The 72089-nt window shown below is 40.5% G+C and overlaps 1 protein-coding gene across 6 annotated transcripts; it reads left to right on the top strand.

The window, feature by feature from the left end:
• The first annotated feature begins 14777 nt into the window (after positions 1-14777).
• IL20RA (interleukin 20 receptor subunit alpha) lies at positions 14778-47924 on the top strand. Of its 6 annotated transcripts, none has more exons than XM_043457118.1 (8): positions 14855-14991; positions 15786-15883; positions 33084-33219; positions 38358-38539; positions 39882-40057; positions 40625-40769; positions 44608-44747; positions 47035-47924. In XM_043457118.1, exons 2-8 carry the CDS (start codon positions 15805-15807, stop codon positions 47824-47826), a joined length of 1650 nt encoding a protein of 549 aa, XP_043313053.1. In that variant the 5' UTR covers positions 14855-14991; positions 15786-15804; the 3' UTR covers positions 47827-47924. The 6 variants fall into 6 exon arrangements, with proteins under 6 accessions (XP_043313052.1, XP_043313051.1, XP_043313053.1 ...); XM_043457119.1 differs by lacking the exon at positions 15786-15883 and adding an exon at positions 16226-16299 and having other exon boundaries at positions 14942-14991; XM_043457117.1 differs by lacking the exon at positions 15786-15883 and having other exon boundaries at positions 14778-14991; positions 38361-38539.
• Positions 47925-72089: the final 24165 nt, after the last annotated feature.

Raw genomic sequence — 72089 nt, 5'->3', positions numbered from 1 at the left:
GAACCCTCTTACACTGTTGGTGGGAATGCAAACTAGTACAGCCACTATGGAAAACAGTGTGGAGATTTCTTAAAAAACTGGAAATAAAACTGCCATATGACCCAGCAATCCCACTTCTGGGCATACACACTGAGGAAACCAGATCTGAAAGAGACACGTGCACCCCAATGTTCATCGCAGCACTGTTTCATTCTCTTAACGGTGTTTTTTTTTTTATCATAAGTCACAATATCTTTGTGTATGTTGTTCAGTTTTGTTCTTCTTCAAGATTATCTTGACTATTCTAGGCCCTTTTGAAATAAAAACTCTGAAATGACCTCTGTGCTAATCTAGCATTTTCAAGTCTTCAGATTTAAATTCCTTAAATTACCCAGCAGAGGGTACTATACTACAACCAAGAAAAGCCAGCCTAAATCTGGATTTGGAGGAAAGAGGTTTGTTAATGTTGTGCTTTTGTCTTTCCATACCAGAAAAGAAGAATCTTCAGTTTCACTTTGCATGGTCTGGCTAATTAGCATGCCTGGCAGATGCAACTACCAGCTGAATTATTATACCAACAGTTGTTGCATTGAGAACTTTTTTGATGATCATGAATGAAAGGTCATTCAACATTTGCAAGGACTTTCATCTTCTTTATTACCACCATTTTTTATGGTACTGACTGAAGTAACTTCTGTTGCTTTTTGAAAACCTTTCCAGAAGTCATTGTTTCTGTTAAGAGTCTGGTTTCCCTTTTCCAACCTCAAAATAGAAAAGATGACCCCAAAAATATTATAAATCCTTTAGTTAAAAGTTTTCTTTGAGACAAATATCATATGGTATCACATATAGGTAGGTAGAGTCTAAAATATGATACAAATGAACTTATTTACAAAATGAAAACATACTCACAGACATAGAAAACAAATTTGTGATGACGAAAAGAGAAAGAGGATGGGGGAGGGATAAATTAGGAGATTGGGATTAGTAGGTACAAACTATTATATATAAAATAGATAAACAACAAGTTCCTACTGTATATATAGCATATGGAACTATCTTGTAATAAACTATAATGGAAAAAAATACGAAAAAGAATATATATCCCCTTTGTCATTTATCAAATGTCTATAAATGCTGGACTCTATCCCTTGTTTTACTAAGCTTCACTTTATTGTGCTTTGAAAATATTGCATTTTTGCAAATTGAAGGTGTGTGGCAACCTTGCTTTGAGCAAGCCATTTTTTCAACACCATTTGCTCACTTCTTGTCTCTGTGTCAAATTTTGGTAATTCTAGCAACATCAAACTGGTTCATCATTATTATATTTGTAGTGATATTTTATATTATCACTGTAATTGTTTTGGGGAGCCACGAATTGCACCCACATAAAATTTAATCGATAAAGGTATGTATTCTGACTCCTTCACCAACCGTTGTTCTACTGAGGGTAAAACATGACCAAATAACATTGTATGCAACAGAGAAATCATTAGTGAAAGGAAAAGTCAATCAATGCAGCAAACTTTACTGTAGTCTTATTTTAAGAAATTGTCACAGCCACCCCAACCTTCAACAACCACCACCCTGATTAGTCATCAGCCTTCAAGACTGAGAAAAGACCCTCCACCAGCAAAAGGATTATGACTCACTGTAGACTCAGATGATGGTTAGCATTTTTCAGCAACTAAGTATTTTCTTAAAGGTATGTACATAACTTCCCTCATGGCCAGATGGTAAAGAGTTTGCCTGTAACACAGGAGATCCAGGTTCAGTCCCTGGGCTGGGAAGATCCCCTGGAAAAGGGCATGGTTACCTAATCCAGTATTCTTACCTGGAAAATTCCATGGACAAAGGAGCCTGGCGGGCTCGAGAGGGCTCAGGCTTCAGTAGCTTCAGCAACTTGCCAACTTAGTTGCTTCACATCATGTGGGATCTTGCCAGATAAGGGATCAACTTCATATCTTCTACATTAGCAGGCGGATTCTTTACCACTGAGCCACCAGAGAAGCCCCTAAAAAGGTTAATTAGTTTGCTTTTTTAATGTGGTATTGGTGAAAAAATTAACAAATATCAGTGGGAAGAAGAGAGATTCAGAAATAGACCGATACATATATGGTCAATAGATTTTCAGGAAAATGGCTAAAGCAGTTCACTGTGCACCAAAAATCTTTCTAGCAAATCTGTTTTTAGCAAAACAGAACATCTTACGGGGAAAAGAATTAAGCTCTACTTTTTCCTCATATTAAGCACAAAAAAAATAACTTACAATATATTTAATTACAAAATCTTTGTTCAAATACACAAAAATTTCTTAGAACACCAAAACACAATGATAAAGAGAAAAAATATGAAAAACTACACAAACAAATTTGAAACTTTTGCTCTTGCAGACATCATTTTAAAAATTAAAAGGTTTCATGAACTGGAAGAGAATATTTGCAACAAATATGCCTGACAAAGAGCTTATATCCAGAATACAATAAAAACTCCTACAATTCCATAATAAGACATAACCCAAATGTCCATCAACAGGAGGATGGATAAATCAGATGAAGTAGTCATACAATGGAATGTCAGGGAAACAATGCCCCATGAATATTTTCACATCTCTGGACAGTTTGTCTTCAAACGAAATTGGCACACCATAGCACATTTCTTCTTCCCCAGACTCACAGTGCTCCTCACATTACAAGGGTGTTAGACCTGGAGCCATATGTTCCCATTCAAAGGATAATAAAACTTATCTCCCCCAGAGCCTAATGATTGCAGGACGGGGTAGGGACTTTCCCCTTTTCCCTTCCTGAGACAATTTGTTTACTTTCCCAAGTGTTTGTTCACATTGGGAAGATAAGGGTTTTTTTTCCCTTTTTCAGAAAGGTAGGTAGCAGTTAGTGAAAGTGAAGTCACTAAGCCATGTATAATCTATTTGAACTTCCAGACTCATAATCGAGGACTTCCTCTCCTCTTTCTCATGCATAGGATATCTACTTGGCTCTCATCAGACCACCTCAGAAGAGGAAGAAAAGAGCATGGAAAATGGATGCCGTTGTGCTATCTGTGGTGCTTCACTGGCAGCTCAGTGGTAAAGAATCTGCCTTCCAGTGCAGGAGACGTGGGTTTGATCCCTAGGTCGGTAAGATCCCCTGGAGAGGAAATGGCAACCCACTCCAGTATTCTTGCCTGAGAAATCCCATGGACAGAGGAGCCTGGTGGGCTACAGTCCATGGGTCAACAAAGAGCTGGACATGACTTAGCAACTAAATGACAAACAACGATAATAGTAATTCTGATCTCTGCCCTAGAAACCTTTTGCTTTTGGCACAGAAATGAAGGAATGCAGATATTAAAAGCTTGTCATGGAACACTTCCTAGTAATGAAAAAAGGATTAAAATTACTGATACATGTTATAACATGAATGAACCTCAAAGACATTATGTGGAACAAAAGAAGACATGTGCCAAAAAAAAAGTACATACTATCTGGTTCCATTAATAGGAAGGGCAAGAAGAGTAAAACTAATCAAATGTTGGGACTTCCCTGGCAGTCCCATGGTTAAGAATCTGCCTTTCAATGTAGGGGACAAGGGTTCAATCCCTGGTCAGGGAACTAAGATCCCATGTACCTCAGGGCAACTAAGCCTGCTAACCACTGCTCTCCACAGCCTGGACTCCACAATGAAGATCCTGTGTGCCACAACTAAGACCCAATGCATCCAACTAAATAATTTTTTTTAACCTAATAAAATAGTAATGGAAGTCACAATACTGGCTATGTTAGAGGGATGTGAGAGGAGCATGTGGGAATTTTCTTGAGTGCTAGAAATATTCTAACTTGATCTATACTTGGTAACATAGTTGTGTATCCATGAAAAATTTAAGTAAATTTTTTGCACCTTATTTTACATATGTTATGACTTAATAAAAAATGTTTTTTTAAAAAGTCTCCACTGGTTGTTTTGTGGGAATTGGAAAGTAATTCTAAAATTTATTTGGAAATCCAAAGGGAAAAAAAAAATAGCCAGGGTACTTGAATAAGAACAAAGTAGAAGGATTTGCTTTACTAGCAAAAAGATAATTAAAGCAGTGTGGAATTAGCACAGTGATAGACAAACAGACTAACAGAACAAGAGTTTGGTCCATAAACAAACCCATTCACGGATGACAGTTTATGAAGAGTTCCAAGAAAAGGATGATTTTTCAGTAAATAGTGCTGGGTCAGCTGGACTCTTAAACAGTTAAACTGGAATCCTTACTTCACATTATACATAAAAATCAATTCCAGGTGGATCATAATTTGAAATGTGAAAAATTAAACAAAAAAAGACTTCAGGAGATAACTTAGAAGAATACTGTCATGACTTTGGATAACAGTTTTTAAAGAGGACAGAACAAAAACAATAACCATAAAAGAACTAATTGGCAAATTAGATTTGATTACATGTAAGGATTTCTTTTGTTACTCTCAAGAGTGAAAAAAGGCAAGCCACAACAAGAGGGAAAATATTTGCAACATGCTGCTGCTGCCAAGTCGCTTCAGTCACCACCAGGCTCCCCCATCCCTGGGATTCTCCAGGCAAGAACACTGGAGTGGGTTGCCATTTCCTTCTCCGATGCCTGAAAGTGAAAAGTTAAAGTGAAGTCGCTCATATATAACAGCAAAAGGTGTCATATTTAGAAGATGTAACAAATTCCTTCAAAACAATTAAAAACAAAATTAAAAGACACAATTTAACAGAAAAAAGAGTTGAAAAGAACTTAAGCAGATCCATGACACAAGAACTAGTATCTATTATCCAAGTGGCTAATAAACTTGCCAAAAAGTTCTTAACATCATTAATCATCAGAAAAATGGAAATGAAAGCCACTATCACATAACTCTACATATCTTATAAAATGGCAAAAATTATGAACCCTGAAAATATCAAATATTAGAAAGAAGTGAAAAAAGAACTCTCATTATCCTGACGGGGGTGTGAATTGTGTAAATTCTTCAACTACTTCAGAAATCAATTTTGGCAGTAAGTTACTTAAGTTACAGAAGTTGAAATTAGGTCTGTCTTATCCAGCAATTATACTTCTGGGTATGTATTTGGCAGAAATATGTGCACCCAAGCAAGAGACACATACAACAATGTTCAAAACAGTACCATTGCTAATAGTCCTGAACCAGAAACAATCTAAATGCCATCAAAAATAGAGTAAATAAATAAATGATGGCATCGCCATCCAATAAATAACTTCTCGGCAAGACAGCACAGCTATAGGCAGTGACACAGGTAACTCTCATAGCCTAGTGCCGAATGACAGAAGACAGAATACACCCTGTGTGATCTGGGGAAGAAGAGAAAGGGCAGGAGAGGGGTTTCCATCGGGTCAGAACTGTTCCGTTTCCTGAAGTGAGTGATGCTGACCAATGCTTGCACTTTGTAACTCACTGAGCTATAATTTAGCACTGGAAAAGGTCAGTTTTCATTCCAATCCCAAAGAAAGGCAATGCCAAAGAATGTTCAAACTACTGCACAACTGCACCTATCTCACACACTAGAGAAGTAATGCTCAAAATTTTCCAACCAAGGCTTCCACAGTACGTGAACCATAAACTTCCAGATGTTCGAGCTGAATTTAGAAAAGGCAGGGGAATCAGAGATCAGATTACCAACATCTGTTGGATCATAGAAAAAGCAAGAGAGTTCCAGAAAAACATCTACTTCTGCTTTATTGACTATGCCAAGGCCTTTGACTGTGTGGATCACTACAGTTTATAGTGAAAACTGTTAAAAAGGATGGGAATACCAGATCACCTTACCTGCCTCCTGAGAAATCTGTATACAGGTCAAGAAGCAACAATTAGAACCAGACATGGAACAACAGACTTGTTCCAAATTGGGAAAGGGGTACATTGAGGCTGTATATTGTTACCCTGATAATTTAACTTCTATGCAGAGTACATTATGCAAAATGCTGGGCTGGATGAAGCACAAGCTGGAATCAAGATTTCAAAGAGAAATATCCATAACCTCAGATATGCAGATGATACCACCCTTATGGCAGAAAGTGAAGAACTAAAGAGCCTGTTGATGAAGGTGAAAGAGGAGAGTGAAAAGTTGGCTTAAGAAAATAGCAATAGGAACATATATATCAATAACTACTTTAAATGTAAACAGATTAAATGCTTCAACCAAAAGACACCGACTGGCTGAATGGATATAAAAACAAGACCCATATATGTGCTCTCTATGAGAAACCCACTTCAGACTTCAAGACACATGTAGATTGAAAGTGAAAGGATGGAAAAATATATTCCACGCAAATGGGAAGCAAAAGATAGCTGGAGTAGCAATCCTCATATCAGACAAAATAGACCTTAAAATAAAGAAGATTACAAGAGATAAGAAAGAACACTACATAATGATCAAGGGATCAATCCAAGAGGAAGATATAACAATTTTAACTATCTATGCACCCAACATAGGAGCACCTCAATACGTAAGACAAATACTAACAGACAGAAAAGGAGAAATTGACAGTAACACAATAATAGTACAAGACTTCAACACCCCACTCACACCAATGGACAGATCACCAATACAGAAAATTAACAAGAAAACACAAGTCCTACATGATACATTAGATGAGATGGATCTCACTGATATCTTCAGGACATTCCATCTAAATGAAGAAGAATACACCTTCTTCTGACATGCACATGGAGCATTCCCCAGGATAGACCACATCTTGGGTCACAAATCAAGCTTCAGTAAATTTAAGAAAATTGAAATAATATCAAGCATCTTCTCTGACCACAATTCTATGAGACTAAATATCAATTACAAGAAAAAAAAATTGTTAAAAAAAAAAACCCACAAGCACATGGAGATTAAACAATACACTTCTAAATAACCAACAGGTTACTGATGAAATCAAAAGGGAAATAAAAAAATTTCTAGAAATAAATGAGAATGAACACATGACAACTCAAAACCTCTGGGATGCAGCAAAAGCTGTTCTAAGAGGGAAGTTTATAGCAATACAATACTACCTCAAGAAACAAGAAAAATATTGAATAGACAACCTAACTTTACACCTAAAGCAACTGGAAAAAGAAGAAGGAAAACAAATTAGTAGAAGGGAAGAAATCATAAAGATCTGAGCAGGAATAAATGAAAAAGAAATGAAAGAAACAATAGTAAAGATTAATAAAACTAAAAGCTGGTTCTTTGAGAAGATAAATAAAATTGACAAACCTTTAGCCAGATTCATCAAGGAAAAAAAGAGAGTAGAATCAACTTAAAAAAATTAGAAATGAAAAAGAAGAGGTTATGACAGACAATGCAGAAATGCAAAGGATTATAAGAGACTATTATGAACAACTACATGGTAATAAAATAGATAACTTGGAAGAAATGGACAGATTCTTAGAAAAGTTCAATCTTCCAAGACTGAATGAGGAAGAAATAGAAATTATGAATAACCCAATTACAAACACTGAAATTGAAGCTGTGATCAAAAATCTTCCAAAAAAAAAACAAAAGCCCAGGACCAGATGGCTTCACAGGAGAATTCTATCAAAGATTCAGAGAAGAACTAATGCCTATCCTTCTAAAACTCTTTCAAAAAATTGCAGAGGAAAGAATACTTCCAAACTCATTCTATGAGACCACCATCACCCTGATACCAAAACCAGACAAAGACAACACACAAAAAGAAAACTACACGCCAATGTCACTGATGAACATAGACACAAAAACTCTCAACAAAATTTTAGCAAACAGAATTCAGCAACACATCAAAAAGCTCATACACCATGATCAAGTTGGGTTTATTCCAGAGTTGTAAGGATTCTTCAGTATATGCAAATAAATCAGTGTCACACACCATATTAACAAATTGAAAGATAAAAACCAAATGATAATCTCAATAAATATAGAAAAACCCTTTGACAAAATTCAGCAGCCATTTATGATTAAAACTCTTCAACAAATGGGCATAGAAGGAACCTACCTCAACATAGTAAAGGCCATATATGATAAGCCTACAACAAACATTACTCTCAAAGGTGAAAAACTGAAAGCACTCCACCTAAGATCAAGAACAAGACAAGGGTATCCACTTTCACACTATTATTCAACATAGTTCTGGAGGTCCTAGCTACAGCAGTCAGAGAAGAAAAAGTAATAAAAGGAATCCAGATCAGAAAAGAAGACCTAAAGCTCTCACTGCTTGCAGATGGCATGATACTGTACATGGAAAACTCTAAAGATAGTATCAGAAAATTACTAGAGCTAATCAGTGAATTTAGCAAAGTTGCAGGATACAAAATCAACACATAGAAATCACTTGCACATGTATCTACTAACAATGAAAAATTAGAAAGAGAAATTAAGGAATCAACCCCATTCACCACTGCAACAAAAAGAATTAAATATCTAGGAATAAACTTACCTAAGGAGACAAAAGAACTGTAAACCAAAGACTATAAGACACTGATGAAAGAAATCCAAGATGACATAAACAGATGGAGAGATATTCCATGTTCCTGGGTAGGAACAGTCAATATTGTGAAAATGACTATACTGCCATCACAATCTACAGATTCAATGTGATCCCTATCAAATTACCAAGGCATTTTTCACAGAACTGGAACAAAAAATTTCACAATACATATCGAAACACAAAAGACCCCAAATAGCCAAAGTAGTCTTGAGAAAGAAGAATGGAGCTGGAGGAATCAACCTTCCTGACTTCAGACTATACTACAAAGCTACAGTCATCAAGACAGTATGGTGCTGGCACAAAAGCAGAAATATAGACCAATGGAACAAGATAGAAAGCCCAGAAATAAACCCACGCACTTATGGGTACCTTATTTTTGACAAGGGAGGCAAGAATATACAGTGGGGCAAAGACAGTCTCTTCAATAAATGGTGCTGGGAAAACCGGACAGCTACATGTAAAAGAATGAAATTAGAACACTTCCTAACACCATACACAAAGATAAACTCAAAATGGATGAAAGACCTACATGTAAGACCAGAAACTATAAAACTCTTAGAGGAAAACTTAGGCAGAACACTCAATGACTTAAATCAAAGCAAGATCCTCTATGACCCACCTCCTAGAGTAATGGAAATAAAAACAAAAGTAAACAAGTGGGACCTGATTAAACTTAAAAGCTTTTGCACAGCAAGGGAAACTATAAGCAAGGTGAAAAGACAACCCTCAGAATGGGAGAATATAATAGCAAATGAAACAACTGACAAAGGATTCATTTCCAAAATATGCAAGCAGTTCGTATAACTCAAGACCAGAGAAACAAACAACCCAATCAAAAAGTGGGGAAAAGACCTAAACAGACATTTCTCCAAAGAAGACATACAGATGGCTAACAAACACATGAAAAGATGCTCAACATCGCTCATTATTAGAGATGCAAATCAAAGCTACAATGGGATATCACCCCACACTGGTCAGAATGACCATCATCACAAAGTCTACAAACAGTAAATGCTGGAGGGGGTGTGGAGAAAAGGAATGCTCTTACACTGTTGTTGGGAATGTAAACTGATACAGCCACAATGGAAGATGGTATGGAGATTCCTTAAAAACCTAGGAATAAAACCATCATATGAACCAGCAATCCCGCTCCTAGGCATATACCCTGAGGAAATCAAAATTGAAAAAGACACATGTATCCCATTGTTCACTGCAGCACTATTTACAACAGCTAGAACATGGAAGCAACCTAGATGTCCATCGACAGATGAATGGATAAAGAAATTGTGGTACATATACACAATGGAATATTATTCAGCCATAAAAAGGAAGGCATCTGAGTCAGTTCTAATGAGGTGGATGAACTTAGAGCCTAATATACAGAGTGAAGTAAGTCGGAAAGAGAAAGATAAATATTATATTCTTATGCATATATACGGAATCTAGAAAAATGATGCTGAAGAATTTATTTGCAGGACAACAATAGAGAAACACACATGGAGAACAGACTTATGAACATGCAGAGAGAGGAAGACAGGGTAAGATGCATGGAGAGTAACATGGAAACTTACATTACTGTGTGTAAAATAGAAAGCATAAGGGAATTTGCTGTATGTCTCAGGAAACTCAAACAGGGGCTCTGTATCAACCTAGAATGGCGGGATGGGGGAGGGAAATGGCAGGGAGGTTCAAAAATGAGGGGATATATGTATACCTATGGCTGATTCATGTTGGTGTTTGACAGAAAACAACAAAATTCTGTAAAATAATTATCCTTCAATTAAAAAATAAATAAATTCACAATATATATATAAAGGAAAAAAAAGTTGACTTAAAACTCAACATTCAACTAAGATCATGGCATCCAGTCCCATCCCTTCAAAGCAAATAGATGGAGAAACAATGGAAACAGTGACAGGCTTTATTTGGGGGGGCTCCAAAATTACTGCAGATGGTGACTGCAGTCATGAAATGAAAAGACACTTGCTCCTTGGAAGAAAAGTTATGACCAACCTAGACAGCATATTAAAAGGCAGAGACATCACATTATCGACAAAGGTCCATGTGGTCAAAGCTATGGTTTTTCCAGTAGTCATGTATGGATGTGAGAGTTGGAGTATAAAAAAAGCTGAGTGCTGAAGAATTGATGCTTTTGAACTGTGATGTTGAAGACTCTTGAGAGTCCCTTGGACTGCAAGGAGGTCAAACCAGTCAATCCTAAAGAAATCAGTCCTGAATATTCATTGGAAGGACTGATGCTGAAGCTGAAACTCCAATACTTTGGCCATCTGATGCAAAGAACTGACTCCTTGGAAAAGACCCTGATGTTGGGAAAGATTGAAGGCAGGAGGAGAAAGGGACGACAGAGAATAAGATGGTTGGATGACATCACTGACTCAATGGACATTAGTTTGAGTAAACTCTGGGAGTTGGTGATGGACAGGGAAGCCTGGTGTGCTGCAGTCCATGGCGTCGCAAAGAGTCGGATATGACTGAGCAACTGAATTGAACTGAGCTGAGCTGTAACAACTACATTTGCGCATTCTTCTATATGCATATTAGCCTTCGCAATTACAAAACATTTTTAAAAGCATGTACCACTTCTCAAAGGGGCTTCCCCAGTGGCTCAATGGTACAGAACCCGCAAGGAACACAGGAGACACAGGAGACATGGGTTCTATCCCTGGGTCGGGAAGATCCCCTGGAGGTGCAAATGGCAACCCACTCCAGTATTCTTGCCTGGGAAATCCCCTGGACAGAGAGGCCTGGAAGGCTACAGTCTATGGGGTTACAAGAGTCAGACATGACTTAGTGACTGAACACATAGCACACAATACTACTTCCCAAAATAAAAACTGAAGAGTTGGGGGAAGATTTGAGAAGATTCCATAGGATTTGAAATATTAGATGCAATCTGGATTTAAGCAGACAGCATATCAAAAAGTGCTAGTGGCCCCATATAGCCACGGAGTAGTTCATTCAATCAATGAACAGAGCATGGCAGAGTAGCCTAAAAGGACTGCAGAAATCCTCTAAATACTGGATGCTTATTATTTCCCCAGAACTCTCCTTTTCTGCCACCACCCCCAGCTTTTTTCAGAGAACTTTATCTTGCCACCTCTCTTGCTCTGCCTGCCTTCTGTCCCCTAATTTTCATGTGTACTCCTGGAGCAGTAACCTAATTACGTTCTGATCCTGCCCTGTCCATGCCTGGGTGTCCAGGAATGGCATCTCTTCCCACTCACAGAGTAGTTTACGCTAAGGAAATCAAGTCATGCTGCATTCTCATAAATTAATAAGAATACATCTTACTATGTGTGCTATTTCACAGTTCACCCCTCATATGTATGTGATTCATTTTGTTATGTATTAATATAAAAGGCATACAAGGAAGTCATTAAAATACAGACTTTGGAATTGCATTAACCAGGATTCAGATCTTTGTTCTGTCCCTTTAAGTACACCATCTGTACAAGCGTGTTTGCTCCTTTTGTAACTCGGTGTAACATAACTGACTCACAGAATTGTTTTAAGGACTAAAGAAAGTAGCAAATAGAGAAATTTTAGTTGGTACCTGGCTGACAACAGAACACAGTAACTTCAGATGATGATGATGATGATATTATCCCTGGAAACTATTTAGGAGTTAAACTGGAATCGGGAAAATTTATAATATCTGTTTGGGGTATTAATGTCTGGGCTGGGATGGGAAGGATTGGTTTATGACCTTTCTGAACAGAAAGCCCAGACCCTCATACATCAGGTGTCACAGAACCAAGATTCCAGTGTGATAGGTCATGGCAAGAAGAATTGTCATGTCTTTGAGGAGAAGAAAAATGTTGATCTGAATGTGTTGAGTCATTTTAAAAATCTGTGAAAGGATATACTAGGATTTATTTCAACCTGAAAGGTTTAGACTGGGAGGGACTCTGACTGTCTCTTACTGAAGTTCACAATGATGAGAAGATGGTAGAATTTAAAGGTACAAAGGAAACGCCCTAAGGTGAATTCCAGGTCACAGCTAAAAGCAAAAGTCATGTCTGTCCTCTTTAATGCATGGGCAACAACTGAAGGCCTAGCAATTGCTCAGGTCACACTCATCCTGCAAAAGCCACAGGCAACCTGAGGACAGAAATGTGAGTGTGTTCACAGGTATGAGACCATAAAATTCTGACTTCCTGTCTGATCAGTGCACAGGAGAAGCTGAGGAGGAAGGGGGTGGGCAAGGACACACAGAAGATGGTCGCCTCACAAACAAGGGGCGCCCACTCACGAGTGGGAAGGACTACAGGTGTCAGGTACGCTCCCCATTTCTGCTTCCTAGAAGGGGGAACCAATAAACTGTCCTGCTCAAGTTAAGAAGGGTTAGGAGACTATAGATCTCAGGGACCTATACTCAGTATTCTGTGATAAACCAGAATGGGAAAGAATATGAAAAACAATATATATGTATAACTGAATCACTTTGCTGATGGCAGAAATTAACACAACATTGTAAATCAGCTATGCATCAATTTTAAAAAGGGGGCGGTGGTTAGGAGACAGGATGGGAGGGTTATGTATATTTACCTCAGCCCTTTTAGGGCCATGAACAATTCACATTGGAACCAAAACACACACAAGTCTTAAGGTTTAGATACCAAAAATGATCCACTCAAAATACTTTTGTGGCAAATATACATCATGTTTAACCCACCAGAACTGAAATAATAATGATGGTGCTAGACTAATTTTTAATGGAAATATAGTTGATTTACAATATTGTGTTAATTTCAGATAGAGAAAAAAATGACTGTTATATGTACACATATTTTTAGGTTATTTTCCATATAGGTTACTACAAGATATTGAATATACTTCCCTGTGCTCTACAATAAGTCTTTGCTGTTTATCTGTTTTATGTATAGTAGTTTGTATTTGTTAATCTCATTCGCCTCATTTATCCATCCCTCATTCCCTTTCCCCTTTGGTAACCATGTTAGTTTTTATGTCTGTAAGTCTGTTTCTTTTTTGCATATATACTCATTTGTATTTATATTTTAGACTCTACATGTAAGTGATAGCACATATTTGTGTTTGTCTCGCTTACTTAGTATATATTCTCTAGGTTCATTCATATTGTTGCAAATGGCATTATTTCATTCTTTTCTATGGCTGAGTGACACTTTAGAGTGTGTGTGTGTGTGTGTGTGTGTGTGTGTATCTAGTATTTAAAATCCAGAAAGGGACTTAACTGCTTTAGTGAAAGAAATGAAAGTCGTTCATTCGTGTCAGACTCTTTGTGACCCCGTGGACTATATAGAGTCCATGGAATTCTCCAGGCCAGAATACTGGAGTGGGCAGCCTTTCCCTTCTCCAGGGGATCTTCCCAACCCAGGGATCGAACCCAGGTCTCCCTCATTGCAGACAGATTCTTTACCAGCTGAGCCACAAGGGAAGCCCTTTAAAATCCTATGGAATCTTATCTCATCAAGTCTTCCTCCAACTCTTCAGTTTTTGTTTTGAGAAGTGGTATTGCGTGTTACCTGTTTAGTCCCTAAGTCATGTGGGTCTCTTTTGCAACCCCATGAGCTGTAGCCCACCAGACTCCTCTGTTCACCGGGATCTCCAGGCAAGAATACTGGAGTGGGTTGCCATGCCTCCTCCAGGGGATCTTCCGACCCAGGGATCAAACCCTGCGTCTCATGTTTCCTGCATTGGCAGGTGGGTTCTTTTACCACTAGTGCTACCTGGGAAGCTCACTGATAACATAAAGCCCTTTTTAAAATGTTGTCCTTCCTAAACTCTTACCAAATCAATGAGTCCCGTTAGGAAAACAGAAAACACACTATTTACTTTAACAGAAAGAATTTGCTATGAGGAACTGTTTAAACAGTCGGGAGGGAAATTGTCCCTGCAGTAGAGACCTCCTTGGACTTCCCCAGTGGCACAGCGGTAAAGAACCTACCTGCACTTCAAGAGAGGTGGGTTCCACCCCTCGGTGGGGAAGATTCCCTGGAGAAGGAAATAGCAACCCACTCCAGTATTCTTGCCTGGAAAATCCCACGGACAGAGGAGCCTGATGGGCTACAGTCCATGGGGTTGAAAAAGAGAACCACACGACTTAGAGACTAAACAACCATAACAAGTGACCTTGTTGGTTGGGGAGGCGGAAAGTCACGGATTCTCGGAGCTGCGAGCCGGCCGGGCTGGGAGGAGAAGTCGGACACTCCCCTGGCGCTGGCACCCAGCCCCGGGTCGGGCGGGACGCAGGTGGGGCTCCCCGCAGCTCCGCCTCCCCGGGCACCCAGCCGATTGGAGCCCGGGCCCAGGCTGCGGAGCGGAGACGGCGCTCCCAGCGCCCGCGGCCCGAGGGGGCGTCCCACGCTGACGGCTGCCTGCAGAGATGTGACCCAGCCCCGGCGCCCATGTGCGCCCCCGGACCCTCAGCGAGGGTGGCGGCCAGAGGGGCCCCGGCATCCGGCCTCCTGGCCCTGCTGTTCCTGCTGCTGGTGGCCGCGCCGACGGGACGAGCAGGTAGGAGTATCGCGGCCGGGGCCAGCCGACCGCCCAGCTCCGACTGATTTCGTCCAGCCTGCCTCGGATTTTGCTTTCATGCGCGCCGAGCAGGAGGAGCGCAGGTCCGCGCGGGGAGCCCGGGAGCCCGGGGAAGAAACGCCAGTGCCACGCGCCCTAAGAACTTGCTCACACTTGTTGCGGGGGTTGCGGGTGACGGTGGAGGAAGGCTGACGGTAGCCGCCCCGGGTGGTACCCGCAGCTGGTATCTTGCGGTCGGTGACCGTACCCTCGCACATTGCACTTGCCCCCACGTCGCAGGCTGTCGCCACCGCCGCCGGGGCCCCACGGACCAGCTGCCCTTCTACGGGGAGCATTCCAGGAAGGAGACGATGCCTGCGCTTTTAAAAACCAAACTCCGGGAGAATTGGGCTCTCAGGGGACGGGAGCTAGAAAGGGGCAACGTTTCTAAAGTAAGATCCCTTTCCTGGGCACGTCATTTTTTTTTCCTTTGCAGTTTTGACCACGTACATGTAAGCGCCTTTTTGATTTTTCGGAAATAACAAAACTTTGAACTGATCTGTGCTACAGGTTTTTTGGGGTTTATTTTTAAGTTTTGCCAGCTGCAAGCCAGTAAATCAGAATGATTCATTAACTGATTTCTTTTTTCCTTCTGCATTTCTGGTGTACGAGAAAAAGAATGTTTTTAAAGCAAGGTCTCTAGGATCCTCTCTTTTTAAAAAATTTCAAGCAGCAGAGCTTGAAATACTGTGTCTTGTGCAGATTTGATCCAGACCTCTATGTTTTTCACCCAGAACTGAACAATGACTGTGAATGCAGGAAGTTGTCCATGATACTGTGGTGTCCTTAGTAATCAAAGAACAAGTTGCAAAAGTTCAATATAATTACAAAGGTAAGAAAAGTGTGCATATAGATCTTGGAGAGATTTTTGGGCAATAGACATTATGCACAAAAAGTTTCTCTTTCTCTTCTAAATCTTGAAGTTACCAGAAATTGTCATTCTTTTGTCTTGCAAAAAATATTCCTAGGTAAGCTGAATGGGACGAGACTGCTCCTGACTTAGCCAGATACTGAGCTTCAACTAACTGACAGAAATTTGGTTGTTTCTATTTCTAATCAAAGAAATAAAGCTTGCTCCTTAAGTGGATTGGGAGGCTGACATTAGAAGGTAATAATATTCTTGGCTTCGAAGCAAAATTAGGGGAAAAAACAAAGAAACTCTTTCCTAACGCAGGTACTTTCTTGGCTCATCTTAAAACATTCCTGTCCTCTTCTGGGCCTCCAGGCACTCAGCTATTGGAAAACCAGGTGAGAAGGTACACGTGTTTATGTGGATAGAGAGCTATTCCGTCTTGTTGGTTCCACCACCATATCTGTTGAGCCATGTGAACTTCCTAAGAATTATATGACATTGCCACATTCCAGTAGTAAATGCTTTAATATTTCAAAAATTTTGGCACAAAAATTTGAAGTCACACAACTCTGTGATTGGATCGGGCTGTACTACAATACTAAACATCCAAAGAGAAAGGAAAAAAATTTTCAATGTGGCATCAACACTTTAGGAAAGTCCTTGGTATTTCATTTCAGGTAAACTTTTTAAGGGATTCGGAACATCTGTACTACACCCACAAGGAGCGACATAAACTTGACTCTCTCAACTCTGCAGAGACAGAAGTTTCCCTAGGAAGTTCATCACTGTGGTTTGGCAGCCTGGCCCTGTTGGCCTAATCCCACGTCTTATTTGTCACTGCAGATAAAGAACTCTGGTCAGCATAATATTAATGAGCATTTAAAGCCAGTAACAGAGAGTGGGAGGAGATGACTTGCCAAAGTCACGTATCTCCTCTGCTCAAACCCTTCAGAAACTTCCACTGCTGATAGAATCATTCTAAATTCTCCTGTGTGGTCTTATGTGTCCCCTCCTGCCACTCTCTTCAGCCTCACTCACACCACTTAATTCCTACTATTGTGGACTTTTACCAGTTCCCGAGCAAACCAAACTGTTTTGCATCACAGGGACTTCATCCTTGCAATTCCTTGTGCTGGAATGTTCCAGCCCACTCTGTCTCTGGCTAACTCCTGTTCAGACTTCACATCTCACCACCGGTGTGCCTCCCTCAAGAAGAGCTTCCCAAAATCCCCAAAGAGGGAAAAAATAGAGTTTATTGTGTCTATGAACAAAGGAGCCAACTCTAGGTTTGGAGCTTTCGAATATGGTCTAAATATTAAAGTACTCTGCTTGTTAGAACTAATATACTATATTTAACACAGTGAGGGTATTTCTTGAAGTGTTTCTTCTTTGATATAAACACAGCAGTATTTGGTGTTTTGTTTCATGGAGAAGTTATTTTAAGATATTTTTCACACACACAAATGATTCCAGTGAACTAATTAAATTTTTTTCATTACTTTCTTCTTTTTAGCTTTTAATTTTGAACTAATATGAGCCTTACGGAAAAGCTATAGAAATAATAGAGCCCTCATTAACCCCCTCACCCTGTTTCTCTTAATTTGAACATCTTATATAACCATACAGTGTTCAGAACCATGAAATTAGCATTGATGTAACACTGTTCAGGCTTCTGAGGTGGCTCAGTGGTAAAGAATCCGCCTGACAATGCAAGAGACTTGGGTTTGAACCCTTTGTTGGGAAGATCCCCTGGAGAAGAAAATGGCAACCCACTCCAGTATTCTTGTCTGGGAAATCCCCGTGAACAGAGGAGCCTAGTGGGCTACAGGCCAAAGGATCCAGAAAGAGTCAGAAACAATTTAGCAACTAAACAACAACAATGTAATACTATTCACTAAACTGCAGACTTTGTTTCAGCTTCACCCTTATTTCTGACTAATGCTGCTTCTGTGTTCCAGGATCCATCCAGGGTCCCCATTGCCTTTAGTTGCTGTGTCTCCTTCCTCTCCTCCAATCTGTGACAGCTCCTCAGCGTCTTTTTGCTTTCATGTCCTTGACACTTTAGGAGTCCTGGTCACCTTTCCCTCAGACTTGTCCCTCAGTATGGGTTCATTTGTGGTTTCCTCATTAGAGTGAGATTATTCCCTTTGGGCAATAATACCACAGAGATGATGTTATCTTTACTAGCCCATCCTATCAAAGGGCTTATGATATCAATACATCTTCTTCCTGATGATGTTAACCTTGATCATTTGGTTTAGGTGGTATCTATAGGGTTCCTATTTTCACTTTCTGATTAATAAATATCTAGTGGGAAGATCGGAGAAGGCAATAGCACCCCACTCCAGTACTCTTGCCTGGAAAATCCCATGGACGGAGGAGTCTGGTAGGCTGCGGTCCATGGGGTCGCTAAGAGTCAGACACAGTTGAGCGACTTCACTTTCACTTTTCACTTTCATGCATTGGAGAAGGAAATGGCAACCCACTCCAGTGTTCTTGTCTGGAGAATCTCAGGGACGGGGGGGCCTGGTGGGCTGCCGTCTATGGGGTTGCACAGTCGGACACGACTGAAGTGACTTAGCAGCAGCAGCAGCAGCAGTGGGAAGATATTGTGAGATGGAGCAAATATCCTGTTTCTCCTCAAACTTACACCCACTAATTTTAGTATTCATCAGTGGATACTGGATGCAATAACTGTTATGCTTAATGGTGATTTTTTAATTTCACTCTTTCCTTCTCAATTTATTAAATTGGAATTCTAATGCAGGTAAGAGCCTTTGCTTCTCCCTCATTTATTTCTTTATTTAGTTTCTTACATATATGAATATGGACTCATAAATGTTTACTTTATTCTTTGAGTTATAATCCAATACTATTATTATTTAGTATTAATCTTATTGCTCAAAATTTCTGGCTTTCGCCATCAAAAGTTTGGTTCCTGCATGCTTTCAACAGGTCCCATTCTTTCTGAGCATTTCATTACTTTGTAGCATCACAAAATATTTCAAGTTCATCTCATACTTTCCCTGCCCCAGGTCTGAATGGGCTTCCCAGGTGGGGCGAGTGGTAAAGAATCCGCCTGCCGATGCAGGAGACATAAGAGATGCTGGTTGGGTACCTGGGTTGGGAAGATTCCCCTGGAGGAGGGCATAGCGATCCTCTCCAGTCTTCTTGCCTAAAGAATCCCATGGACAGAGAAGCCTGGTGGGCTACCATCCCTAGAGTCACACAGAGTTGGACACAACTGAGGTGACTTAGCATGCAGGCATGGAGAGCCGAATCAGCCACTTCCCCAACGAGCTTTAGCTCCTTCTCCTGGAGAATAAGATCTAGAAACCAAAATCTCACTGCCAGGTGTGCTCACTGCTACTGGAATGTTGTTTCTCAGTTCAGTTCAGTTCAGTTCAGTCACTCAGTCATGTCTTTGCAACCCCATGAACTGCAGCACGCCAGGCCTCCCTGTCCATCACCAACTCCCGGAGTCTACCCAAACTCATGTCCATTGAGTTTGTGATGCCATCCAACCATCTCACCCTCTGTCATCCCCTTCTCCTCCTGCCCTCAATCTTTCCCAGCATCAGGGTCTTTTCCAGTGAGTCAACTCTTCGCATCAGGTGGCCAAAATATTGGAGTTTCAGCTTCAGCATCAGTCCTTCCAATGAACACCCAGGACTGATCTCCTTTAGGATGGACTGGTTGGATCTCCTTGCAGTCCAAAGACTTTCAAGAGTCTTCTCCAATACCACAGTTCAAAAGCATCAATTCTTCAGTGCTCAGCTTTCTTTATAGTCCAACTATCCATACATGACCACTAGAAAAACCATAGCCTTGACCAGACAGACCTTTGTTGGCAAAGTAATGTCTCTGCTTTTTAATATGCTATCTAGGTTGGTCATAATTTTCCTTCCAAGGAGTAAGCATCTTTTAATTTCATGGCTACAATCACCATCTGCAGTGATTTTGGAACCCAGAAAAATTAAGTCAGCCACTGTTTCCCCATCTATTTGCATGAAGTGATGGGACTGGATGCCATGATCTTAGTTTTCTGAATGTTGAGCTTTAAGACAACTTCTTCACTCTCCTCTTTCACTTTCATCAAGAAGCCCTTTAGTTCTTCTTCACTTTCTGCCATAAGGGTGGTGTCATCTGCATATCTCAGGTTATTGATATTTCTCCCGGCAATCTTGATTCCAGCTTGTGCTTCCTCCAGCCCAGCGTTTCTCATGATGTACTCTGCATATAAGTTAAATAAGCAGGGTGACAATATACAGCCTTGATGTACTCCTTTTCCTATTTGCTTCTAGGCTCTTTTTGTTGTTTCTAGGCTCTCTTAAAAAAAAAAAAAAAAAAGCTGACTGGCAATGTTAAAATTAAATACCCTGCTTTATTTTCAGAATTCTTTTTGATACAGAAAACTAGACTTGAAAAGACCTTAAAATCCCATCCAACTGCTTCTCTTGTGAATCTCTTCTGCAGCATAACTTCCAAGTCATTACCTATCTGCTGTTGAAGCACCTCCCATCATAGGAAACTCACTACCTGACACCCAAGTCACGATATCCTGTCGTTGCAGACTTCCAGCTACTGGAATGTTCTTCTGTGTAATGAGCAGAGATCTTGATCTCTTTCATCTTCTCCCATCGTCTCTCTCAGAGTTGGTCCTCACTCTGAGTGGATCAAGTTGTACAGAACAAGCTGCTCAGCTTATTGACTGCAGCCATCACATTCCCTCTGTCTTCTTGCATCTCAGCTAACCACCTCCCCAGTTACCTCATGCCAGGTCCCTCCCTCTCCTGGTCTTTTCTGTAGGTGTGTGTTCTGGATTGTCCATAAGCTCTCAGGTTGACTCACTGTAGATGGTGATGAGATGGCTCATCTGCCACGTTTTAAACACTACCCTTGGCATATTGGTCCTTAAGTGATTTAGCATCAGGTTCTTGGTGAACACAGGTCCCTAATGCCTAAAAGTTACCCTCCCTTTTTATCATCATTGCCTTCTCCTACGAGACACAGACCTTGACCCCTCATTTAAACTGAGAATTTCACACGAATATAATTTCATTCTGTAGAGGCAGTTTTCTTTCTCTTCACTTCTTAGATTAATAGAGAATGAAAGTATGGCATAATGTTTTGGCAAGAGTTGGTGAAATCTGTGATGATGGACTTTAATGCAATTGATGAGACTTTTCTGGAAAGGAAATTTTTATTGATTACAAATATTATCTATTCAAAATCAGTTCTATTTTTCAACTGGGGTGCTCACTGCATTGCACACGGAGATGCCAAAATGACTTCCACTCAACTTTTCCAATCACTTTATGCACGGCTTCATCAAATGCCAGCTCCACCTCCAGGCACAGAGAATGGCATACCTGTCTTCTACAGGTTTGTCAGGAAGTTTTCCTTATACTTCTTGAGTCTGGGCATGTATGCCTTTAATCCAGCCTCCTGAAATTTCCATTTCATACAATTACATTTGTATTGTGGTAGTATGAGATATTTTGGCAAGTGTATCCTCTTAGTTAAAGCGTCTGTTTACATTCCTTCCCCCATTTAGATTTCCTCCTTTTCAATGTTGCAGATTTTTTTTTCTCCTACATCAATCCCTTCCTCTTTACTTTCAGGTAACTTGGCAGCCCTTAAAGCATTCATTGTTCTCATAAATAAACATTATGTTCATTTTTGAGGAAAGATGTGAGCAACAGACACCTACTATATTACTTTTCTAGGGCTGCCATAACAAAGTACCTCAAACTGGGTTGCTTAGATCAATATAAATTTACTATCTCACAGTTCTGGAAGCTAGAACTGAAAACTGTAGGACAGCATCTGTTCCACGCCTCTCTCCTAGCATCCGGTGGTTGCTGGCAATCCTTGGCATTCCTTAGCCTGTTGAGCACCCTTCCAGTCCTCTGCCTTCAGAGTGGTCCTTCTGTCTCTTCACATAATCTTCCCTCTGTTCCTGTCTCTCTTTGTGTCCAAATTTTCCATTTTTATAAGGATACCTTGTTGGATTGAAGCTCACCCTAATGAGGTACTGGAGGTTGGGATTGCAACATATCCTTTCAACATACATTTATAACACCAACCATACCCTCAACAGACTTCCCAGGTGGCTCAGTGGTATAGAATTCGCCTGCAACGCAGAAGACCCAGGTTCAATCTCTGGGCCAGGAAGATCCTCTGGAGGAGGAAATGCCAACCCACTCCAGTATTCATGCCTGGAAAATTCCATGGACAGAGTAGCCTGGCAGGCCACAGTCCATGGGGTTTGCAAAGAGTTGGACATGACTGAGCAACTGAGCAGGCACACACCATACCTTCAAAGACTTGCAGGGTGGTGAGCAGGACCCATGAGCTTGGCTCCTAAAGTGAAGAAAAGCTGCCTTTTTCAATCCCATGTAGTTCTCCTCAACATATTTATTCATCTATGTCCACTGCCAAAGGGAAACTTTTGCAGAGGTCTCACACCTGAAAGCCTCCCTTGAGGATGTAAAGGGCATAGATGAGTCTTCTCTTGTCTTTCTGTAACATGAACATAAGAGAGAGCCACCATTTTGTAATATATGCAAACACGGAATCATTATGTTGTATGCCTGAAACTAATATAATGTTTATGTCAATTCTATCTCAAATTTTTAAAAAAAGAAACATCAGTGGATGTGTATTAAGATGATGGAGTTAAAATTTCTTCAGCAGAAGGGTTCATTCTCTTCCAACCCCTATCTCTTGCCTCCATTTCTCTATGGGGCACTTTCCTGCAAAATCTTGCTCCCACATGGACCATTTTCATGCTTAAGGCTAATAGCTTATATGATTCCAAGTCAGCCTCTCTCCTCCATTTTAGATTAAAATGTATATGTTTAAAAGGTTCTCTAAATTATCTACTAAATGCTTTATGTTGTTATTTTTTAAGTTGGCTAATGGTTTAGTGCAAAATAGAACAGCATATGTACCTTAGGAGTAAATAACTTAGGGTAATGAGGTATTTGAGCTGATCAGATGTAATGAGAAAGAATCAGCTTCATACCCCCACACATTCATTTTGAGTTTTCATAAGTTAAAATATAACTTGATGCAGTGTGATTTTTAAATAACCTTCTTTTGAGTACTTTTCATTTATTTATTCACTTACTCAGAGTCATTCATTCATACATTTCAGGAACTGTTCTAAGTATTGAATTGAACAAGAAAGCAAGGACTCTTTCTTTGCAGAGCTTTTAATCTCAGCTGATTACAGTATAAATGCCAGAACTGAAGAAACCAAGCTTCTTTAGAAGCACAGACCAAGGCAACTGCTCTAATTTAGGAGTCAAGTGGGGCTTACTATGAAAAGGGAAACTGAAACTTATGAGAACTGCCAACACACTCGTTGTATTTTTCATTTAAAATACTAGCAAGAAAATAAAGTTAAATCCTGCTCTAAGCATATTCTATCTGTAAATGACCAGGTAGTTAATATTCCTTTTCCACACTTAGATTTTTTTTTCTTATAAAGCTACTAATCAACAAACAAAACCCAACAACAAATAGCAAAATCCTACTAAAAGGAGGGATTTTTTTTTTTGAGGGTGGTTTTGCCAAATGGATAGGAGTGAGGAGCTTTGCAGCTTATGAACAGCCTGGCCTCAAGGTCACTGACAGCCTCACCAGGTCACTGTGGACTGTGGCTCTACTCAATGCTGAGTCCAACCGCAACCAGTTATCAAAAGGCACCCATGTTACAGCTGCAGTTTTCTAAGAAGGCGGGTATCCTAGGTGCTGTTTCCTACTTCCTGAATCAACAGAGTCCTTAGAAGGCTCTGTTAGCTTTAATAGCAAGAGCACGGGAATGTCTGCATTGATCCATTCTCTGCATTGATCCTGGAGAAGTTCCAGTGCTGCCGGTACCTTATCCTGACCCATGTTTTTTTAACGTCTTTGTGGCAGGATAACTACCCCTAAAATCTGATCTTCAGAGGGACCTGTGTTGCACATGGATCCCCTGTCCATTGTGTTACATTTAGTTACACAACTTCATCAAGGCATAATCCAACCTGAAGAGGTCTAGATCGCGTCCAGGTCACTGTCAAAAACATCAAAGCATTGGCTTGTCACTACAGAGGAGAGTTAGCCCCCTGAAAAAGAATGCATCTTTCTGACTGTGTTTTTAATGGCTGCTATACACTTCTGTCTTCATCTTATTTGATTAGGCAGCTTGAGATCACACTCTCAACCTCATTTGCCTCAAAATCCCAATCAACAATGAGCAGAAGTAAATACTATTAATTACTTCCAAGTCTCCATTAAATGATTACTTCCAAATCTCCACTAAGTAATTATTTTTAAGGCTTATTCTTTTTTTGTTTGTTTCTCTTTTTTCTATTTTTCTCTGTCTTCTCACATTTTTATCTTGTTCATTTTCTCTCTGAATATGTGAAGTGATACAGATATCAGTGGAAAAACTGTATTACATATGTGAGGATAAAAAGAAGTACTGGATTTGAAAATGATGTGAAAGATAAAGTGGATGATATATGTTGATATTTAATAAATATCTGTTGATTGAACTTGGAGCTCCCAATAGTTGTCCTTTCTATACCTTAGTGGCTCCAAGTGGTTTCTCTCTGTTCTTTCTTTTCATTTATTTATTTTCAGTTTTCTGCTTGCGCTGGGTCTCTGCTGCTTCACATGGGCTTTCTCTAATTGCAAAGAGCGGGGACCACTCTTTAGTTGCGGTGTGTAGGCCTCTCACTGTGGCTTTTCTTATCGTGGAGTGGAGGCTCTAGGCACCCAGGCTTCAGTAGTTGCAGCACTCGGGCTCAGTAGTTATGTTGGGCAGCTTAGTTGCTCCGCAGCATGTGGGATCTTCCTGGACCAGGGATTGAACCCATGTCCTGTGCATTGGCTAGTGGATTCTTATCCACTGTTCCACTAAGGAAGTCTGTGTCTGCTCTTTCTTCTGTCTTTTCCTTTCTGAAGCAAGTTATTGAGTTGTAAAGACTGCAACGCACCTTTGAATCTTCTTTTCCACAGTTATTGTGATAGTCACTTTGGATAGACACTTTGGCAATCACAAAATGTGGAGAAGATCAAACTCGTGCCCTCAAAAAGCCAATTTCTGAAAGGGAAGGGAAGGCATTCACACAAGAAATGATATAAGGCAGTGGGACTGATTCTCTAACAATGGGACCAACATATACAAATTGATAATGACATCTTCAAAATAGGCATTTTACGAAGCTATGCACAAAAATCTGACAGTGTTTTTCCTAAACTCCTTTTTTTCAGAGTTATGGATAGAACCTGCACATGTTGGTCAGAATAACCCATTAAATGGCAAACCTCATCTTGGAAGTGTGGTTTAATTTTCAAAAGCTTCCAGAGCCACTTCCAAGCAACTTGTATAACCAAACTAAGAAATGGTATGTTGGGCAAGAACAAGGTGTGCCTATTTTTTAAAAATGAGATGGAATTTTTGCATATTTATAAGCTACCTCGGAAGACAGTTGTAGCTAAAAGGATATGTGTCCCAAATGCCAGAACTGAGCAATGCCAGGAATAATTATAAACTGCCCCAAGGAAACTGCTTGGAAGATGTGCACTCTTTTTTGATGGGTAAACACCAACATATTTATTTTAAGAAGTAATCTCAATCTTAAAGTCCTATTTACTCTCGTGCACCAACAGCAATATTCCAGAACATGTTTAAGCACATAGATTTACTGATTGAGGTGTGGCTATAAAGAAATAACATGCTTTTCATGTATGACTTATGTATCACTCATCCATATAAACATTCACATACTTGGCAGGGAAAGCGTGTATTGATGGATTATGTCCAGCTTCAGAAAATACCTGCTCTGTAAGAGCAGGTTTCTGTCTTCCAGTATACCTTAGTAACTAGCAGTTTCTATTTTTAGTAGGTGCCTGGTAATGAGGTTGAACGAATGATATGACTAAGTATACTTCCACCAGAAAAAGATTCAGTGAAGGAGAAATACTCAGGTTTTCCTCATTGAATTTCTTATATATCTCCTTAGAAGCAATTATCAGTAACATGCAAACTTTATAATGATTGTGCAATCTCTTCTTCCTGCAACACTGTTCTTTGGAGCATTCCCTAAAGGCAGTAAGTGAGTATCCTAGCAGAGAGATCTCTGTTGTCCTAAGAACACTTGGACTCAAGCACCCTCCGAATGGTTGAATAACCGCAGGCAAGTTGGTCAGCCTCTCTGGGCCTTTATTCAGCTGTGAAAGGAGAATAGTAACCATGGAGGACAACGTGGTTATTGTTTAGTCGCTAAGTCATGTCCAGCTCTTTGCGATCCCTTGGACTGTAGCCCACCAGGCTGCTCTGTCCATGGAATTCTCCAGGCAGGAATACTGGAGTGGGTTGCCATTTCCTCCTTAGTGGATCTTCCTGACTCAGGGATAGAGCCTGTGTCTCCCGCATTAGCAGTCAGGTTCTTAACCATGGAGCTACCAGGGAAGCCCCTGAAGGACAAGGCTGAGCTAATAATAACTGAGTTCTTTCTTTGTATCAGGCACTATTTTAGGAACCATATTTAATCATCCCAACAAACCTGTGAGGCAGATGATAATATTGTTTCATTTTACAAATGAGGAAATTGAGTGCAGAGGCTAAATAACTTACTTCAGGGCACACAGCTTAGGTAAGCGGAGAGCAGGGAGCAGGTGTTAGTGTAGCTCTAGAGCTCTTGTTGTTATGACTTCTCTCTGACTTACTCACATAAACAATTATTAGAAGTCAATGAGATAGAGCAGGTGGCCATGCCCCATATAACAATGAGCAGTCCTATTATAGACAAGGCCATACTCAAGTGCAACAGCAAATGGGCTAAGCAGTAATAGAGAAATAGTAGCAGAATTGGTAGAGAAAGATAATCGAGCTCAGAGGAACTAATGTTAACTCCAAACCATACTCTCTCCTTCATAGAAGACAGTTAAGTATAGTTTCTCAGGTAAATAGTTCCTGCATCACACTTTAAGTGTTGGTTAGATGATTCACTTTTTAAGAGCACTTGAAATATAATTGCAGTGGCTGAGGAAGGAGGAAAGAAGAGTTAATATTTTTCAGGAGAAATATTTAAAACTTAAGACCAAAGAAAATGTGCCTTTCCTCTTAGCATGATCAAGTTAGAACAATACTTCATCTGCTGGAAGGCAGAGACACTGTTTAGCTCTCCTTTGGTGGAGGTTGGGATGAGATATTTACAACTTTGCTTCCTGAAATTGATTAATCACCCTCTGGTGCCATTTTGTACATCAACTCTTCTTGAGCCCATTTCCCACAACAGAAAACTCAGGTGATTTTTTTCTCTTCTTTTGGTCTTACAAGGTAGTAAAGTATTTTCCTATTTTGAAAGACGTTTACAATATGTGGCAACCACTTTCCATGAGCTGCTCTTCCTTCATTAAAAATATGTTGAGTATCCCCTGTGTACAATGCAAGGGTTATTTCAAGCTACCAAGGTTTGATAGTTCAGACTGTATCACCCTCATTCAGATGCTCATGTGAACCTGGGTCCTGCTCTATCTTCATGACATATGTGAGCCAAGCAGTCACTGGTTCGTTTAGTTAAAAAGCATTTGCCAGGCACTGGGGATACAAAAGCTCTGGTAAGACATGGTGCCCTGCGTCAAACAGCTCAGAGCCTGGTGATTGCTTCACTGCTTCAGCTGAAGAAAGACGGATGGGGCTGGAGACTTTCTCAGGGCAGAGCTGGGCAGGGCTTCCTCAATGCTGAGGTTCCCAAGTTAATAAGCCTGCAAAACTTGAATGGTCCCAAGGGGAAGTCCCCAGAAGTGGCCACATTTGACTGTTCAGCCTCTTACAGTCTGGTGGTTTTCCTCAGGAGTGCATGAACATATTGTCCATAAAGGGTAAGTCAGAAAGTCTCAGCCCCAGAAGAGAGAAATTTGGGTAATCATGAGACCAGTTACCCTCCATGAGTTCACGCTGAAAACCTCGCCATTTTTTACTGGTGTTCATCCAGTACTAATTTATGCATTGATTTTTCCCATAGGGTAATGAAATAGAAATACCTTTTACTGTCAGGCATATGATTAAAACTGCAACATATTTAGACAGTGACCTTTGTATTATGTTTGTGGCCATTAGGGAAATGTCATGCTATTTCATTACACTTACAAAAAGGTAACTATAAGATAACTCTTGGAACTAATGCAGGAGCCACACTTTGTAAAACTCCACTAATGAACTTGTCAAAGACTTACCCATTTCAAATGCTATTTATCTATTCTCCTTCTACTAAAGGACCCAAGAGGAGACAAAGGACTTTTTCTTTATGGTGCTATAACAATAGATGAAGCTGGGCTAGAAGGCTTTCCCAAAGGCCAAGATATAATGAGGGGAAAATAAACACAGAGGGAACACAAGTCTTAATGACATGACTTACAAGCTAGAGCTAACTCATCATTACTTGGGAGTTCATTAAGTGGGTCCTCCTTGCTGACCTCTACAGCTTCGTTAGGGTAGAAGCCGTCTTTTCTGTTGTTGTTGTTCATTGGTCCACCACACTCCACTTATGGACTGTATTCCCTGTGTTGTACAATATATCTTTATAGCTTATCTTATACGTAATAGTTTGTGCTTCTTAATTCTCTTCCCCTGTATTGCCCTTCCTCCCTCCCCACTGATAACCACTAGTTTCCAGAAGCCATCTTGATTACCCATAATCCAAGGGGACCCCGCCTCAAGTCTCCCTCCCATTGCCCAACATTCACACCCCCATCGGGGAAGCTCAAAGGGAGCCCAAAATTCTGGTCCCTTTCTGAGGTCTTCTGAATTTCACTTTCTCTTGAAAGAAATGCCTCCTACCCAGTGACTGTCATCAGAAATGCCCACTCCCTTTTAGGGTATACCACGCATATACTCTCCACAACATCACAACACAATCATGTCATTAAAATAGCACAGGCCAATATTCATTGAATGGAGGCCCACAAGGGAAAATAAGGCATCTTCTAGTTCCAAAAGATATTTAGGGAGAGAGTACCAAAATTATAAAGGGTATAAAACAGCTAAGCAAGTTAGGGGGTTGCAGGTAATTTGGTGTGACTAGTGAACATAGTGCATTTGGCTGAATAACCTAAGGAGAGGCCAGACCAGACTGTGGACACCCTTGTACCAAACCAAAGGTGTAGTGGTACAGCACGCCCAGAAATAAAATTATGTGTACCAATCCAAAAACTTTGTGATTTGGGATATTAAATAGAAGCACTCTCAGATCAGATCTGTATTCACAGGCCATAAATCTATGTGAACAGAAGTGCTTTTGTTACTCACAGATCAGCACTTGACTCCTGATATCAATGTGGGTATGACATATTTTCACTAGGATGTTGATTAAATTATCTTATCAGTATGGGCAGGTTAAGAAAATGACTTATCTCAGTTGGAACATTTGCTCAGGAGTGTTTTCTTTACGTTTTTCCAAACTGGAAACAAACAGTACCTATGACTTTGTAAAGATGAAAACGCCACAAGGAAATACTAGTTGATTGTGCTTTTTTTTTTAAAATGTGCTATTTCTCCCCCTCAGAAACAAGTACTAATTCTATTTTTTAATCATTCTTTTGCATCGTCAAAAGGGCAAATATTCCTTAATAAATCCTCATCTGTTGATGTAGCTTTCACAACAGGCAACTCTCGTACCAGATGAGACTCATAACTCTGCTTCATCATGGATGCCTGTTGTTTCTGCATTGAAAATAGAGCTCCCAGCTGTTGCCACCCCACTTTCCATATCCACAGCCAGCACCTTGGTGCCAGCTCAGCCATCCTCACTGGGGTTGCTGCAGCTGTGGTCTTACCTGTCTCTCCAGGTCTATTCTTGCCCTCATTCAATCTTTTCTCCTCTCAGTAGTGAAGTAATCCATTTGAGATACAAATAGGCTCTTGACTTGCACTGCCTAAAAGGCATCAGTTCTTTTCTGCTGTATTTCCATTATATCCCAACTTCCTTTCCAGGGTTTACAAAGACAGGGGTGGTGGGAGGGGATCTAGCCCCTTTGAACTTCTTCAATCACAACGTGGCCAGTAGCCTTGTCTTTTTCCAGCCACACTGACCTTTTGACTATTCCAAGGGCATGGTCCTTTTGGATTGGCATTTCCCCACCTCTGGAGTCTGCCTGGAACACTGCCCTCCCACCTCACAGCTGACTCTTAAGCCCCTATCTAAGTAGGTTCTGTGACCCACTACTCCAACCTTATTCTCTTCCATAGCTGGGCCACCACGTGCTTGTTTGATTCTTGACTTGTCAATGCTGTCTCTCTTTCCACTAGTCTGGAATCTCCACAAGGGCAGGAACATACCTGTTTATTCATCATCATGTATCCACATGGCGGCAGCTGTATTCATTTCCTGGAGCTGCCATAACAAAGTACCATAAACTGGGTGGCTTAAAACAACAGAAATGTATTCTCTCACAGTTCTGAAAGCTGGAAGAATGAAACCAAGGGGCTGGCAGTGCCATGCCCCCTCTAAAGCTTCTGACAGAAGCTCCTTCTTCACTTTGCCTAGCTTCTGGTAGTAGCCAGCCTTCTTGACCTACAGATATATCACTCCAATCTTCCATCTTCAAGTGGTGTATCCCATGTCTTCAGATTTTTCTTGTTGTTGTTATTTTAGGGCTGTCCCTGGGATAATGCTTTGATTTATTGACTAGAAGATATCCAAAATTGATATCTTTTCTGCCTAGGAAATCTGAAAGATGATGTCAATCCAAATGAATCTTAAGGACTAAAAGCTAGGATATTCTTCCCCTAGAAATAGTGTACCAAACAGCAACATCCATTTTAAAATGCATTTCTATTAAAGGTGTTTACTACTCTGAATCTTTATCAGTGTATTTATTGGATTGGCTAAAAAGTTCATGATAAGATGTTGTGGAAGACACCAGATGAACTTTTTGGCCAACCCAATAAAATATGTTTAACAGAACATTTATCTTTTTTAAAAAATTCAAAAAATTGTTGCTGTAACCCTCACTTGTAATTAAAAGTCTAAGAAGTTTTCATTTTTCTCATTGACTTTTTTAAATTTTTTCATAAAGATGAAATGAAACTACTAAATAGAACATTTTTCAAGATTGTGAAAGCAATAGTCCTTTATAACCTCATTGGAAATGAAGGGAACCATTTTTTTCCTCCCTCTGTTTAACTTGTTTTTTTTAAGTGATTAATTTCTCTTAGTTTCTCTAGGTTTTAGACTGTTGTATTAGATATCTAGTGTTGTGTAACAAGCTACCTCAAAACTTAGCAGCTTAAAGCAACATATTATCTCTCAGTTTCTGCGGGTCAGGAGTCCAGTAATGGCTTATCTGGTGGATCTGGCTCAGGGTCTTTCACGAGAGTATAGTCAAGAGTATATAGGAGAGTATAGATGACTGAGGCTGCAGCCATCTGAAAGTTTGACTGGGACTGGAGGATCCACTTCTAAGCTCGCTAATGTGCCTTTTGGCAAGAAACTTCATTCAATTCTTCAACATATCTTGGAGGCCTGTTACTTGCCACATGATCCTCTGTGGAGAACTGTTCACAAAAAGACAACTGACCTTTCCTAGAGTAAATAATCCAAAAGAGAGAAAGCAAGATGGCAGCCACAGTATCTTTTATAACCTAATATTGGAAATGATGTACCCTCACTTCTGTCATACTCTATTGGTCACATAGACCAACCCGGCTACAGTGTGAGAGACGAATATGCAGGCTGTGAATGCCAGGAGGAGGGGATTACTGAAGGTCATCTTGGAGACTGGCCACCAAAACTGTGGTAACACATATGATGTATCCATAATGTAAACTTGCAAAGAGGTTCACAACATTTATAATGAAATGTGTTTTATTTTTAAAAAATAGAATGGTATGATGAGAAAATTGTTTAATGTTTTGATATTGTTGTCACATTATTAATCTCTTTATTTAACCTATTATTCCTTTTGTTTAAACTATTAAAATGTTTATTTTTTTATCATTTCTCTACAGAGGATTTCTAGAAATTAATCCCTTAGGATACAGAGTTTCTAACATTTTGATAATTGATATAGCATTTTAAGCTTCCCTAGTGGCTCAGTCAGTAAAGAATCTACCTGCTATGCAGGAGACCTGGGTTTGATCCCTGGTTCAGGAAGTTCCCCTGGAAAAGGAAATGGCAACACACTCCAGTACTGTTGCCTGCAAAATCCCTTGGACAGAGGAGCCTGGCAGGCTACAGTCCATGAGGTCACAAAGAGTCATACACAACTGAGCAGCTAAACCAACACATAGCATTTTTAGAGGATCACTTGCTACTGCTACTGCTAAGTCACTTCAGTCGTGTCCGACTCTGTGTGACCCCATCCCTGGGATTCTCCAGGCAAGAACACTGGAGTGGGTTGCCATTTCCTTCTCCAATGCATAAAAGTGGAAAGTGAAAGTGAGGTCACTCAGCCATGTCTGACTCTTTGCGACCCCATGGACTGTAGCCTACCAGGCTCCTCCATCCATGGGATTTTCCAGGCAAGAGTACTGGAGTGGGGTGCCATTGCCTTCTCCGAGAGGATCACTTGAACAGTTACAAAACACTAATCAAAATTTCTGTTGAATCATTGAACATTAATGATTGACAACGCATTTCAGGGGGTAATTTATTTCAGAAAAGCAAGGTGGTTTAAAACAATCATTTTATTATTTCTCACAGTTCTGACGATTAACTAGGGCTCAGCTGGATGGTTCTTCTGCGGGCCTCTCTCAAAGCCCCTCATGCAGCCTTAGTCTGAGGCAAGTGGGGCTACAGTGTCCACAGTGGCTTCATTCTGGTCCCTTGGCTGGAAAGCTGGGCTCAGCTGGGACACTAGGGCAGCTGGACATCTCCCTTGTCATATGGCCTCCTGACATGGTTTGTCCAGCAGAGTAGCCCGCTTTTCATATTGCAGTTCAGGACTTTCAAACGAGCAAAAGTGAAAGCTCCCAGGCCTTTTGAAGGCTCAGTCCCAGAATCAATTCTATTGGTTAAAGAGGGTCATGAAGTCAGGTGGGGCTGAAAGGAAATTCATAGAGTGTGAGTACTGGAAGGTACTGCTTCTTGGGGGCTGTATCTAGAGACCAGCCACCACAGGTTAGGTCTTCCTTTCTCTCCATTTAACCCTCAATTCCTCTCTACTCCTTTTTCAGTTCCCTGTGTCTCTGGTGATCTGCCTAAACCTACAAATGTCACCTTCATATCCATAAACATGAAGAATATCCTACAGTGGAACCCCCCAGAGGGCTTACAAGGTGTGGAAGTTAGTTATACTGTGCAGTATTTCATGTAAGTTGGTTCTTTTCCTTTGGTTTATTTATAGAAGCAAGACTTAGACTCCTATGCAAAGATTAGGAAACCATCTATTATATTAAATAAGTATTGGAAGAAAAAGAGAGACTTTAGCTATTTCCTGTTAAATTATCTTGTTATGTTTTGTTAGATTAAATTAGACAATAATTTCTTCATGTAAACAGAGTGTTGAGTGCTTAGGCAAGAGGAAATATTTAAATGGAGAAAAGAAGATGATCAAAATGTTATTCTGTGGCTGAGCAAACAAGGAGATCCATCACCTCTGAAACATGTAAACTTATTAGAATTACAGGGTATTTTAAAGTGAAACTGAGTACAGAATTCTGTACAACTCATGGTTTTTATTAAAGATAGTAATGAACAGACATTTTCGCTTTTCACCTCTCCCTCAAAACTCATGACAAGCAAGAAAGAATGCAAAATGATGAGCGAGTATGGGGTTAGATTGTCACTCCCATACCCATTCACCTAATATTTAATAAAGAACTGCTCCCTTCCAAGAGTAATTGCCCCAGAGAGTCCAGCAACCTATCCCTGATTACTGAAAGGGAGAAAGAAAAAAAAAATGAACATAAGTTAAAGGTTTTTGAAAGCTTTCTTGTGGAAATAGAAAAAAAATCCAGACAAGTAATTGTCTGTAGTTTGAGTCCATAAACAACATGGTCTCTAATGGTAAGTGTCAAAGAAGAGATAAACAATCAAAGAGAAGATTCTAAGACTCCAAGAAGAAGAACTTTTTTTAAAACCAAGATGGCAGAACTTAGGAAGAAGATAAAAAATAAAAATGTTTTATGGAGATGAAAAATCTGTTATAGCTGATAGCAATAATTGAACAGGTAATAATGACTGTCTAGAACTGCATATTGTAAATGCATGCTCTGCCTAGGAAAATTTAATAAAAATAATAGGAAGACATCCTGGTGAAGTTATTGAACTTTGAAAAAATGACATGATTTACAACCATCATAGTAAAAGCAATGATTTCTATCTGCAACACTCAGCTGATGACCGTGATACATCTTCTGAGGGAAACATAGGTGTGACCTAAGACTCCCACCACGTTCAACAAATGTGTTTTCAAGCAGGTGGAACTTGGGATATCACTCCACTGAGACTTTCTTGCAGAGGGTTGGGAGGGGAAACACTAACTAAAAGGATCTCCAACTGAAAGAGAGATAAAAATGAACATAAATGACCTTAATGATGACAAGATTATGGCAAAAAAGTTGAGTAGGATGCATTGAAACCATCTAAATGTAGAACTAAGCTAAATAGTAATGAGAAATGTGGTTACAGAACTTTCTTTAAATGTTTGAACTTAATAATATAGCAAATCATAAGGTGGGGAAAGACTGTATGTGTACGGACTTTTATAGCACCCAGCTATTATCAGTTCAATTCAGTTCAGTTCAGTTGCTCAGTCATGTCCGACTCTTTGCGACCCCATGAACCGCAGTGCACCAGGACTCCCTATCCATCACCAACTCCCGGCGTTCACCCAAACCCATGTCCATGGAGTCAGGGATGCCAAGTTATTATAAGTGATCCAAAATGAAAATGTTATCATTTGAATAACTAAACTCTCAATATCTTTCACATATGATTTTCTTAAACTATCTTATTAAAAGATATTAAGAACTAATATCTTGTGGTGATGAAACATTTGAACTGCAGTGATTCATTTCAGTTTAATTTCTTTCTCATTAAAGGTCAAATCAAATTAAATTTACTATTTTTATTAAAATCATAAGTATGGCATAATTGAGTTTTTATCTATGTATTCAACTATTGAATCATTCTTCTGGGTACATATAAGCACAGTGAGATGTACAGAATCACATGTACCAAATGTTTCAGGATAATGGGCTTCAGAGTAATTTATTTATCTCTCCATTATACTTTTCTGATCATGTAAGTTTAAAAAATGTACCATATTTACCAAAAAAAAAGGAATAATGTCATTTTTGTCTTTGAAAAAAAATATTCTGACCATTAAAGGCAGTGGAAGACTTTGGCTGCTATTCACAATGACCTCATTTATCTAGAACCTCATGCTCATTGCTAGTGAGTTTCTCAGGAACCATTTTAGGGAAGAGGCATCACTCTGTCAAGAGAAATGGCTCATGAGTGTGCCCTTGCCTCCTTTTCCAATAGGTGGAGCAAGGAGCTTGCTCTGTTCTGCATGTGTTTGTGTGATTCAGAAAAGGATTTTAAAAAAAGAGAGTCATCACTACTCTGAGAGAGCAGATCATTTAGATTATATGCATTTCGACAAAGAATATTTGAAAGTAAACTTTCCATTTTGGAGTTCTTACGCCCCCTGTGCATGTGGATGGTGGGCAGGAATACAGGGCAGACTCCACCCTCGGTTCCGAAGGCAAACAGTCCTGGGCTCACAGCCAGGCTGTGGACCTGGCTGGTTATAGATTATACATTTTTACTTTTGAGTGAAGGTTGTTTCCAAGTAAAAAATGAAATTTTAGCAAAAGTTTAAATTATATCTACGAGAGGAATTTAACGCAGAAAATATAGTGTGGCATTAAAAGCACGAGTTTTAGCATCAGAGAAAGTGGTTCAAATCCCAGCTATGCCTGTTCCTAGTCAGACTAACTTGAGCAGCTCCATTAACATCACTGAGCCTCGATTTCCTCATCTGTAAAATGGGATGAATATAATGGTACCTACCTCCAAGGGTTATTATGACAATTAAATGAGATAAAGCTTTCAAATCCTAAGCACGCGTCCATGCTTAACAGGCACTTGATAAATGTTTCCTGCTGTTACCAGAAAGCAGTCGGAGACCACCTAGAACCCACATGACTTTTGGGCATGGATAAACATCATTGCTGTGGCATTTATTGTGGGATTCACGTCTATCAGCTTGTCAAACTTACAAAGCATTTTATCCAGAACTTGGTCAAGAGTATTTCTCCATCAACATCTGTCATGGGATGCTGCCCCGGCCTTGGCAGAGTCAGGAAGTTTGAGGAGAAAGGGTCAAATAGGCAATGGCAGTATTTTTCTAGCCACTAGTCAAGACCTGTTGGTGAGCCATGAAATCAATTTTGAGGGCCATAACCAGCATGGCAAGGTTTAGGATGGTGTGGAGGGGATTCGAGTAATAAAATAACTGAGTGCCTGGCATGTAGTGAAGTTGTATGATCTTACAAAACCTTTGTTTTAGTATGTGAGTTATATGTGTGATCTGGGTCATAGTGTGAGATGTATTTCTTTCTGTGGCTCACCATCACAGAAAGTGACAAAAGTGTGAAAGCCCCTTGGCGTGGTGATTGCTGGAATTGTAGAAATTGATCAACAAACTCTAGCTCTATTTCCTTTTATCTTTTTTTAAGATTTTTGTTTATGTGAACTGTTTTTGAAGTCTTTATTGAATTTTTTACAATATTGCTTCTGTTTTATGTTTTGGCTTTTTGGCCAAAGCATGTGGGATCTTAGTTCCCCAACCAGGGATCAAACCCACACCCCTTGCATTGGAAGGTGAAGTCTTAACTACTGGACCACCAGGGATGTCCCCAGATCTAACTACATTTTTAATGTTTTCTAGTAACTATGGTACTTAGGAAACAGGAGATGTTTACTTTCAGGATTCTATTGCCATATTCTGAAAAGGGAAGATACCCTTAAGCTTTGGCAACACTTGATAAAGTTGGTGATTCCTCCTCCTCAACACACAGTCTTCCCTTGACTTTTGTGATGTCTGTTTTTCTTTTTCCTTCTCCCTCTTTAGCTGCTATTTCTGAGGGTACTTTGTATCTCACCTTTAAATGTTGATGCTCCTGAAATATTATCCTAGGCTTTGCTTTGTCTCCATGGATAATTTCATTCATGCCTGTGGCTTCAATGAGCAGTTTTATGTCACTGATTTCAAAATCCCTACCTCCCACGCACAGCTTTCTGCTGAGCTCCAGTTCCTTCTGGGCACCTGCATTTGGATACCTTTTACACATATCTTAAGCTCAACATGTCAAACACTGAACTCATCTTTCCTTCCTCCCCATCCCCCACTCTCTATTTCTCAAACCCACTCTTCCTCCACATTCCTATCTGGATAAATGTTACCACCGTTCTACCCATCTATCTTGGACAGAAAGAGATGTAACGTCTAACACCTTCTTTTCCATCATCTCTTACGTGCACTTAATCACCAAGTCTTGTCTCCTAATATTTCTTACTTTTGTCCTGTCATTCATTCCATGTCACCATACTTGTGCAATCCACCTACATCTTCCACCTGGCCCACTGCAGCATTCTCTTCAACTGTTCCCCAGTCTGACACTCATGACCCATTACGTTCTCTCCACTACCACCAGAGTTAATAGCCCAACACACCTAATAGACCGACATGCCTGCTTTCATCCTTTCAGTAGCCTCTCATCCAACCCTGTCTCTTACACTTGGCTCATCCCGTGTCACTTAAATTCTCAATACCTCAGTCTCTCCCACCTGAAAAATGCTAAAAATATCCCCCCTCCCAATTTGCTGTGAGTGTTATGTTTTTAATAAAGGAGAGGAAAAATCTATATGAACAACCTAGTCTGTATCATCATTATCACTATGATCATCGAAAATGCAGATTTTGAAATGAACTCCAACCTAGTGAATTTTCCCTAGAACCCTTGAGGGCAAGTGTATTTTTAAATTTTATGAGAATATCAAGAAGAATTTCTAAGAAGAAAAATTAGTAGTTTTTCTTAAAACACCCCATCCAAAACAAACAAACAAAAACTATCCATCAAACTGACCTTGGTATACATGTGGGCTGTAAACTTACATAGCAAAATTGATCTCACAATCTGTAAAATTTATACTGTAGCCCAAGAATAATAATAAAATACATGCTTTCAAATGTACTATCCACATTATAATTCACAGAAAAGAAAGATGATTACAGAAACTCTGACTCATGCTCCTGACAGCTAATGAAAAAAATTGCTAGCAGCGAAAGTAGATTCTTTTTTATCTCAATGACAGGCACTTTTGTTGTTTTGAAGAGAAGGTCTTAAGTTCCATTCAATTTTATATAATGACTGTTTTTGTTTCCTATTGTAAAACATGGAGAGCACCTCATTGTTGATTCACAGTTTTCTTCTTAGCAGATATGGGCAGAAGAAATGGCTGAATAAATCTGAATGCAGAAATATCAGTAGGACCTACTGTGACCTCTCTGCTGAAACTTCTGACTATGAACATCAATATTATGCTAAAGTTAAGGCCATGTGGGGAACAAATTGCTCCAGATGGGCAGAAACTGGACGATTCTATCCTTTCTTAGAAAGTAAGTAGCTCAGTTGTGTATTAAATAAGTATCAAGTTCACCTGACCTAATGTAACAATCTCTGCCTCATAGATAGCCTTGTCCAAATCCCAGCGCTCTGCTTGGCTCTCTTCTGCACTTTGTCCATTAGGTGGAGTGACCAGCCCAGTACTGGGTATTTCACCTTACTGTATCTCAGAGCCTCATCTTTAGAAAAAAAGGTTTGACCAAGTGTCTCTCAGATTGCTCCCCGATCCAGAATTGGCTCTAGAGGCCAAACTGTCAAATTTTGATTTTGTTTTATTGCTCAATTGAGACTGTATAATTTCAGGAACAACTGACAGGATTATCTTGATGTTGTGGTTTTCTAAACTATTTGGCATACGCCCACAAGTTGACTAAAGATTGTTTTCAGGAGGAGGTTCAAGAGGGAGGGATATATGTGTCCCTATGGCTGATTCACACTGTTGTCCAGCAGAAACTACACAATATTGTAAAGCAGTTATCCTCCAATTAAAAATAAGTTTAAAAAAAAGACTGTTCTGATCACCAAACTGTCTCTGCTTGTTATAAACTCGATAGTGTGATGACATAATTTCTAGGTATAACTCGGAACAAGGGCAACATCTTCCTGGTATTTGCTTTTTAAATTTTTCCGTCCCCAATCTAAGACTGATTCAGCCAGAGAGGACCACTCAGAGCTGCCAGGATGACATTTACAAGTGCTCCCTGAGTTCTGGAGCTGGCAGCTTCCCCTTGCTGCCCTTCTAGATCAGAAGTCAGCAAACCAGAGCCTCAGACTAAATACAGCACCCCACTCCTTTCTATTTTTCTACAGGACAAGAATGGTTTTTACGTTTATATAAATAATAGTTGCAACAGAGATCACATGGCCTGCAAAGCCTAAAATACGGCCTGTACCTTTGTGATAAAAGTTTGCTAATCTCTGTTCTCGATCATTCTCCCAACGTTACATCCCCAAAGGTCTTTAGCAGTGCTTCATTTCTCCACTGCTGATCTTTACAAACACATCAAATCTGATTAATGTTATTTATCATCAACTTGTCAGGTCATAGTAGTGTTGCAAACACTTTTAATCGTATTTACTATTCTCTGGTACTGTTTATCCAAGTAACTAGGAACTACATGTGACTAAGTAAATCAGCTGTTTTAACATTGTATCAGAGTCTGTGACTTGATTATTTCAAAATTTGGTATAACTTGGGTCTAGGTGAGCATTCTGAGGCACTTCAAATAAGAGAATGGGGTTTAGAGCTTTGATCCCAGTAGAATTATACTGTAGCTTCATCCAAGGTGTTTTCTACATCTGAAAATGATAGTTCCCTCTTGCCTCCCCTTTAAGCACAAATTGGCCCACCAGAGGTTGCTTTGACTACTGATGAGAAATCCATTTCTATTGTTCTGACGGCTCCAAAGAAGTGGAAGAAAAATCCAGAAGAAAGCTCTATTTCCATGCAACAGATATACTCTAATCTGAAGTATAATGTGTCCATATATAATACTAAATCCAATAGAACGGTAAGCCTGAAATGGAATGGGGACCTATACTTATAATCTGTGTCACTTTCTGAAGCTAATGCTGGAACATGCAGCCCTGATTCTAAAATTCCTGGCATGTGAATCTGGGAAGGTGTGATACTCAAAAAAGTGATGCCTTGCAGGATACAGTTGAAGGTGATGCATAGAAATTTAAAGAGCTACCTTCAGATTTTCTTTACAGAGTCTCTGCTATGATGTTGTTGCTAACATGCAGGGCAATTGTCCACCTGATGGAGAGTTTCTGCTTGCTTAACATCTGCCAGTCACTCTTCGAGAAAGAAAAAATTATTAGCAAGAACACAGGATAAAGTTGAATAAGAAATCCCTCCTATGTCATTATTTAGAATTGTTCCCACAATTTGTTTAGTTCCTGACCACGCCCTGCCAAGCTGAAGGAAAAAGTTATTTTAAAGCTGTTGAGAAAAAGAAAACGCATAGTGATAGCCAAGGACTTAATGGTACCTCCATCTTTTATCTCTGTCGTTGTTTGTCTGGGGGTTGCTGGAAATGTTTGGCTCTGACTGTGTTTGCAATTCCCGATCCTAGTGGTCCCAGTGTGTGACAAACGACACTCTGGTCTTCGGCTGGCTGGAGCCGGCCACTCTGTACTGCGTGCTCGTGGAGTCCTTCGTCCCAGGCCCGCCTCGCCTCACTCAGCCCTCTGAGAGGCAGTGCGTCAGTACTCTCGAAGGTAAGCTTTGAAAATCTCAGCTGATCTGCGGAAGCAAATCTGGTAAAACTAGAAGGAAGTATGGCGGTGCAGACAAGGTTTTGACAAATCCATGTCTACCCGAAACAGGCTGGAGCGAAGGCAGAAACAACCATCCCCAGACAGCCTGGAACTCTGCCTCTGAACTGGACTCACAGTGTTTTCACGTCCTGGGGAATTCTCAGTACAGGTCCTGGCATCCACTGCCAACATCACTCTGCCTTGCAGAATTAGAATTATAGGAATTTTTACACACATGGTCTTTCGTCTTTAAATCTATAATCACTCTGATCAGTAGAAGTCCTGTGGGTCTTAAAGAACATCAGATGATTTTATTCCTAGAAACAGACAGTACCCTAAAAACACTTTAAGATAGTGTTTGGCTTCTCCTCCAGAATACAAATTAGAGACTGTGCAGGTTGTGTTCAAATATCACTCACTGGCTGTGGGAAGGCCTGGGGTCAGCAAATCAGTTACTGCTCTCTCCGTCTTAGGGTTGCTTCTCTCTCTCCATTTATTTGTCTCCTCATGTTTTCTGAACTTGGCTGACAAGGAAGTATGATTGAAGATTCTTGTTCCTGTTAGGAGACTAGAGTTAGGAGCTTGGCATTTGTTTAATTGTTCTTTCCTGTGGGAGGGTCCTCCTGATGGCTTAGACAGTAAAGAATCTGCCTGCAATGCAAAAGACCTGGGTTTGATCCCTGAAGTCGGGAAGATCCCCTGGAGAAGGGAATGGCCACCCACTCCAGTACTCTTGCCTGGAGAATCCCATGGATGGAGGAGCCTGGTTGGCTACAATCCATGGAATTGCAAAAGAGTCCAACATGACAGAGTGACTGACACTTTCCCTGAGAATGGTAAGACCTTGAAGTCAAAACATAAAAGTTGAAAATAAATCCTAAAGTTTACCTTCATGGAACAGCTCTTCATCCATTCTTGTCTCTCTTTCAAATGTGCTGGCTTTCCTCATGAAACAACCGTTTTCTCCCAAGCCTTTTTTCGTCACAGCTAAGAGACAAGAATGGTGACAGAATCCCTGTTTTCCTCTCTCCTCATGCCTTCCACATTTTGAGATGAAACTGTCCCAGGGATTAAAAAGGGAATTTTGTGACTACGTATCAAAAGTGAAAAGCCTTATGTTTGAATCTCCATCCTTATCATACCTTCCCCTTTTAAACAAAGGATTCTCTACCATATGTCCAATAAAATTAAAATGCAAAACAAGCAAAAGGCAAAGCAAAGCAGATTGAGGAAATCATTTTTGTATTTGGAAGAGTGTTCTGTTTACTAACAGCTTGATCAGTGGCCAAATGGTAGGAATGAATTCCCAGTGGAAATTATTCAAGCCATTGGCAAAGCTAAAGCAACTAAAATACAGATTAAATTAAATACTTCCCAGTAAACGGATGGATCTGCCTTTCTCACTAGTCCTGGAAAAGTAGCAAAACAACGAGGTTCCATTTCAGATTCTGACCTTTTCTGTGATCTCCTAGCTGTTGATTAATCCACGTACCTTTCTCAGACACCACTATAAGGGTCTACTTTTTTCAAAAACTTGTTATTACCTCTTTGGGGACTATTCTTGGAAATATTTCTGGTCTCCAGAATCCCCCAGTTCCTAAAATACAGACACAGCTTATTAGCTGATTGTTGCAAACTTGTGCTTGCTGCCGTCAGTCATTGTTGTCGCAGCCCTGTTTAAGCAGGGCGGGTTTGGTCCAGAGACCAGAGATTGAATTAAGAGGACTGGACTGACTGGGATTGACGTATACACACTGGAATAAACAGATAACTAAGAAGGACCTACTATATAGCATAGGGAACTCTACTCAATACTCTGTAATTGCATGTATGGGAAAAGAATCTAAAAGAGTGGATATATGTTTACATGTAACTGATTCACTTTGCTGTATCCCTGAAACTAACACAACATTGTAAATCAGCTAAGCTCCAGTACAAAAAAATTTTTTTTAGAGAGGACTGGGCTGAGTTGTAGCCTGAAGTAGGAGCAGGTGATACTCAGTCACCTGCCACATCTGCATTATTGGCGTCTTTCTATGTGGAACTTGTAGACAGATGCGTCCTTCGGGATGGACGGACCTGCAGTTAGACCCATGTACCTGGACCTTTCCTACTGGTACTTGTTGACCAGAAGTCCATGATGCTTCTCTTTCCATTTTTTTAACTGGACAGTTAACTGGACAGTGACTTGGCAGCTTTCTCCCAGGACTAGGCATCCAGAGCATCCAGTGTCTGTGTGGATTAGAATGCTCTCAGGACACTCCTGCTGACTGTATCAGTATGTAAGGAATGGCCTTCCTGGTGGCTCAGTGGTAAAGAATCCACCTGCCCGTGCAGGAGGCCAGTGCAGAAGATGGTGGCTTTGATCCCTGGATCAGGAATGTCCCCTGGAGGAGGAAATGGCCACCCACTGCAGTGTTCATGCCGAGATAATCCCCTGGACAGAGGAGCCCGGTGGGCTCCTGGGGTCCCTGGGGTTACAAAGAGTCAATAGGGGTCACAAAGACACAACTAAGCGGCCGAGCATGCATGCACAATGCCCTAGAACTTTGGTCACTTATGCTAGCTAAAGCGGCACCTTTTTCTACAGCTGTATTGGTCACAATTCTCTGGAGAACACAATATACATAATCTTTATATGTATATACGCAAAGAGGGAGAGAATAAGATTTATTTTAAGGAGTTGACTCACATGATTTTGAAGGCACAGGGTAAATTTAAAATCCACAGGGCAGGCCAGCAGGCTGGAGAACCAAAGAAGAGTTGATGCTACAGTTCTTGTCTGAAAGTGATCAGGTAATAGAATTCTCTCCTCCAGAGGAGTGGGGAGTAATCAAGTCTTTTTTCTATCAAAGCCTTCAACTGATTGGATGGGGCTTACCCACATTATAGAGGGTAATCTGCTTTACTCAAGTCTACTCATATAAAAGCTAATCTCATCTAAGAAAAGTTTTCACAGAAGCATCTGAAATAATGTTGGACCAAATAACTGGGTACCTTGGCCTACATAGATTGACATGTAAAATTAACCCTTTCAATTTTCAAGTACCCCATAGCTTAGCAAATATAAATTAGTCACAATGAGTCCTGTCCATCAACCATACAGTCTGATCCGTGGTGATCCAGGACTACATTTATTAAAACTACTCAGCAGATCTTTTCATTCCTCTATGGACTTTTAAATTCACTATGCATCTACAGGAGAGCAGGACCTGGAAGGGAGTTACTGCCATCCTCAGCATATACCCCCGCAGCCACCTCCCACACACATCCCCAAGCTCCAGACCTGCCAGAAGGCCTGGCCAACTGTGTAGGGTGGTTCTATGTGTTACACAGAAGATGACACCATATGTTCTTCTCCTCTCCTCAATATGTGGAAAAGATTGAGTTGAATGAGTGACATGAAAATGTGGAGCAGCTTAATAGGATCATCACAAGAGGGTTTTGTTTGGTTTGCAGTGCTCTGAGTTGCCTTAATACACACTTAACTTCAAATATAAGGACCAGTATGAGTCTCACAGCCAAATATAAACTGTTGGAATATCTGCTGACTTGGGTTGTTAAGGCATCTTTGCCATAAAGGTTTGAGGCAAGTCCAGATGATTCCTTAAGGCCATCTATTGTCAGACAGAGTAAGAATTCTGAGATCCCTTATAACATTTCGCTCAAGCTTCTCAGTTTATAAATGATAAAGCTTAATTTTTAAACTGATCTCTGCAAAGTCACTTGACGTTAGCAATGTTTTCCCACCCCACCAAATCACAACTATCTATCCCACCTCGCTTTTCTGTTTTTACAGATCAGACAACAGCATTGGAGGTTAAAATCATCCTCTGGTATGTTTTGCCCATATCTGTTACCGTGTTTATCTTCTCTGTGATGGGCTACTCCATGTACAGATATATCCATGTCGGCAAAGAGAAACACCCAGCAAATCTGGTGAGTGCTTTACTGTGGTGAGAGGCACGATAACACACCTCCAAGAAGATAGAAAAGGACGTTCTAGAACAGATACCATTCCTTTTATGGACAGAGTGAGTTTCAAGTTAAAGAGTTGATGAGTTAAAAACACTTTCTGTACTAGGTTAGCTCATTAACGAAACTCAAGAGAAAGATTCCTTTACATTGACAAAGACTTTGTATTTACTGAACAGATTAGACTAGGTCTTGAGGTACACAGATAAATTGTTATGATCCATGCCCCTCCAGAGGCTTAAGTCTAGTTTGGAACTAGAATTTTTAAGTGATATGTGAAGACTAAGATGAAAGTGGGTTCTCGGAACTCTTGAGGGTACAGGAAGGACAGTGGCACCCTACCTGGAAGATCAGAAGGAATTTCATGCCGGGGCTTGGTCATGAATGTTGAGAGAGAGTTGGGGCACCTACCACAGGCAGAAAAAAATAGCAGAGTCAAAGGTGGGTTTGGGAAACCACATAATAATGCTCCTGAAATAAGTTTCCTGAAAAGGAGCTATGAAAGAAGAGACTGAGGGAGTAAGGCCAAGTAATGGGGGGAAAATGCTATTCTAAGGACCTTGGGCCTCGTGGTGTTTGCAAAACTCTGTAGGATTTTGGGTTGGGATCATCAGAGTCAATATTGAGTTTTAGACACAACTGGATAGTGTTAAAGACAACTTCAAGGGGAGGAAGCCTAGAAATGAAAAAAAGCAGCTAGGAGGCTGTGAGAGTTGTCCAGGAGAGAGAGGATGAGAGTCTGAAAGAGGAGAGTGGGAGATAGGGCTGGAGATAGACACGGATTGGAGACACGTTTAGGGGGAAAGGGGCCAGGACTTCATCACTCACAGCAAGGAGAAGCAAGAAGGTAGAAGAAGGAACAAACCTTATGCTTCTAGACCATGTACTGGAGGGTTCCCAAGGGCTGAGCATATTTTAACAAGCAAAAATTATTTCTTTGGGAATTATCAAAATACATCTTCATATGTACATGATACATACATGCATTTCTGTTCTGTTTTAAAACATTTCTATTAAATGGAAAAAAACAAAGACTATAAAATATATCATTAATAATTTTATATTAATTATATGTTGGAAAGACAATAATAGACTAAATAAATGAGTTGAGCTACATAAAAAAAAATCATTTCTATTGTTCTGCCTTCATTTAGGTTTCAGAGTTAGCTTTTTAATGAGATAGGGAGAGCTTTCCTAGGAGGAAAAGGCACAGGAGAACTGACCAGGTGTGGCTTTTTGAAACCAAAGCTTTCATGAAAGAATGATGTTGGAGTTCCTGTTTTCTAGTTAAATGAAATCACATCATAGGGTGGACAATGAGAACTGGAATGTAATTCATGGTCAACAGTCTAAATTGGCACCATCCACGTATGCCCAGCAAAATATTAATCTTAAACAAGTTTCCTCCCATGATCTAGAGTTTCTCTATCTGCTCTGAACTGGCAGGTGAATCTCTGATTTTGGCCCTATTATAGCATAGTGTAGGGGGGCAGTTAGTTAAACCATCTCTAGCCATGTGCTTACTTCCCTTTTTACACCTAGTTTTCATACCCTTCCACATCTCCTGTCCAGAGTATATGCAGAAAAGAGCTGGTGGCCCAGAGGACAATTTATTGATAAATACATTTAAACTGTAATTAGGGCTTCCCTGGTGGTTCAGGTGGTAAAGAACCTGCCTGCAATGCAGGAGACCTGGGTTTGATCTCTGGGTCAGGAAGATCCCCTGGAGAAGGGAATGGCTACCCACTCCAATATTCTTGCCTGGAGAATCCCAAAGGAACCTGGCAGGCTACAGTCCATAAGGTCTCGAAGAGTTGGACACAACTGAGTGACTTTCACTTTCAAACTGTGATTAACAAAAGAATTTCAAAACCTCTATTTGTTTTCACCCCTCCTGACACAGCAGGAATTCTGAGTTTACAGAATTTAAAAATGAGGCTCCAGAATTTAAACAACCCCCTGAATGCCCCAAGCCAAATAGAGGAAGGAGCAATCACACCCTGACCCTTGGATTAGATCGGGACCACCCAGGGAACCACTTTTCACTGCCATATGCATCTCGTGCATCTTGTGGCCCTTGCGTCCAGGTGAGGGAGGATTTCTGTGTACTCCAAGCATAACTTTCACTTCCATGAGTTGGTAGGTATAGGCCTTTAAAACTATGTGGGGACAGTACAAATTCTAACTAACAGCTGCTTTTAATGTCTCTCTAAAGTGAAAAGGTGAAAACTGTTCTCTTTTCTCTTTTTAGGTTTTGATTTATGGAAATGAATTTGACAAAAGATTTTTTGTACCTACTGAAAAAATTGTGATTAACTTCATCACCCTCAATATTTTGGAGGATTCTAAAACTTCTCCCAAGGATATAAGTGTAATGGAGAAAAGCAGTGATGCATCAGACCTGAATGAGCCCATCGAGGACCAGGAACACCATTGGGAGGATGTGGAGGTGGAACACCTTGGCTACGTATCACATGTGATGGACATTGTGTATGACCTTGAGAAAAGCTCCAGAGGGGCTTCCTTAACCCAGCAAGAGCCACCCAGCAGATCAATGCCCATGGGTAAAGCAGTCATTGAATATGAATATGATGTAAGAAGTAGTGACACTTCTGTGGGGCCTAGAGGACAGGAGTTCAATTTGCAGGAGGAGGTGTCCCTACAAGGAAAGATATTTGAGCAACAGGCAACTTTAGCAGACTTGGGTCCACAGACACTGCTGTATTCATATACCCCTCAGCTCAGAGACTTGGACCATCTGCAGCAGGGGCATGCGGACACAGAGGAGGGGCCAGAGGAAGAGCCATCCACCACGCTGGTTGATTGGGACCCTCAGACTGGCAAGCTGTGTATGCCTTCATTACCCAGCTTTCAACATGACCCAGAGGGATGTGGGCATCCTGAATCTGAGGGGGTCGGGGAGGAGGGCCTCTTATCTAGACTCTACCAGGATCGGGCTCCAGACAAGGCACCCGAAGAAAATGAAGCCTATCTCATGCAATTTATGGAAGAATGGGGATTATATGTACAAATGGAAGACTAACCCTCAAACGTCCCTTTGCCAGACCTCTACTGTTAACAAAACGTCAGTCCAGAGAAGTGACCCAACAATAAAGTACCTGAGATAGAAGTTTACTCAGATTTCTGTGTCAGTGCGAATCACTTATTGCTTTTATTTTCATAGCACTTGTTTAGTTCTGCCTCATATGGGATTCCGTCATGCATGGGGGGTCTCCCGCACTAGTGGTGGGCACCCAGAGAGCAGGGGCTGACCCTCTTTGTACCCAGTAAATATTCAAAAATGTTGACCAAACTGGATGCAGAATTTATTTAGGTGGGTATACGGTAGTCTTCTTATGTATGGTTTTCTAACACTTGTGCGGTTTTTCCTGGGCCTTTACCAACTGTGAAAGTGTTAGTCACTCAGTCGTGTCCAGTTCTTTGCAGCCCCATGGACTGTAGCCCACCAGGCTCCTCTGTCCATGGAATTCTCCAGGCAAAATGTTGGAGAGGGTAGCCATTCTCTTCTTCAGGGGGTCTTCCTGACCCAGGGGTCGAACCCAGGTCTCCTGCATTGCAGGCAGATTCTTTATCATCTGAACCATCAGGGAAGCCCTTACCAAGTGTATAGCACTGTAAAAAAACATTCCATGAAGATCATTCATTGTACAAGTGCTACTTTTTTAGAATTTGGTTTGTTGCCCAAATGATGACATACTTAAAACTTGCAAATACCTCTAAGTGAGTGGGAAGTGGTCACATTTAAAGACCCAAATCCACTCTTTAGTCATAATAATACACATTCAGAGTGAAGGAATCAGGCAGAGATCTTGATGTCACATGATTTGGACTACATTAAGTGGATATATTAGTACTTAAGGAGAAGTTCTGGAGTGTAAACATAAATTGTTGTTATTATTTTATACTCAGAAAATATTCTCTCAATAATTTAGTGGGGGCTTTTTAGTAGGGAATTAACCTAAAAGAAAATGTCACATTTTATAATAGAGTCTTACCTTTATTTCTGGAAATGTGTTTTTCCAAATATATTTAGGTAGTCTATAAACCAAAACATATTTAGTAGCTGAGTCAGTTACCGTTCAGTTCAGTTCAGTCGCTCAGTGGTGTCCAACTCTTAATGACTCCATGGACTGCAGCATGCTAAGCTTCCCTATCCCTCACCAACTCCCGGGGCATGTTCTAATTCATGTCCATCAAGTTGGTGATGCCATCCAACCATCTCATTCTCTGTCATCCTCTTCTCCTCCTCCTTCAATCTTTCCCATCATCAGGGTCTTTTCCAAATGAGTCAGTTCTTTGCAGCAGGTGGTCAAAATATTGGAGTTTCAGCTTCTGCATCAGTTCTTCTAGTCACCATTATAATATTAAATATTCTGTTTGAATGGACAGTGCCTTAGAGGCTTCTTGGAATTTATGTGAATGAATATCCCATAACTACGTAATCTTAAAATCAGTAAATAAAGACATACAAAAGAAATGTTGAGTTTATATGTAAGGGGGAGTGTATTAAAATTTTGACATAGTTTACTGTGGGAATGAAACTGTATCATAAAACAATACCAACCTTGTTAGATTCCAGTAACCATTCCCACCTCCTTCACTATTTGCCTAGAAAATAAAATTCAGTAGTAACACTGTGTTAAAATATGACAAATACGTGTAAATCTATGGCTGATTCATATCAATGTATGACAAAAAAAATAAATAAATAAATAAATAAAAAATAAATAAAATAAAATAAAATATGACAGAATCTGTTAAGTTGAACCATATGAAATTATCCATATTTGACCTGCAGAGACAACAATTTCCTATAATTTACCTTACTGTATGTTTGTTTTAATCATGAACTCATGATCCACTGATGCTCTTTCAGGAAAACAGATACTATCCATGTTTTCTTATTTATGTTCTTGGCACAGACAACCTTGGACTCTGAAGTCATGGTCTTTTGAGATTGTCCACAAATCCAAACAGCTACTGATCTAGCGATTTAATTTAGAGCATAATTCTATTAACCAGAGCGTCCTGTTTTTCTCAATCTTTGTAAAAATGATGCTGCTAGTTTTGAAGAACAAATGCATTATTAAGTAAATATGTGAGAGAGAGTGTATGAAAGGTTTGACATAATATTCTGTGGGAACGAATGTATATCATAAAACAATACTATCCTAGTTAAATTCCACTAGCTATTCCCTTCTCCTTCACCATTTGCTTCAAAACAGACGGCCAGTTTTGAAGAACAAATTTATTATTATTATAGAGGAAGTGCAAGAGTGGGAAAGAATGAGTTGTCATTAAGAGCAAAAAGAAAATAATGTGATTGATGGTTGTTTGCTTTATTAATTTCATTCACAAAATACTTATTGAGCATCTACTGTGTCCTACAACGTGCTCATTGTAGGGAGGACAACAACAACCTTAGGGTTATTTTAAGGATGAAAAAGCCTTAGGACATTTAAAGCACTTAGGACAGTGCCCAGCACACAGTGAGTGCGATGTGTTTGTTACCATCAGTCAAAGTGTTAGTCGCTCAGTCGTGTCTGACTCTTTGTAACCCCCTGGGCTGGGGCCCACCAGGCTCCTCTGTCCATGGAATTACCCAGACAAGAATACTAGAGTGGGTTGCCATTTCTTTCTCCTGTTATCATTAGTTATTTCCAAAACATGTGCTTAGCATCAAGAAGACAAGCCATTTAGACATATGACTACTTTGATTCAAAGGCAGAGCTTGCCTCACTGTTTCTCTTACCTAAAAGTACAATAGTAATTTGCTTCCTACATTGTGCCTTCAGATTGAAATCCATCTGTGGTTTTGTAAAAGGGAATCTAATTCTGAGTTACTTTTGCAGCTCTTGTCATTCTAAGCATATCAGAAGTATTGTGCCTTTGTAAAATTTTGTTTCTTCAGCACTTTGCAATACACACACACACACACACACACGTATACTCAAATGTGAGCATACGGTCGGCATGTCTTGTGGGGAAAGGCGGCACGTTCTCTGATGCACTGCACCTGTGTGGTGGCAGCCATCATGCCTCCTGTTGCCTCTGTGACCACAGCCTCAGCAACTCGGAGAAGCCATCCTCTGGAGCCTCAGCAGATTCCATCCCTAGGACTGAGGTCCCAAGGGAGCTGGGAAGTTGAGGTTTCAGAATCTTGGACCAGCACTTTCGTCCTTTCACCAGCTGTTCATCAGCTTTAGGATTTCACATAACCTCTTCTACATCAGATGCTCTTTCCTCATGAAAACACCTGCTGATGGCCCTATGTCCACACCCCCTAAATTCTAAACAACTGGGTGAATAAAAACACCCTCACTACAAAGTGAGTGAGACCGAGGGCCAACACTGCACATGGGAAGGAAGTAGGTGAAGAGGGGCCTTTCCCCCTCAGCTTACAATGTGGACAAGATCAGGTGCCCCCAGGCTGAACTCATCTTAGGGGGAAGTCGGTGCAGGGTAAAATTGCTAGTACAGCTCAGAGCACAAGTCTGCGCAGCATGGTAAATCTAATGAGAACATCAAATAGAGGGCTCCATCAGTGTGGATCGGTGCGCCTGGCTCATAAATCAAATTCTCTCTGGCCCACACATTACCGCCCCCATGTCTTGAGATGAATTTTTGCTAAATTATCTTGAGAAGAACTTTTTTCTATTTCCTTTGTGATTCCCCACATTGTATCTTCCATAAATCTTCTATCTATGGTTTCTTTTTCAAAGACTTTGCTCAAAAACTTAGGCCTATAATTTTTAAATAAATAATACAATAAATTAGGAGTTTCAGATTAACATATACACACTACTATATATAAAATAGACAACCAACAAGGACTCTGTAGCACAGGGAACTCTACTCAATATTCTGCATGGGAAAGGCATTCTGTATTCTACATGGGAAAGGCATCTGAAAAAGAATGGATATATGTGTATGTATAATTGAATCACTTTGCTAAACACCATGTTGTAAATCAACTATACCCCAATATAAAATAAAAGTTAAATTAAAAATAAATACATTAAAATTTTTAATTAAAAAAGAAGAGGTTGACTACACACAAATGACCAGCAAGGTACATTACTATTTAGTTTCAAGCATCCTATTAGCTAATTGCAGTTTTTCTCCCAAAAAAGAATCCTACTAAACTCTCTCATAACTTATTTTCACTCACTCAAAAATATGTATCTGTCTTAACTATACTTAGATTAATGTTATGAAGCACCAATCTTATTCAAACTAGAACTATTGAAACGACAGATGATGGGTTATTTTTTCTGAACTTAATGCTTTAAATTTTTTTTAGTCAAATAGCAACCAAAAGTTGGCGTTATTAAGAGCAACATGATGTGAATCCTTTAGAGATAACTGAACCTCTCCAAATGTTTTTCCTGGAAATCACTCCCTCTGCAAAGTGGCTGGATGACTATTAGATGGTCGCTTACCTTTCTTTTGAGATGTTGGACTCTGTTGTGCTTAATTTTGACCACTTTTCCTCTTAAAGTCTTTAAAATCTTCAGTGACAGGTCCTAGAAGCCCATCTTGGCTTTTTTGGGTTTCTTTCATGTTTATCACTGATTTTCCTCCAGATTTGTTTGTCTGTAGCAGCAGCAAGATTTCTTTTCTACTTTACTAGTTTTAGACTTAAACAAATCTTCCAATTGGTTTTCATTTCTGAAAGCCAGTAAAGATGTAGGGTTAAGATTCTGAGGACATTGCTTCATCCAAAGCTCCCTTCCTGGAGGGGTGAGGGCTGCGGGGTTGCACTGTGTTTATGCCGGTTGAAGGAGGCTTCCTCTGTCCTCAGGCAAGGCTGCCTCTCATGTGTTCTCCTCCAACTCTGTCTCTGGCACTTTGCTAAATTTGGAAGCAGATGAGGTATCTTCTCCTACTTCTCAACAGATTTCTTTTGGTATCTCAATCTGTCACTCTCTGGATTAAGTGGTGTTTGGAGGCTTCCCACCAATTCAGACGATGGACATATGGCTCGTGTTTGTGTTTTCACACCCAGTCCACTGAGACGATGAACATTGCTGGGGATAAATACCATCTGCCGTTCGCCTGTCCCTGAGACTGACTTCTGCACGACGTATGATTTAGACACTGCTCTGAGAGGTCTCACAGAGTTAAGATAGTTAAGACAGTTTATTCTTCCTTCTCATGAAGTGCATTCTTCCCCAATCTGAAACTGATTTGAAATGCGACCCTTCAGAACATTTGATGTGAGAGTGGAAAATTTTAATCCTAAACACCCCCCCCCACCCCGCCCACCAAAGGAGGCATGGATATTGGATCTTCATTCAATTTGTCAAATTTGTGCTTCTAAAAGAATCTGGCAGCATTTGAGAAACAAAGCGATATAGGGATTGTCAACTAAAAAAAATTAGAGAACCTAGAGGTTAACATTTATATTTTATTTGACAGACCTTCTGAGGACTTAAGCCTGGGAGGCAGTCTCTCGGGTAACTCTGAGGGGCTGCTCTGAAGAGATAAGGAAGGAGCCAGGATAGGTAGAGTTTTTGCACCAAAAATATTGGTCACAGAATACTGAGCTGTGTTCTCTGTGCTATACAGTAGATCCTTGTTGGTTCTCTATTTTAAACGAAACAGTGTGTACATATCAACCTCAAACTCCCAATCTATCCCAGTCTATTGAACACTGCTCAGTATTCTGTAATAATCTAAATGAGTAAAGTATTTGAAAAAAATGATACATGTATAGGTATAACCAAATCACTTTTCTGCACACCTGAAACTAACACAACATTGTTATTAACTCTGCTTCACTATAAAATAAAAACTTAAAAACAGAACATCAAAAGACTACTGATAATTAAAGAAAACCAGATATCTCAAGTTAATGAATTTAGGAATTTTCCATGTCTGGGAAGATGCAAGAGGCTGGGCTCCCTGAAATCACTCCTTTGATATGCACCTTAACTATCTAGGGCCAGTGTCCTGCTTTTCTCCATCCTGAAACCCCTCTTCGTGCACCATCAGGAGATGGCAGGCAGTGTTTTAATCCACATGGTGTGTATGCACATGTACTAAATAGCTTCAGTTCAGTTCAGTTTAGTTGCTCAGTCGTGTCCGGCTCTTTGTGACCCCATGGACTGCAGCATGCCAGGCCTCCCTGTCCATCACCAACTCCCGAATTCTAACAAAACTCATGTCCATTGAGTTGGTGATGCCATCCAACAATCTCATGTTCTGCCATCCCCTTCTCTGCCTGCCCTCAATCTTTCCCAGCATTAGGGTCTTTTCCAATGAGTCAGCTCTTGGCATCAGGTGGCCAAAGTAGTGGAGTTTCAGCTTCAGCATCAGTCCTTCCAATAAATATTCAGGACTGATTTCCTTTAGGATGGACTGGATGGATCTCCTTGCAGTCCAAGGGACTCTCAAGAGTCTTCTCCAACACCACAGTTCAAAAGCATCAATTCTTCAGCACTCACCTTTCTTTATAGTCCAACTCTCACATCCATACATGACTACTGGAAAAACCATAGCCTTGACTAGACAGAACTTTGTTGACAAAGTAATGTCCCTGCTTTTTAATATACTGTCTAGGTTGGTCATAACTTTCCTTCCAAGGAGTAAGCTTCTTTTAATTTCATGGCTGGAGTCACCACCTGCAGTGATTTTGGAGCCCCCAAAAATAAAGTCAGCCACTGTTTCCACTGTTTCCCCATCTATTTGCCATGAAGTGATGGGACCAGATGCCATGATCTTAGCTTTCTGAATGTTGAGCCTTAAGCCAACTTTTTCACTCTCCTCTTTCACCTTCATCAAGAGGCTCTTTAGTTCTTTGCTTTCTGCCATAAGGGTGGTATCATCTGCATATCTGAGGTTATTGATACTTCTCCTGGCAATCTTGATTCCAGCTTGTGCTTCATTCAGCCCAGCATTTCGCATGATGTACTCTGCATATAAGTTAAATAAGCAGGGTGACAACATACAGCCTTGACATACTCCTTTTCCTGTTTAGAACCAGTCTGTTGGTCCATGTCCAGTTCTAACTCTTGCTTCCTGACATGCATACAGACAAGAGGCAAGTCAGGTGGTCTGGTATTCCCATCTCTTTCAGAATTTTCCACAGCTTCAATCATGTCCAACTCATTGAAGACAGACTATAGCCCTCCAGGCTCCTCTGTCCATGGAATTTTCCAGGCAAGAATACTGGAGTGGGTTGCTATGCCCTCCTCCAGGGGACTTTCCTGACCCAGGAATCAAATTTGTGTCTCTTACATCTTTTGCAGTGACAGGGAGGTTCTTACCACTAGCACCACCTGGGAAGCCACGTTACATTTGGCAAATTATTTAACTTCTTGGGACCAAGTTCCCTCATCTGTGGAGTGGGCATAATAACTGTCCATACCTCCTAGAGTTGTGGGAGGTTTAAGGAATCAATACATTGACAGTTTTTAGAAGAGTGCCTGACACAGAGTGTGTTTATCTATAAGCAGGAGAAAGATGTGGAAATCAAGGAACCATGCATCTACATGGCAACCTGAGTGAAATTCACAAGCATGTGGCACAAAAAGAATGATTTCTAGAAGAATATACAGAGCATAAATCCATTTACATAATACCTCAAAACACACAGAATTAAACACTAGTCATATATACACAGTAAAACTATAAAGAAAGCCAAATAAATTATTAATATGAAGCGAAGTTTAGAATCATGGATACCCTCAGGGACTGAAAATCCAGGGAGCCCATGGAGCTCATGGGGCTTCAACAGAATTATTAGCAGACTCCTTAAACATGGTAGAGACAGGGTATTCTTCTTTAAACTGTGCATGCATTTTATATATGCCCTAATATGTATATATTTAATAAAGAAAAATAGTGGAACTCCAAAGCCCCTGTAGTCATGTATGGATGTGAGAGTTGGACTACAAAGAAAGCTGAGCACTGAAGAATTGATGCTTTTGAACTGTGGTGTTGGAGAAGACTCTTGAGAGTCCCTTGGACTGCAAGGAGATCAGACCAGTCAATCCTAAAGAAATCAGTCCTGAATATTCATTGAAAGGACTGATGCTGAAGCTGAAGCTCCAATACTTTGGCCACCTGATGCAAAGAACTGACTCATTGGAAAAGACCCGGATGCTGGGAAAGGTTGAAGGTAGGAGGAGAAGGGGACAGCAGAGGATAAGATGGTTGGAGGTCATCACCGACTTGATGGACATGAGTTTGAGCAAGCTCCAGGAGTTGATGATGGACAGGGAAGCCTGGTGTGCTGCAGTCCATGGGGTTGCAGAGTAGGACACGACTGAGCGACTGACCTGAAAGCCCCTGAATTTTGTTTCATTCTCATAGGTTCCATAATTTGCGTCAGCCTTGTACCATTGGTAAAGCCATTTGGAATGATGCCAGCTGTCAGACATTTTCCCTTGCAAGTCAGAAACAAGTATTTTATGGCCATATTCTGTTTACAAAGTTTCTTGGTTTCCCAAGATTTGACTCTGTCTTAAAATTCTGAACAGAAAACAACTGTTGACAGATTGGTTCATTGGATTTCTGTGCCCAGTGAAGGACGTGCCCTGAAAACCTTGGCTTGACTGAGAACTGCCATTATTCACAGAGAGAACACCAAAGCCCTGACAGGAAGTGAGGAAGACATGCGGTTCACACGAACTTCTGATATGCAAGCACTTCTCTGATTCACAGGTGACAAAGAGTTAATGTCTCAGACAGGCCGGCAGTCCCACTGACAAAAATTACATAGTGTAAACGCATCCCTTCCTTACGAAGCAGCTAGTAGTTGATCTCTGCTGATGTTAGTATGCAGGGAGGAAGGATTAGGACTTTCAAAGGCTCTGCCTTTATACTCCAGCTCACTGCTCCTTTCTATAATAAGCTTGCCTTGGTTACACATGCTTAGTGACCATTGGCAAATAAAATGTGTTTGCTTTTCCTAAGTCCCCATTTTTCCTGCCAGCCTGTTACTAGCAGCTTCCAGAATGAACGATTTACAAAATTACAGGTTTAAACCACACTTTCAAGTGGAAACACCTTTCATCCAGGCATAATGATGAACTTTAAACATTTGACTTTCCCCCAAATAAGGTATAAACAGAAGAATAATTAAGACATGTGCTAATATTTCTTTCTTAGCAACCCACATCATCTAAACCTCAGTCTCAAAAATCTAGAGCACATGCTCCTCTGCTGTTGTTGTTCAGTTGCTAAGACTCTTTGCGACCCCATGGACTGCAGCATGCCAGGCTTCCCTGTCCCTCACCATCTCCTGGAGTTTGCCCAAGTTCATGTCCATTGAATCGGTGATGCCATCCCACCATCTCATCCTCTGTTGCCCTCTTCTCCTTCTGCCTGAGCATCACGTTTTATTCTAACAAAGCCTTGAATAACCAGAAAGCATCTCAGAGTGGGTCCAATAGCCAAGATATAAGGGGAAATGTGGATGGAATCCAGGATTTAGTAAAGTCCTAACAGCTGCCACATGCAAAGTACTTTCCTATGAATGAAGACATTAGCCATGTGTTTCTTGCTTCAAAGAATGCAATTAGGATACGTATTTTGGAGTTGCTAGAAGGCAGAGTTCAGTTCCAAGGAAGGAAGTGCTTTCTGTAATTAAGTGGCAATTCTTAATTCATGGCCATATGAGGTACTGAGATCTCTGTCATGGTTTACATTTTGAAAACACTGCTTATATTACCCTTCACCTGAATAAATCTTACCTGTTTTCATTTCAATTATCCAGAAAACTGTGGCAGTTAGCACTGGAGTAGAGGTTTTTTGCTGGAAGCATCAGAGTAGGCTGGTAAATACAACTTAACCAGTGTCTTACTGCACTCAAAGTCTCAGGTATGCCTAGATCTAAAAATTGTATTATTGTGATTTTCCAACAACTAGAGAAAGTGAAAATGGAATGAATGGAGGTGGGAAGGAAGCAGGTACCTTCACAGTGCAGCAAATACTTGGGCATTGAAAGACACACTATATTTAGTTGGCGAAATAATATAAATAACTCCAAAATTATTCTCACAGGTTATTACTTAACCTCTAGAGTGTAAACTCCGTGAAGGCATGGGTTTTGATCTTTTTTTACTCTATGTTCCCAGCACCTAAAACAGTGTCTATGATATATTAGTTGCTCAATAAATATTTGCTAATGGAAAATATGAATGAATGGCTTCTAAAATTTGTGTAAATTAGTGCCCAGAAATTGACCCACACAAATATAGTTTACTGATATTTGACCAAGATATAAAGGCAGTCTTGAAGAAAGGACAATATATTCAACAAATAGTGTTGAACAACTAGACATCCACATGTTAAAAAAAAAGATTCTAGACAAAAATTTGCACCTTTTGCAAAAAATTAACTCAAAATAGAGCACAGACCTAAATGTAAAATGCAAAACCATAAAACTTCTAGAAGAAAACATAGTAGAATAGGTGGCTTTAGGCTTAGTCATAAGCTTTTAATTACAACAGCAAAAGCACAATCCAGGAAGGGGTTCTTGGCTGAGAGAAGGGCAAGTACTATGTCTCTGAGATGTACAAGCACTTGCACTTTGAAGGGAAGGTTAGAAAGAAGGCAGGTGAACCAGGAGGAGCCTGGGACAAGAGGAGGGCAGGGGGCAGCTAATGACCAGGAGCCTTTTTTTTTAAATCTAGTTGATCAATAGAGTTGCATTAATTTCTGCTATATGGCAAAGTGATAAGGTTATCAGTTCAGTTCAGTCATTCAGTCGTGTCCGACTCTTTGTGACCCATGGACTGCAGCATGCCAGGCTTCCCTGTCCAACATCAACTCCCGGAGCTCGCTCAAACTCATGTCCATCGAGTCAGTGATGCCATCCAACCATCTCATCCTCTGTTCTCCCCTTCTCCTCCTGCCCTCAATCTTTCCCAGCATCAGGGTTTTTTCAAATGAGTCAGTTCTTCGCATCAGGTGGCCAAAGTATTGAGTTTCAGCTTCAGCATCAATGAATATTCAGGACTGATTTCCTTTAGTTTAGACTGATTGGATCTCCTTGCAGTCCAAGAGACTCTCAAGAGTCTTCTCCAACACCACTGTTCAAAAGCACCAATTCTTCAGTGCTCAGCTTTTTTACGGTCCAACTCTTACATCTGTACATGACTACTGGAAAAACCATAGCTTTGACTAGATGGACGTTTGTTGGTAAAGTAATGCCTCTGTGTTTTTGTTTTTTTGTTTTTAATATGCTGTCTAGGTTGATCATAGCTTTTCTTCCAAGGAGAAAGCGTCTTTTAATTTCGTGGCTACAGTCACCATTTGCAGCAATTTTGGAGCCCAGGCAAATAAAGTCTCTTACTGTTTCGATTGTTTCCCCATCTATTTGCCATGAAGGGATGGGACCAGATGCCATGATCTTAGTTTTCTGAATGTTGAGTTTTAAGCCAACTTTTTCACTCTCCTCTTCCACTTTTATGAAGAAGCTCTTCAGTTCTTCGTTTTCTGCCATAAGGGTGGTGTCATCTGCATATCCAAGGTTATTGATATTTCTCCCAGCAATTTTGATTCCAGCTTGTGTTTCATCCAGCCTGGCATTTCGCATGATGTACTCTGCATATAAGTTAAATAAGCAGGGTGACAATATACAGCCTTGACGTACTTCTTTTCCTATTTGGAACCAGTCTGTTGTTCCATATCCAGTTCTAACTGTTGCTTCCTGACCTGCATACAGATTTCTCAAGAGGCAGGTCAGGTGATCTGGTATTCCAATCTCTTTAAGAATTTTCCACTGTTTGTTGTGATCCACACAGTCAAAGGCTTTGGTGTAGTCAACAAAGCAGAAGTAGATGTTTTTCTGGAACTCTCTTGCTTTTTCAATGATCCAACAGATGTTGGCAATTTAATCTCTGGTTCCTCTGCCTTTTCTAAATTCTGCTTGAATACCTGGAAGTTCATGATTCACATACTGTTGAAGCCTGGCTTGGAGAATTTTAAGCATTACTTTGCTAGCGTGTGTGATGAGTGTAATTGTGCGATAGTTTGAACATTTTTTGGTATTGCCTTTCTTTGGAATTGGAATGAAAACTGACCTTTTCCAGTCCTGTGGCCGCTGCTGAGTTTTCCAAATTTGCTGGCATATTGAGTTCAGTACTTTCATGTATGGATGTGAGAATTGGACCATAAAGAAAGCTGAGTGCTGAAGAACTGATGCTTTTGAACTGTGGTATTGGAAAAGACTCTTGAGAGCCCTTTAGACTGCAAGGAGATCAAACCAGTCAATCCTTAAGGAAATCAGTCCTGAATATTCATTGGAAGGACTGATGCTGAAGCTGAAGCTCCAATATTTGGCCACCTGATGTGAAGAACTGACACATTGGAAAAGACCCTGATGCTGGGAAAGATTGAAGGCAGGAGGAGACGGGGAAGACTGAGAATGAGATGGTTGGATGGCATCACCAACTCGATGAACATGAGTTTGAGCAGGCTCCAGGGGTTGGTGATAGACAGGGAATCCTGGCATGCTGCAATCCATGGAGTCTCCAAGAATCGGATACGACTGAGCAACTGAACTTAACTGAACTGATGGGACTGGATGCCATGATCTTGGTTATTTGAATGTTGAGCTTTAAGCCAGTTTTTTCACTCTCCTCTTTCACTTTCATCAGGAGGCTCTTTAGTTCCTCTTGGCTTTCTGCCATAAGGGTTGTGTCATCTGCATATCTGAGGTTATTGATATTTCTCCCAGCAATCTTGATTCCAGCTTGTGGTTCATCCAGCCCAGCGTTTCACGCTGATGTACTCTGCATATAAGTTAAACAATCAGGGTGATAATACACAGCCTTGACATACTCCTTTCCCAATTTGGAACCAGAGGTCATGAGCAGAGACATGATCAAAGAGAAATTACATTCAGAATATTCACTTTACAAAAATACTTCAGCACAGGCACAAGCCTATAATTACATTCATCACTGCATTGACCATAAAAAGGATTTTTAAATAATTTGAATTTTCATTAATAAAAGGTTAATTTTATTACAACCATACTAGGCAAAATTAGGCAACCATTAGAATAAAGGAACATGTTCATATTATATTAAACAAGAAAATATTAAAAAGTGATGAAATGTATCACATTTTTACAAATATACATATATATTAAATATATATTTATAAATATGCACATATAAAGGCATTGGTTTTTTCCTGCTCACATATTTTCTCATCTTCATTATGGTCATGTGTCAATTGTGACATTTTAACAAGTGTGGAAATTCTATTATGAGCACACTGACTCTCTCTGTTACCAGACCACTCTCAGGAAGATGGAGACAGCTAGCTATTGCATTTTTAAAGACCAAAGAGTCACAGAAAAAGTCATTATGGTGAGAATTAAATGACTTGTATTGTTCCAATCATGTTATAAGGACAGGCACAGGGTATAAACTCAGACAGGAACATTAAAAAATGTAATTTAAATTAGGGAGTAAAACCAGATGGACACAACAGAAGGTGAATAGTCCCATGTGACTGACATCTATTAGATTCGAAATTAGGAAACAACGGAGTTCTACCACCCCAGGAATTTTGATAGCTCTTCAACTCAGTCACAGATAAAGGAGTTCATACAAACTTGTGAACCTTTAACCTTAACTGTTTAAAAGAACCAAAGTAAAGTTTGTATTTGTCAGTGGGATGTTAGCTGAATATTTCAATACTGCTGGGTACCATGCTCACTTAGGAAGTCATATTTGACTTGTGTAGAATCTAAAATGCAAATATATTGGAACAGCAAGTACCCTAACCCTCAATAAGTCTGACTTTTAAACAGAATTCTAGGCTTGGTGGTAGGTATGATAGAAAGGAATTATGAATTTCAACGTTCACAAGAATCTAGCAAAGACCCTACATATCTGATAAGGTCAATGGCAAACAGAAATATCTCTGAGTCATATCTGTGTTTCCAGGGAAAGTATAGAAATCAGTGGTCTCCAAAGCAAAAGTTTAGACAGGCCCAGAATTTATCTCAGAATGTGTAAACTCTGGCATGTCTTTGACAGAGAAGGCTCCCGCCTTTGGGTCATGGTGGGGCTTCCCTGGTGGCTCAGAAGGTCAAGAATCCGCCTGCAATGCTGGAGACCCGGGTTCAATCCCTGGATTGGGAAGATCCCCTGGAGAAGGGAAATGGCAACCCACTCCAGTACTCTTGCCTGGAGAATATCATGGACAGAGGAGCCTGGCAGGCCACAGTCCATGGGCTCACTAAGAGTCAGAGGCGACTGAGCGACTCACACTTTGGGTCATACATGCGCCCTCAACTGCGGAACAGCCCAAGCCGTCTTCACATCCCTGGCGGATGCTCTGGCCTCTGCCCGCTTGAATTCCTCAAGGCTGTCAGGGTCCGAATGGCTGTCAGGGTCAAATTCTGAGAAAGCCGGAGTGGGATGCAACGGCGAGCAGGTGCAGCCTCTGAGCCTTTCCCTCCGCGGGAGTCTGCCGCTCAGCTTCCAGGGAGGTGGGTGGTTCCGTGCGGGGAGTTAGCACACAGCAATTACGTCTTCCTTGAACTGCAGCAGGCAAAGCCACTGACATGTATATCCAAAAATGGCTCGTTCGGAGCCCACAGCCTTCCCAGAGGAGAATCTGTCGTGTCTTCATCACCCTCCACGAAGGGCAAGGAGCCGCTGTTAACAGGAGATCCCATTCTCAGCGCGCCACCCCCCACCCCAAGACGCGCACACACTGGCGTTCAGAAACCAGCAGGGTCTGGTCACTGTGACCAGTGCTGCAGCCCCCAGATCCCCGCTTTGCCTGTCTGTCTTAGGCCCCACCAGCTCTCGGGGTCAGCTCTGAGTTGACCAAGCCCTCCCGCTGACAGCTGACCTCTGCTTGAGGAGAGCAAAGCCAGGGAGAAGTCAGGAGTGCCCCCTTCCCTCCTCATCCACACTCTGTCCCCAGGAGCTAGGTTCTGCACCCTTTCCTTGGTGGCCTGCATTCCAGCTAAATGCTTCCAGAATGATTTCTCCGCAGAGAGGTAGCTGAAGTGGGAAGGCTCACCTCTAGCTGGCAACTAGCCAGCAACACATACAGAACATCTTTAAGGTCTACAGAAAATCCCAGTTGCTCTGGGGGTTTAAGCATGACTCCTCCAAAGAAGAGACATAAAAAATAAGACATAAAGACCAAGCATGCCTACAGCCCTCTCTCATTTTAGTTCATACACCCATATCCTTGCAGTGGGATGTTTATCCAATCAGAGATTTTGTAGTGACAAAATCTGTTATTCAATCTCACAATTTGGCAATCTGATGGAATAAGCTATGCTTCATTCTTAAGGATGAGCATTCTTGAGAGTGTTTTTGGAAGTCAGTTTTCCTTGTGCGATGTGATTGTTGTTTTATCTTGTTTTTGTTTCTGCTTCAAAGCCAACCCAGATCTTATAACTGATTTCTTCAGACATATCCACCATGACTCATAGCTATTTGATAAAGGATAAAATGCTTCTATTTCTCAGGCTTAACTTTCAAAATTAAACATTCAAATGAAAAAATAGCATTGCTCCAGTAGATGTCAGTGATTAAACTCACAAAAACAGTTCTTTTCAGAGAAGTTCCATAATGTATCTAGACTGTTTCTTCCTTTCATCCAACCCTGACCTAATTCTGAGCTTTTTTTTCATGCATCTTGACTTAATTAATTGTTTACAAGTTGCTGCTCAGAGAGGAGTTTATTTTCTGAATAGATACCCATGAGGAACCTTCTAGGTGTCAGGAAGGCTGAATGAGGTCCCCTTGCATTCATGGAATGACAGCCTCCTACTGCACACCCATCCCTGGACCAGTGAGAATGCAGAGTGCCTGTGTGGCAACCCACTCCAGTATTCTTGCCTGGAGAACTTCATGGACAGAGACTATAGTCCATGGGGTCGCAAAGAGTTGGACACGACTGAGCGATTAATACTGTGAGTACACAGGGCCACTCCCACTGCCCGAGGGGGCACTGCCCGCTCCCTCCAGACCCTGCAGTATCAGGGAGAGAATTGGTATCTGCTGATTGCAGCCATGAAATTAAAAGATGCTTACTCCTTGAAAGGAAAGTTATGACCAAACTAGACAGCATATTAAAAAGCAGAGACATTACTTTTTCAACAAAGGTCCGTCTAGTCAAGGCTATGGTTTTTCCAGTAGTCATGTATGGATGTGAGAGTTGGACTACAAAGAAAGCTGAGCCCTGAAGAATTGATGCTTTTGAACTGTGTGTTGGAGAAGACTCTTGAGAGTCCCCTTGGACTGCAAGGAGATCAAACCAGTCAATCCTAAAGAAATCAGTCCTGAATATTCATTGGAAGGACTGATGCTAAAGCTGAAACCAACACTTTGGCCATCTGGTGCAAAGAACTGACTCCTTGGAAAAGACCCTGATGCTGGTAAAGATTGAGGGCAGGAGGAGAACGGGATGAAAGAGGATAAGATGGTTGGATGGCATCACCAACTCAATGAATATGGGTTTGGGTGGACTCCGGGAGTTGGTGATGGACAGGGAGGCCTGGTGTGCTGCAGTTCATGGGGTCACAAAGAGTTGGACGTGACTGAGCGACTGAACTGAACTGAACTGACTTTCATAAAAGCCACTGGTAACCTCAGGAGATGGAAAGGCTACTTGCCAGCATCTTCAGAAGATCTGATGCAACATGGCAAGACAGACTTTTCAGTTCCCTTAAGAAAAATCCTGTTTGAAAGAAGAATATGTCTGGAGCCAACAGCTATCTGCTCAAGCAAAAAAGACATCTATTAATACAAATTTCCTCTGTTTAGTCTTATTCCCTAAAGGGAGATGACTAGAAAAGGTCAAAGTGATTCTGTTTCCTGTGATTCACATAAATAAATTATTATTAAGAATCCACCATCTTGGGGCATGGGGGACACCAGGATAAATGATGTATGTCCTACCCTCAAGGAACTTACAAGGACTTCTCTGTGTACCATCCACTTCCAATGAGGTGTTTTATTCCCCAACACAGAAAATCACTACTAAATGGATTTCACACTTCCCTGACCTTTTGTCATGACTCCCAAGTCTTCATTTAAATTGTCAACTGTAATAAGGTGATGCCCTTATTGGGGCGATTGGAGCCTCTCCCTGTATCTTCACACCAGCCAGGAATCTGAGAGCCATCCTTGACTTTTCCTTCTTCCTCACCTCTCCCATCCAATCAGTCATCCTAAACTGGAAATTCTACCTCCATGACATTTCATGTCTCACGCATTTCTTCATTTCCACTGCCTTATAACTGGGGCTTCTTCATATCTCACCTGAAACCACTTAAATGCATTCTGGCTCATAGCTCTGGATTCATTCTTCTCCAGCACTTAATCATTCACCATACTATATCATAACATGGAGAAGGAAGTGGCAACCCACTCCAGTATTCTTGCCTGGAGAATCCCAGGGACAGAGGAGCCTGGTGGGCTGCCGTCTTTGGGGTTACACAGAGTTGGACGTGACTGAAGCGACTTAGCAGCAGCATATCATAACAGCATTTTTATCTGTCAGTCTTTATGCTGGATTATAAGCCCTTGAGGGCAGGCATTAGCTTTCAATCTCTGTGTCCTGGACACTGAATACAGTGCTAGGCTAATAGGAGGCACTCAGCTTATGCTTATTAAATGCATGGGAGATGCTAAATGGATGCATGGGTGTATTAAACGTCTCCACACTACTGTGATTTTACTGTTTCTCCTCTTCAGTTTCCTCTCTGTTGTTAATAACCACTTTATAAATTTTAGCAGTATTTCTGCTTTTTATTCACTTATTTCCACTACCCTAATTAATCTTTGGTTTCAATCTGCTGTGGGCTAGCAAACCAGAAAATCAAAGGTATTTAGAGAGTATATAAAGTAAGGGGGAACCAGCCCTGACCAGGTCCCTCTTCTACAATTAAAGCAAATGAGCTTCAGTGCACTGATTCTGTGAGAGCTGTCTCAGCACCTCAGGGAACTTTGTCCCACTGCTGTGTTCCAGACAGAAGGAGTTGTCAATAAGTCTGAAAGTTACCTAGAGGTAACTAAGATGTGACTGTATTAAACTTTTTGAAAATTGGTGATCTTTTAATTGATATAGAGTTGATTTACAATGTTGTCCTAGTTTTGGGTGTACAGCAAAGTGATTCAGTTATATTTATATACTTATAATTCTTTTATAAATCTATATTCTTTGTATATTCTTTTTATATAAAAAGAATATTTCTATTCTTTTCAATTCTGGTCTATTACAGGACGTTGAATATAGTTTCCCATGCTATACAGTAAGAGCTTGTTGCTTATCTATTTTATATATAGTAGTTTGTATCTACTAATCCCGAACTCCTAATCTACACCTCCCCCACCTTCTTTCCCCTTTGGTAACTATAAGTTTATTTTCTGTGTTTGTGAATTTGTTCCTGTTTTGCAAATAAGTTCGTTTATGCTGTATTTTAGATTCCACATATAAATGACATCATATGGTAACTGTCAGTAATCAATCATTTTAATTTGTACTTTTATTTCAATAGTACTCTTTCAAATTTGCTTCTGAACATGTATAGCAAAATTTCTGATTTTACTATACTTTTTAAATGATATATATGAATTTTACCAAAGTGTGTTATTAAAACTTATCTCACTGGAAAATATTTATGTTGCTGCTTATCTATATCTTTGTTGTTTTTAATTTTTTCAAATACAGTTTAATGTTAAATGAGGAAGGGTGTCAAAAATCCCTGTAGAAATGCATTGAGAACCCTCAACTAAAAATGCATGGACATTGCATTATTCTGTTGAAAATCTCCACCTACCTAATCCTATTCTTAATGGATTCTTTGTCAGCAGAGAACTGAGGAATACAGCCCTGAAATACTTGTTAGCACAGAGCAGTGGTTTTTGCTTTTTAAACTATGGTTGGTTATATTTAGGAGTGACGATACTGCACACCCTTAGAAAAGAAGATGAGCTTGGAACTGAAGCCAGTAATCTTGCAGGTATGCGTCTTAATTGCCTCAGTTGAGGGCACAAGCCCACTTCACAACCTTTGCAATTGCCTTCCATCTCAGCTCCTGCAGCTGGAGGCCTGGTTAATCAGGTCCACATGTGTGGCCCCAGTCCATTAGAACTGATGGACACCTAACACTGGACCAATAAATCCATAGGCTGGGCCAAGCCAGTTAGATTCTCTCTTTTAGAAATACAAAGCCAGGGCTCTGACACAGAACTAATGGGTTGATACTGAACGCTTGATCTGAGAGGACAATAGAGTCAGGATGGAAGTGCCTTCTTGGGCTACATGCAACCAGGAAAATCCAATTAGAGAGAAAGAAAACAGAGAGAAGATCCGCTCTGAAGCCCTAGGAGAGACTCAGAGGCAACCTCAATTCAGAGAATGATCAGCTGTAAAATTCTCAGGGTGCAGCACAAAATGAAAATGTGGAACCCCTTATTCAAAAGCAACTGTTGGGAGGGGATGGCACTAAAGTTATTACAATATATTTTTCCTTTACCATTGTTTATAAACTGTACAGGACTGTATTAGTCAACTCAGGCTGCCATAACAAAATATCACAAACTGGGTGGTTTAAGCAACAAAATTTACAGTTCTTAAGGTTATTCGCCCAAGATCAGGGTGTTGTTGGGGTTTCTGGTAAGACCTCTCTTCCGGGCTTGCAGACAGTTATCTTGTCACTGTGTCGCATATAACCCTTCCTCTGTGCACACAAAAAAAGAGATGCCTAGTGTCTCTTCCTCCTCTTATAAGGACTTGGGTCAAAAAGAGTCAGACATAGCAACTGAACAATAACACAACCTCTTTAATTGCCCTGTCTCCAACTACAGTCACAGAGAAGGTTAGCATTTCAACATACAAATTGGGGACAGGGGACAGAATTCAGACTGTAACAAGGTAATAATAGTGATATATAGGAATCATTTACAAATTGAACTTAAAAAATGAACAAAACAATATGTTTCGTATTACAATCTTATATAACACAATAAATAATATTTTATTAGTGTAGCTTGCTTGATGCTAAGACTTTCCTGGCTCACATCTGTAAATGTAATTATTAAGCCATCAAAATTTATACTTTTAGCAACTTTATTTTCTAATGATATTGAAAGCAATGTGAGTTGCTCTTGGAAAATTCAGGATTGTAAATGATTTTTGAATATTTTTCATTTTGAGGTAACTCCAGTTACTGGAGCTGTTAAGAGTATGTTATAAGCTGTGAAAACTTTGGGGACATTTTCTGATTATTTATTTTGAAATACAAATAACAGCACATCAGCACAAAAAAAAGCTGATGATTCTTAAAGAATAATTTTTCTTTAAAAATGTAGTCTTTCATACAAATCCCTTTCATGTGAGTCTGGATCTAATTTTAAATGTAAATTTGAACAACAGCATGTTAATATTTCCTATGATTTATGCAGGTTACACAAAAATCTGACTTTATGATTTGTATGTAATTCAAACACCTATCTATGTCTTGTATCACTGTATCTTCCAGTACAAAAGAGACAATTGTAAAATTACCTTTTTGATCAATAATTGGTTCATCTGATGCTTCACATGTCAATAGTGTCCTTTGCCATCAAATGTGATCATCTTTAAATTTAATTTCTGTTTCTAAGCTTGTGGATATTTATTTTGCAATGTTGCAGCAGTTTTCAAAACTAGATATTTTAAATTATATAGAGTTCTAATAACTTACTGATAGGCTTTATTGCAATGCCCACGTGTATTTTTCTATTTAGTATTAATTTGCTGGCCAAGTTTTACCAGCTGAGCTCCAGTGGTTCCAGGCCAAAGATTTAAGATTTGTGTCAGTGCCCCAGAGAGAGGCTCCACAGCCAGACCAGCAGACTGGCCTCCCACCACTGATCCGAGCATTGTTCTCACAAGAAGCCCCTCTGCTTCCCAGGGCTGAGGCTGCTGCTGCTGCTTCAGCTGCTGCCGTCCCCATCATTGCCCCCACTATGGACCTGGTCCCACCCTTGGCATGTGCAGCCAGGTTAACCACTTGGCATGTACACTAACCACTGCTCACTGTGACATAGGACTAAGCCAGCCTGCCTAAGTGTGTGTGTGTGTGTGCGTGCGTGTGCAGTTCATATATCTCCTCTTTGCACATTCATGTTCCATTATCTATGAAGACTTAACTTATAAAACACAAACCCCTCTGGCGAGCTCTGTCACCATCCCTGAGGGATCCAAGCTGTGCCAGTAAGATGGCATCCACTGTATTTTTGTGAAAACTTCCCTATTGTTAGACACCACAGGATTCCCAGTCATTGTCCTTTCTCTCTTCTGTACTAAAAGAAAAGTTATTCTTTTCAGGGGAGCTGCAGGCCACCTCCCAGAATTCCTTACATCTAAAGGTAATTATGCAACTCAGAGCCAGTGAAGAGTAATCAGAAGGCTGCTCTAGATTTCTGGAAATATTCGCTTTCCTGATACACATATGGCCTTCTTTCTGTTCCTCTTCTTCTTACCAGGAATGTATACCTGAGGCTGGAGGTAGAAAAGCCATCTTGCAATCATGAAGCAATAAGCAAAAAGGTAGAACTGGAACACAGAAAGAAGCTGTACCAACCCCAAACCATCAACTCCTGAATGTCCTATTGTAGTAGAAACATAAACTCTTTGGGTTAGGCACTGAATCTGGTTTTTATTATATGCAGCCAAATGAAATCGTAATTGAGATATCCTTTTGCTTATATTAGCTTGGGTGGGTTTTTGTTTCTTGCAGCTTGCTAGTTTTGTGCCATCCATAGCCTGTCTTTTTCCTACACAAGGTGTTTTTCCTCCTACCAATCATTACTTGCATCTCTTAATTGCAAGGCTACTCTCAGCCTGCCCAGGCTGTTGGTTTTAAGAGCTGTAACTGCAGGGGAATTTACATCCCCTTGGTGCTATTTGTAACCTTTGCCTTACTCTGGATGGTTTACCTTACTGGAGAATTAAGAAAGACTTATGCCCGTGAGATGTTCATAGAATACTCTTACACAATCCCATTGCCCAAGTTCTTCTGGAACATTTCCTAATAAACTACTTTTCCATGGATCCTTATCTCAGGGTCTACTTCTGGGAAACAGAACCTAAGATGCAGTCCAAAGATTCTGAATAGAATACATACTGTCAAGTGCTATGGGCTGAATGTTTCTGTCCTCTCAAAATTCTTTTGTTGAAATCCTCAATCCCCAGTTTGATTGATGGTGGTAAACAGGTAGCTAGATCCTAAGTGGGGAGTCCCCATGATTGGATTAGTGTCCTTATAAAAAGAAAAAGAGATGTGAGATGTCAATCTGTGTGTGTGTATGTGTGTGTATGCACGAACATGCCGAGAAAAGGCCACGTGAGAACATAACCACCCACATCTCAGTCTCAGTTCAGTCACTCAGTCATGTCTGACTCTTTGCAACTCCATGGACTGCAGCACACCAGGCTTCCCAGTCTATCACCAACTCCTGGAGCTTTCGCAAACTCGTGTCCATAGAGTCAGTGATACCATCCAACCATCTCATCCTCTGTTGTCCCCTTCTCCTCCTGCCCTCAATCTTTCCCAGCATCAGGGTCTTTTCCAATGAGTCAGTTCTTCACATCAGGTGGCCAAAGTATTGGAGTTTCAGCTTCAGCATCAGTCCTTCCAATGAATATTCAGGACTGATTTCCTTAAGGATTGACTGGATTGATCTTCTTGATGTCCAAGGGGACTCTCAAGAGTCTTCTCCAACACACAGTTCAAAAGGATCAATTCTTCGGTGCTCCACTACAGTCCTCTTGCCTGGAAAATCCCATGGACGGAGGAGCCTGGTAGGCTGCAGTCCGTGGGGTAGTGAAGAGTCAGACACGACTGAGCGACTTCACTTTCACTTTTCACTTTCATGCATTGGAGAAGGAAATGGCAGCCCACTCCAGTGTTCTTGCCTGGAGAATCCCAGGGACGGCGGAGCCTGGTGGGCTGCCGTCTATGGGGTCGCACAGAGTCGGACACGACTGAAGCGACTTCACAGCAGCAGCAGCAACTTTCTTTATAGTCCAGCTCTCACATCCATACATGACTACTGGAAAAGCAATAGTTTTGCTGGATGGACCTTTGTTAGCAAAGTAATATCTCTACTTTTTAATATGCTGTCTAGGTTGGTCATAGCTTTTCTTCCAAGGAGCAAGTGTCTTTTAATTTCATGGCTGCAGTCACCACCTACAGTGATTTTGGAGCCCAAAAAAATAAAGTCAGCCACTGTTTGCCTATCTGTTTGCCATGAAGTGATGGGACTGGATGCCATGATCTGTTTTCTGAATGTTGAGTTTTAACCCAACTTTTTCACTCTCCTCTTTCACTTTCATCAAGAGGCTCTTTAGTTCTTTGCTTTCTGCCATAAGCATGGTATCATCTGCATATCTGAGGTTATTGATATTTCTCCTGGCAATCTTGATTCCAGCTTGTGCTTCATCCACCCTGGCATTTCGCATGATGTACTCTGCATAGAATTTAAATAAGCAGGGTGCCAATATACAGCCTTGACGTACTCCTTTTCCTATTTAGAACCAGTCTGTTGTTCCATGTCCAATTCTAACTGTTACTTCTTGACCTGCATACAGATTTCTCAAGAGGCAGGTCAAGTGGTCTGGTATTCCCATCTCTTTCAGAATTTTCCACAGTGTGTTGTGATCCTCACAGTCAAAGGCTTTGGCGTAGTCAATAAAGCAGAAATAGATGTTTTTCTGGAACTCTCTTGCTTTTTCAATGATCTAATGGATGTTGGCAATTTGATCTCTGGTTCCTCTGCCTTTTCTAAATCCAGGTTGAATATTTGGAAGTTCATGGTTTACATCCTGTTGAAGCCTGGCTTGGAGAATTTTGAGCATTACTTTGCTAGCATGTGAGATGAGTGCAATTGTGCAGTAGTTTGAACATTCTTTGGCCACCCAAGATGAACGGGTCTTGGTGGAGAGTTCTGACAAACCATGGTCCACCGGAGAAGGGAATGGCAAACCACTTCAGTATTCTTGCATTTAGAACTCCATGAACAGTATGAAAAGGCAAAAAGATAGGACACTGAAAGATGGACTCTCCAGTTGGTAGGTGCCCAATATGCTACAGGAGAAGAGTGGAGAAATAGCTCCAGAAAGAATGAAGACATGGAGCCAAAATGAAAACAACGCCCAGTTGTGGATGTGACTGGTGTTGGAAGTTAAGTCCAATGCTATAAAGAACAATAATGCATAGGAACCTGGAATGTTAGGTCCATGAATCAAGGTAAATTAGAAGTGGTCAAACAAGAGATGGCAAGAATGAACATCAACATT

Source organism: Cervus canadensis, chromosome 33 (genome assembly GCF_019320065.1).
Source record: "Cervus canadensis isolate Bull #8, Minnesota chromosome 33, ASM1932006v1, whole genome shotgun sequence".
Lineage (NCBI taxonomy): Eukaryota > Metazoa > Chordata > Mammalia > Artiodactyla > Cervidae > Cervus > Cervus canadensis.
This window is presented reverse-complemented; position numbering and strand designations above follow the sequence as displayed.

Excerpts from the sequence above, each read along its gene's own strand:
- IL20RA (XM_043457116.1), top strand. The coding sequence starts at position 14,883 with ATGTGCGCCCCCGGACCCTCAGCGAGGGTGGCGGCCAGAGGGGCCCCG. Across the intron at positions 40,058-40,624 it reads ATACTAAATCCAATAGAACG|TGGTCCCAGTGTGTGACAAA; the intron begins GTAAGCCTGAAA and ends TCCCGATCCTAG. Across the intron at positions 44,748-47,034 it reads AGAAACACCCAGCAAATCTG|GTTTTGATTTATGGAAATGA; the intron begins GTGAGTGCTTTA and ends TTCTCTTTTTAG.